The sequence below is a fragment of the Zeugodacus cucurbitae genome, chromosome 4, assembly GCF_028554725.1.
Source record: "Zeugodacus cucurbitae isolate PBARC_wt_2022May chromosome 4, idZeuCucr1.2, whole genome shotgun sequence".
In the NCBI taxonomy this organism is placed as follows: Eukaryota; Metazoa; Arthropoda; class Insecta; order Diptera; family Tephritidae; genus Zeugodacus; species Zeugodacus cucurbitae.
Window position 1 is genome coordinate 16,914,322 of NC_071669.1, and position 61,086 is coordinate 16,975,407.

Consider the following 61,086-nt stretch of genomic DNA (forward strand, 5'->3'; position numbering starts at 1 on the left):
AGTATTCAACATTTTTTTCTTCGTTGGACCAAAGATCCTGTTTTGTAATGCAGAAACCTTCGAAACCATATTTGGTACAATAAAAGAAGTGTGTGAAAATATGAATCTAGTATCATGTTCTAAAATATATTTAATCCAGCTAGTTTAAATAGCATTTTGAAAGTTCTTTCTTTATATTAGATATCATAGTTTCACTTTCAAAAGACAGTTTCCAAGATCTTTAAGCAAACTTTGAATTGTTGAAGGTAGTACAGCATGGGATTAACACGGTCTAAAGCGATACCTGCGCAGTCTGATGTGACTATTATATAAATATCGGAACTCTATAAAATCTGGCCAGTTGTTGGATGATGTTTGGGAGAATACGGAGCTTGGTAACCACATCACGATATACCAATATTGACACTTATATACATATTTAATATAATTTTCAAGACTTTAAACATTACCTTACGACTGGAGACCAATTATCGCTTGCAAACATCAAATAGCTCTATTTCTAAAAGTTAAGTATTGTCTCTTGTAGAACCTTATTCCAAGATGCTCGGCATTATATTTGCTTCTTCAAAGGGATAACTTCCCGTCATTGCTTCTATAACCGTAGCAATTTAGAGGCTTTTACTTCTCGAGACTTATTGTCGGTCGAGAGAGCATTCTGTGGCAATTATTTTTTTAAAAATTATCTCTTTCAAATGTTGGCCGTGGCTACGTCTCAGATGAACTCGTTCGAGCATTTCGACTGGTAACTGGTGAAAGACACGCAAGGTATATCTGTTGGCCATTTTGTAATAACCTTTTCTCACAGCCAATTAATTGATATATTAAGATTATAATAAGAAACCAGTTTTTGCCTTTCGCACTGCCGACTACTCGATAAAAGATCAGCTGATATACATTTTTGTTTTTGCTTTTCATAAGAAGTTGGTAAGCTTCATCAGCTGATTGCTATTTTATCAATAACAATCACCATTATTTCCATCAATGACATCAACCGTCGAGTTGCAGTACAGCCATTTTAGCAATAAATACAGCCAAATTTACAGCATGGACCATATATAACTCACAGAGTTGAACTACATTTTCAACTCTATTTGCATTCAATTAAAAATTGATGTAGAAAAATTAGATTTTTAATTTGTGTGGTAAATCGACTTAAATCGAGCACATGCCGGTTATAAAATAAATTAACTTCTGTGCGAAAAGGCTTTAAGAGAGAAATATGTAAATTGCTAAATTAATGAGCTAAGATCATACTAAGAATACAAATATTGGATTTAAAACTCCAAACTTATAAGAACGAAAAATTTTATAAAAAAATTTATAATTCCAATAACATCCGATAGTTCTTTTTCAGAAATCTTTTAAATTCTTCAAAACAAACCACTGAAAAAGAGTGACTCACCACACACACACATCAATTAAACTTCTGCATCTGTAGTCCTTATCCCATATAAGCAACGCTTTGGTCTAAATGTTAAACGCGAATCAAATGTTGCTTTCGTCGCGCTGCAGCTGTCATATTTGTTCGCACCACAAAACCTTTAGTACGCGCACACTTATCACACTCAAGCGTGAAGGTAGCCACGACGTCGCCAAAGCGCGCCACTCAAATCAATACTCTATATCTTATGTGCCACTGTTGATGTCATTTTACCTCTTTGCCATACCTGCCAACTGCAATAACAGTAACAGCAGTTGCAGCAAACGAATGCACATTATGCTCGTAAAAATCACGAATTGATGGAGTGTCCAAAACGATCAGCACATCATATCCATCTTCATGCGGCATAGTACGAACCAAATGGGTGAGCAATGTATTGGCATTGAGGCCTTCTGGGCATAGCTGTGCGATGACTGTAAAAGCCATAGATTTTCACTCCTCGATTATCTTTTTTGGTAGCATTTTTTCTCATGGCTTTCGTTATGGTGCAGTCATACTTTATTTATAAATATCTATTTTGTTTGTTTATTTAGTTGACTGTATTGTCAATGCGTTAGAATGCAGCTTAGTGTCGTTAGTTCTCGTTTTTGTTATTATTTTCTACTTGTACGTTATATTGATTTTTCTAAATCATTTCTCGAAGATCCTAGGAAAGTTTTTCTGACCATAGAATGTTCTTTTTATCCTTCTTTTCAATTACCGCTTAAAATGTTATAGACACCACTTTGAAATAGATTTTTCCGAAAATGAAATCTCAATGTTCTTATTCCTGAAAATATTTAATATTTTCATTCTAGAACATAGTAATGCTCTTCAGAAAACAACGAAAAATGAAAAGAAGAGTGCAAACCTTAAGCTTATCTTATATAAATTATTCAAGGACGAACTTATAAAGTGATTTTTTATAATGGATTCTAAAAGAAATACATCCAGCATTTTTCGAACTGGAACCCCAAAAATTTTGTAAGTTCCATTTTGTCTAAATATTAGAATACATATTACAAGCTTTATATCTACCAAAGGATAGAAGATGTTCCACAAAACTTCTGGAAGTTCCTCTCCTAGCGGTGCATCTTGGGTAACGCTAAATGACTACGGCCTTCAAAGCATTTGAAACAGAAAATCTATTAAAGATCTTTGAAATCCTTGGTTATTACATAGCCAACTTGCAGCTAAGTAGACGACTTTTGCGCCAAGACCATCTTTGCTTTTTTTACAAATGAAACGAAACAATCAATTTCGATAGATCTTGCCTCATTATGCCCTTCAGATACTTGAAAAAAGTCTTGAAGGCTACTAATTGCAACAAGATAAAGTGGGTTCTGTGGGCTTCTGATAACCGCCGCCCATGCTTCCAGATTTAATTTTACCTGACTTCCCTTTGTGGGGATACTAACTATTCTAGGCTCATTAAAAATATAAAGACTCAACTGATTCATGTTGAAATCACCCGCGATATTCAAAAATCATGAAAAATAGAGTTGCATGTTGAACATGAACATTCTCATTCTTTCCAGCTTCTTATTACAGCCGTTCGTCAGCAGTTAATTTTTTTTTATATTTTCTGCTTCTTCGGTGAAATGATTTACTTTTGCCAGTTGTCAGTTGCTGCCTCTTAATTTCAGCTAATTTCAGTACATAACTAACAACGAGCGATGGCTGGTAGTAGTTCTTCAAAAAATTGCTGCTATTGCTTTAGTTCTGACAAGTTTTTACTTTTATTTCATATTTTTGTAGTGTATGTCGGTGCAACGGCTGCCACTGTAATTTATGAATGTATGTAGATATGTAGTTCACCCTAGCGGGTTTAGCAATTTTCGTTGATGCCGCAGCAAAGTGAATTTTTATGACTGCCACGAACGCCCAGTTCAGCGCTTACGCCAACTAACTAGTACCACCAACAGCTGCATACATACTTACAAAACATACAAGCAAGCTACGAATGGTGCTGCTGGGTATTATTGTAACTGCCTCCGCTTGCTTTGCTTCACTTTTCTTTAGCTAATGTGTTGCTGTTGTTGTGGAGAAACGTAATTAAATTTAATGCATTTCCAATTTGATGCATTTTTTAAATAAATTTTACTATCGTAGAATACATAACACATGGACCCAGCGCATATCCAAAGACATGTATGTATATAAACTCAAACAAACACACTTGCATAACCTGGCTTCCGACTCTGTCTAAAAAGGCACTTAAATTCTTATTTAAAGCGGAAAATTAGCAAAACCAAAAGCACAAATTTGTAACAGCAGTAGGCAGCCGTCATTTTGTATGCCTCACTACTTGTAGGGGAATGAACACCAGCTTGAAAAGCAAGTGGTTAAATATTGGGTGTGTTTGCGCATGTAAATTAGCCTAAAATGCTTAAATTGACGAAAATCGAGTGTGAATCCTGCGCAAATGACGATTGGTTCAACTAATGAATTACTAATGTAGTGCAAATATTGTTTGTTTATATCTGAATAAGTAACACTGATTTACTTGTAATAAATTAAATTATGAATACTTAAAGCATTTTATTACGAACGTCTAACGATTTCGCACAGTCAAATTAATTTAATGCATTGCCCATCCGCAGAGCTGCATTATAGTTACAACTCGATGTGTATTCGGTTAAAAATGAATTTAGTAAAATGAGATTTTCCTTTATATGGTAAATCGAACTAAATCAGCGCTTTAATCGAGCAAAGACCGGTTAATTGATTAATTAGCTTCTGTGCGAAAAGGCTATAAGAAACGTAGAATTCAATTTCAAATAAAAATCTAGTTTTTCCATGATTGAAACAAAACTACATAATATTTTAGAGCAAGAGTTAGATCTAGAGTCTAGAGCTACTTCCTGCACTACTTTAGCTAACAATCTTTCCACGGGGTAGATTAAAACGTAAAGCTTTGGATGTTGTTATTATTCACGTTATTAATCAAAAATGTAAAAATGTAAGTAATTTTAGACTTAGAAAGTATACTTAGTATAGACAACAAAAATGAACTCTGTGCAGTTTAGAAATCTCTCCATTTTCCTAGATATTATTATTATTATTATATAAGATTATTTCAGATTATTATAAATAGAGTTGTCTAGAAATGTCAACAACATTGTTAACTCCCGGCCAGTACTAGGCAATTTATTCATTTGTACAAATCTCGTCTCTAATATTCGCCACTTTCCAGCATATATACACTACCTTCACCTTCTGAACTTACTCAAAACAGTTTCTGACCTCTAAGGTCCACTAATACTTTGTGGTCTTTCTACCTATCAAAAAACGATTTCTTGATTTCTACACAGTGATTTCATTTGCCCATTGCCCGACCGTGAAGAAATTCCAATAGCAATTACCCGCTTGAAGAACAATAAGGCGGCGGGGGCCGATGGATTACCGGCCGAGCTATTCACGGCTATATACGGCGGCGAAGAGCTGATAAGGTGCATGCATCAGCTTCTTTGTAGAATATGGTCGGAAGAAAACATGCCTGACGATTGGAATCTCCTCAACATCGCGTATAAGGTTCTGTCGAGCGTATTGTGTGAAAGACTAAAGCCCACCGTCAACAAACTGATTGGACCTTATCAGTGTGGCTTTAGACCTGGAAAATCAACAACAGACCAGATATTCACCATGCGCCAAATTTTGGAGAAGACCCGTGAAAATAGGATCGACACACACCATCTCTTCGTCGACTTTAAAGCTGCTTTCGACAGCACGAAAAGGAGCTGCCTTTATGCCGCGATGTCTGAATTTGGTATCCCCGCAAAACTAATACGGCTGTGTAAGCTGACGTTGAGCAACACCAAAAGCTCCGTCAGGATCGGGAAGGACCTCTCCGAACCGTTCGCTGGCTAGGTCATGTTGTTCGAATCGATGAAAGTGCTCCAGCTCTGAAAGTATTCGATGCAGTACCCGCTGGTGGAAGCCAAGGAAGAGGGAGACCTCCACTCCGATGGAAGGACCAGGTGGAGAGGGACCTGGCTTCGCTTGGTATAACCAATTTGGCGCCAAACTGTCAGAAAGAAGGGATACGTGGCGCGCTGTTTTGGACTCGGCTATAACCGCGAAAGCGTTGTCTACGCCAGTCAAGAAGAAGAAGAAGAGTTCCTTTTTTCCTCAGATAAGAATTAGACAATGTCAAAGCACTCTTCAACAAGCTAAAAGATAAAAAAAATCTTAAAATATGGAAGGGTTTATCACTTTCAATTCTGGATTAACCCCAATGCTTCAACTGTCTAAAGCAATAGATAGTTTAGTTGCTCAAAATCAACATTTATTTGCCTTTCTTAACCTTCAACCTAAAGCAGACTGGTAAGCTATAGCTATATTAGAAATATTCACATCGACTAAATGCTATCAAATGTTTTATCGAAATCTTCCCTACTATAAGATTATAAAAGCCAATGAATAACGAGTTGGACTTGTGACTTAAACTAGTTCAAAAGTAGTTTTCCCACCAGCTAATTTCTCTATTTCTATTTCACAGTTCGGCGTGGAGGTCATACAAACGGCTCATTAGTAGCAATCACTTAGCTGACCATAGCTTATCTGAAACCCATTTAGTGCGTATCTAGAATTTCACAAGAAACACAAGTACAGATCCATGGCTCTGTGTGTATTTTCCAGCTAACGGCTACTGTTTGGCAACAAAGGTTAAAGCGCACAGCTGTTAGGATGCCACCACGGTAATGCTCACCCAGCTTTGACAACTACAACAACTGCTAAATATGCAACAACAACACGTTTGTTATTGCAATTTTTTCCAACTCCTTCCTTTTAGTGTCAATGAAATTAGAGATATGCCGGCGCATCTCTAGTTTAAGTGCGAAAATCAGACACATTCTAGCAAACAGCTACCGGTGTTGCAAGCATATCAATAGCAAAGTGGTGTGTACTTAATGTTGCAACGCATGTAGAGACTCCTATGTATGTTGCATGCAACATGCTGGGGCAGTGATGGTGAAATATGAACGCACAGAAATAAATATTATTTTTTTTTTTGCGAGATGCATTTATTTTTACAGAACTGCCTTTCTGGCTACTGTTTACACAGTGTCTTCCACGGGCTCCATATTGATCAAGTTCGTTGCTTAAGTCCTTAGTTTTATATATATTTGTGGGTTAATTTTGAAGTGTAATCTTTGAAAACAATAGAACAAATTTTGGTTTATTTCTTCAAAATATCTCGGAGATCTCAGAATTCAGAATTTGCACCTTTAGTTCCAGAACTTCATTTATTTTTAGTCTTCTCTAGTACGTTAGTTATTCTTACTATTATTTCTTAAAAGCTCCTTCTTCACTCTCCGCTCCGCCAGCTACTCACAAGTCACCACATTCCAACGGTAAGCGATGGTGGTCCATTCAATTATCACGAATTGATCTGTTAGTTGTCAGCATGGAAAATTCAATTGCAATACAAAGAGCAACAACAACAAGAATGTGTTATATGCATAGAACACGCAACTATGTGGGCAATTGAATTGCAAAGCGTATTCGCACAATTCAAGTCAACAAACGGCAGGTTTCTTCGGATGTACGGGGTATATGTACATATGAAGGCAACCCAGTAGAACTTTTGATGAAAAAATCTCACAAGAATTCTGGAAAATTTATTTACAGTTTAAAATTGAAGATGACAAGGTAAAATATACTCGGCACTTTCCTTCTAAACATTCTGCTTTAGTCATCGAGGAGAAGATAAAATCGAAATTAATCACCGCATTATATTTGCGATTAACTCTAAACGCTTCGTTCAATTATCCATAAACCCTAGCTTAGCTAAATATTTATTCATCCCACTACCTTAGCGCTCTACCCACTGGGTATAAATAAATTAATACCACGTCAAGTATGTGGGTGTGCACCACTTCCACTGTGATCATCGTATTTTCCCATGTCCTAACGCATAGCTAAAGATATGCCGGAGATAAAAATGAACTCTGCAACCGCAAGAGTAGACAACTGTAATAGTATAAAAAGCAATCGAAATGCAAGAACAGGTAGAGCAGCGTGGAAAAACTACAACAGAAGGCGGTCACTTACAAGGAAATGCGCCACAATTGGTGTAATGCAGTTCATGGAACGAATTCTAAGAGATATATTTAAGAATTGAATGAAATGAAAAGCGAAATGTCAATCATAAAAGATAAAGAACTGAAAGGACTGAAAGTAATTGGTGCTCAATATAAAATTATTAATTAATTGAAAAATATTGGTTTGAATCCTAAAGTTTTGTTATAAGAGGTTATTTTTTAATTAAAGCGTTTTGTTAATTGAATCACTTAATGTCCTCTATTACATGCGAATTCGAGCGTTTTGCTGATTGGCTCAATTAAAAACAACCTTAATATATTTAAACTTATGAACTCTAATTGACGTAATTAAGGAAATAATTGAAAGATACATATGGAGTTGGTTTACTGTTTGACTCAATTAAGGATTTTCCCAATGTATCTGTATGCTTAGAATTAAATGGTTAAATTAAAAGACTGTCTGCAAAAGACTGTCGGCTCAATTAAAAACTTTCTTAATATATTTAAACTTATGAACTCTAATTGACTTAATTAGGGAAATAATTAAAAGATACTTATGGAGTTGGTTTACTGTTTGACTCAATTAAGGATTTCCCCAATGTATCTGTATGCTTAGAATTAAATGGTTAAATTAAAAGACTGTCTGCAAACCAAACTTTGACCCATTCTTACGAACCCATAAAAACGACCATAGAAAAGGTTATCTGAGATTAACTAAATATATACTAATTAAATATTATTATTCCTACACCAGCGGAATTTGTTAATTTAAATTTATTAAATTAAAATGATAGTATTTAAATAAAGACGATTTATTGATTGACTCAATTAAGGAACGTCCAAACTTTTTTGCCTTTATGGATAATTTATTAATTTTCGTAATTAAAGGAGTTAGAATTCCATGTATTCTATTTATTAATTGAGTCAATTAGTGACTGTGTAAATATTATATATATATATATATATATATATATTAAGTTACTTAATCTAAGGATTGGTTGAAATTGAAATTGTGTACTAATTTTTAATTGACTCAATAAGGGCAATCCCTCTCTGAATTGAATAGTTTTATTAATATTGTAAAAGAAATCAGTTTCTAATTAAATAAAGAAGACGTTTTCAACTAATAGTAATTAAGCCATATTATATCAACACAAAGGCAATTTGTTAAATTACTTAATTAAGAGATTATTTAAGCAATTTATTAATTGACTCAATTAAGAGAATACATACACACATATATATACCACATATTATTTTCCTTAATTATAGGACTATTGCAAACTGAATAAACATGACTTATTAATAGACTCAATTCGGAACTGCCTCAACCATTATTATATTTATTGATTTTCTTAATTAAAGTATTTTTTTTAAACGACAATTGTATCCTAATTTCTAATTGACTCAATTAACGACTGTTTGAAAAGAATTAAGTGACAATTTACAAAATAAATTTATTAAACTTAATTTATTTTTAACTTTATATTTTTTGGGCGAAATTTTTTGCAATGAATTTAAATACAGCTAAGTAAACTATGAAATTAACAATGAAAAATTAAACAAAAAATATATATAAAATAAAAGAACCTTTGTTCAATATGATTTTAGCTCATTATAAGTGCAATCACCTTTGTGGCAAGTTCTTCTGCTCATTTGCTATGAAAACAAACAGTTAAATTGACCAAATCCATTACAAAAATTTTCCCGTTTACTTAATTTTCCGCCATTTCACCGATGTGGCATGGTAAAATGTGTCTACTTATGTGGCAGCACAATTGCGTTTTGGCTCACACGCTCGCAACGCATTTGTCGTGGTGACCATTGACGGCACATAGCCGCCTATAACTACGGCAAGCAGCAATATCTGCACCTTAGCTAGCAAATCCATATATCCATATGGTGGCACCGCAGCTCATCACATGGTCTCATATAAGTGCCAGTTGATCGAATCGGCAACTGCTGACCGGAGATGGCGGTCGCGCGGTCACCAACTAAAACGTCAACAGCCGCCGCCAAGCGAAGCAAACAGCCGATAGCCACTAGCCGCGAAGCTTTTATTAATGTTTGTAAGTTTGTATTGTCTTACTGCAAGAACTAAACAGTGCAGTGTACCAAATGCGAGTATGTGGCAGTCAAGGTATATATTTTTGCTTGTATGTATGTATGTTTACATGTGTGTGACATAAGCACAATACAACAATGCAATAACAACAATAACAGTAGTATGTAGTAATAACTTAAGTAAAAGAATATACGTATAACAAAAGCTAACCGAAACATCAACAACAACAACAACACAAATAGCAATAACAACAATATGAGGCATAAGGATCAAAGGTCTAATTGAAAATGCGCTACGGCTATAGAGTACTAGGTGGCATGCAGCATAAAGTACAAACAAGCACCAACACAAACACACAAGCACACATATGTGTGCATAATATGCCGCTTATAGGCGGTGGTTTACAAGAAATGCGCGATGCTGCAGCCGAGAGAAGGCACCACAGACCGTTGGCGATTTTAGAATTTGCCGCTGTCGTTAGCCAACGCAAGCGCTAGTGTGCGGCAAAATGTTTGTGGTAAACACTTCAGCTATTTTAGCTATTAGGTATATGTGTTTTATAGTTTTATATATATGTGTGTTTAAATAATGTGTAGAAATTTGTTTTGAGTTGTTGTATGCACTTGTCGATATTTTCTCAAGCCCGTGAGAAGTGCAAAAGAGATGTTGGCAAATAATGAGGCAGCGCTTCAGCGAATGACAACAAGTGCTGTTATTTTAATTTATTTTGCTATATTTTATTCATTTTAATTATTTTTGAAATTACTTCAGTTTATATGAATTCTAATTGAAATTAATTTTATTTATTTTTTAATGAAATAGAGGTAAAATAAATTAATTTAACTTATATTTATTAATTTTTTTCACTTTATTTCTTTTTGTTAAATTTTAAATTATTTTATTTTATTTTATTTTATTTTGTTTTATTTTTTTATTTTATTTTATTTTATTTTATTTTATTTTATTTTATTTTATTTTATTTTATTTTATTTTATTTTATTTTATTTTATTTTATTTTATTTTATTTTATTTTATTTTATTTTATTTTATTTATTTATTTATTTTATTTTACAATTCACTTCACCCCATTGTAACTAAATTTAGATTTCTATTTCAGCTTTACATCTCAGAATTTGCATATTTTCAATATTATTGCGTGAAGTAGCGTTTCTAAGTTTCCACCACATAAATCTTTTTTTCATTTAAACCAAAATCTCATTCAACGCGGTATTTGGTTACAGTTTCACGATAAAAATTCATTGACCCAAAATATATGCTACTACTACAACGACTACCACAACAAGTGCTACCTGTTGGTTGGTTGACCGAAGCTCACTTGATCGCTTGATGCCCGATTGATGAGTAGCTAAACAGCTGGGCGCCCCACCGGTGTCCAGCTACACAAATTAAATAACCGCTTGAGCGATTGATTTCGACTGATGGCCATTTCGCGGACAAGCTGATTACCTTTGCTGCTGCCACAGCGGGTGTGTCGGCTACCTACAACCAGCAGAAATACCTAATTTTCCTATACCCAGCGCCAAGCATATATGTACACATATGTAAAATAGTATGTGTGTTTGTGTTTATGAATTTCTAATAACATGAATATCAAATGTTTTTATTGCCGCCAATTAAAGTGTTTTGTTGCTGTAATTATTAGCCTACCAAGTGGTATGCCGCAAACATATGTGCTGCTCGCGGTTGAATGGCAGGTGGCACTCAGTTGTTAATTGCAACATTTCATGATTTCACCGAAATAATTTCTGGGCAAGTCCAATCAAAGGCATGCAAATTGCTCGCTGTTAGAGTTGAATTTCGGGCACTAATGCGATTAGATAAGGCAAATTTGGAATTTCTGCGGTATGAATGAAAAGTTTCTAATGTGCTGAATATTGAATATGTTGCTGCTGATTTTTGGAAATCGCTGTAATAGAAATAGCTGTAAAAATTATTAATATTATTTTTTTTTATTTATTTATAAATATTGAATAAACGATATAGTCAACATTCGAAATATACATATACTGAAATTGTTTATAATAAATATGTACTATATGTATTTTACCTGCATCAATTGTTAAGTAAATATGAAAAAATTTAATAACCAAACATTCGATTAACACATGTGCTCATCCTCACATTTGATCATAATGGAACGTAAGTAATTGCAAACTGCATTCTTCTTCTTGACTGGCGTAGACAACGATTACGCGGTTATAACCTAGCCTACAACATCGTGCCATTTGTTTCTTCTTTTGACAGTTTGGCGCCAATTGGTAATGCCAAGTGAAGCCAGATCCTTCTCCACCTGGTCCTTCTCCACCTGGTCTTTCTCTACCTGGTAATTCCAACGGCTTCCACCATCGAACTCCCAGTGTCGTCTCATCGGATGTTGACATCGTCTGCACCATAAAGTAGGACGGAAATAATAAGAGCCTTATAGAGTTTAGTTTTTGTACATCGAGTGTGGACTTTACATTTCAATTGCCTACTCAGTCATTAGCAGCACCTGTTGGCAAAAGTTATTCTACGTTGGATTTCAAGGCTGAAATATATACGAAATTATCTACAACTTCAAAGTTATGACTGTCAACAGTGACGTGGGAGCCAAGACGCGAGATCGCTGATTGTTTGTTTGATGACAGGAGATATTTTGTCTTTACCTCATTCACCTCCAGACCCATTCGCTTCGCTTCCTTATCCAGTCTGGAAAAAACAGAACTAACAGCGCGTTGTTTCCAATGATATCGATATCATCGGCGTACGCCAGTAGCTGTACACTCTTATTAGCTCTGCAGCTCGTATTATTTTCTCCAGCATCAGGTTAAAGAAATCACACGAGAGTGAGTCACCTTGTCTGAAACCTCGTTTGGTATCGAACGGTTCGGAGAGGTCCTTCCCAATCGTGACGGAGCTTTTGGTGTTGCTCAACGTCAACTTACAAAGCCGTAAAAGTTTTGCGGGGATACCAAATTTAGACATCACGGCATAAAGGCAGCTCCTTTTCGTGCTGTCGAAAGCAGCTTTAAAATCGTTAAAAAGTTGGAGTGTGTCGATCCTCTCTTAACGGGGCTTCGATTTAGCGCATGGTGAATATCTAGTCAGTTGTTTATTTTCCAGGTCTAAAGCCTCACTGATAAGGTCCATACAGTACGCTCGATAGGAATTTATATGCGATATTGAGGAGACTTATACCACGGTAAATGGCACAGATTGTGGGGTCTCCCTTTTTGTGGATTGGGCAGAGTACACTTAGATTCCAATAGTCGGCCATGCTTTCTTCCGACCATATTCCACAAAGAAGCTGATGCATGCACCATATCAGTTCTTCGCCGTATTTGAATAGCTCAGCCGGTAATCCATGGGCCCCCGTCGCTTTGTTGTTCTTCAATCGAGTAATTGCTACTCGAATTTCTTCATGGTCGGGTAATGGAACATCTGTTCCATCGTCATCGATTGGGGAATCGGGTTCGCCATCTACTGGTGTTGTACTTTCACTGCCATTGAGCAGGTCGGAGAAGTGTTCCCTCCACAATTTCAGTGTACTTTCTTTTCATTGGGGGCGGATCTTTTTTATGTAGTGGGTTTCCAACTCTACGCACAACCTCATAAGCGGAATTGAGACTGCTCGTAGAATACCCAGTACCATTTCTCTAAAATACCCCTTCTGAACTTGGTAGCACTTTTATTATGTCGATATGTAATAATACCAAATTTTTATGTCTAGAAATCTCAGAAGAGTTAATATTTTTGTTCGAAATCTTAATTTGTATTAACTAGTGTAACAATTATATACTTTAAACTGACAATATCTCCCATAAATGCTCAATCTAGTTATGCCTGGGGATTAAGTTGGTCAGTTTAGGACCCTGATTCGATTTTGTTGATACCACTAGGTTTCTAATTTCGCTGTATGTCTCTGAGCTGTATCTCCCATCTATATATAATATATATATTTTGTTAATAACAACATCGATATACTTTTAGATTAGATTGTCCTAATGAGAACTCAACTGTCTGACAAAAACTCAAAAAACTAAGTAACACTAAGTTAAGATCTATAGGATTATTAAAAAAAAATAGTTCAATCATTAAAGGATCAATAAGGGAACTATTTAAAAAGCTGAAAGGTCTCTAACACGTCAGCGAAGTCATACTTCTCATCTTTTGTTCAGAAAAAAAACACAAAGTTGCATGCTAAGCAGACATATGAAAATGAAATTACTCAAATATTTATGAGGCTAAGCACTGTTTACAAAACGACGTTATTTGTGCAACACCTTAAGTTATTGCAACAACAACAACAAATACGTAAAACACCAAAGCTATAATCATTGTAACTCCAAGAAACGAACTATATTTCTTCGAATACTATCGAGTGCTAGCTCGTAATATATAAACCACAGATAATATGCAATAAAATTGTCAATATTACTTATGTGCAACAAACAAATACGCAAGAAATAGCGACAATTTACCATGTCACTAATTCATTTTAGCTCACAAATATTGATTATAAATACAAGGTTGTGCATTGTGTCACATAGTAAGCATTGTTGTTGTTGTTGCTGTTATTTTTGTGTTTTTTATTTGTATTTGTTGTAGCTGTTGTTGTTGCACCTTGCTGTTATTAGGTAGGTGGCTTATTGCATTCGCTCCATTAAGGCCATCAATTGGTGAGTGAGTGTCCACAAATATCGACACCAAAAGCAAATGCCAGCAATCAAATCAAATGTAAACACACACAAACAACATACAAATATGTATAAGCAGTGGCTTGAGAACCGCACTTTACTACGTCCACCGTGTATCGTCGCCCTATCACTCCATTTCTTCCAGCAGACCAATTTTTGCCCACTTTTTGACCACCTGAGAGCGCTCTCGTACCGTATGCGTAGAATTTATATTGCCAACTCCCAAATGGAGGGCATTTGTCAGGCCAATAACAATTATCGTAAAATTTTACGCGCTCCACCACTTTCGTAATCGTAATCGGGTGTAGTTTTTTATTTATTTACGCATTTGCGTTTCCATATACATATATGTCTGTGTCAGTGTGTGTATGTGCGTATGGCAAGCACGTTAGCGCCTTTCCTTACTCCACTTAACTTCATTGCAGTGCACATGTTGCTTACGAATTTGCATTATTTTCCAGCAAATGTCGCAGCGAGTTCGTGCCTTAAGTCTTTCGTACGCAGCACAGACAGAGACTCTCGGTCGGCCACCGCGTCATTGCTTAAGCTCGAAAATTATGGAAATTCAGTTCGGGACAATAAACATCGATATGTAATAAAAGCAAAGTGTTGTTACACAGTGAGACCAAAAATTATGCGCAAATTGTTGTAAATCAACAGAATTCCTTCGCGATCATGGGCTCACTCAAGCCCAGAGCACAAACCCAAGCACAAGCTCAAGCAGGCGACAATCAACTCAATTTGTGCTCGCTCTTTTGCTTCTACGCACCGAAAGGATATTTATTTTGGATACCACATTTGTTGTTATTGTTATTATATACACACGGTGCATATAATTGCATGTTTTTTGTCTCATTGACCCGTTGGAAATGCGTATTTATTGCTGTTAATATCGTAAATTTCGCCACAACTTGGCCTCAATTTGCTTTGCTTTGTAAACTCTGCAGCAGCGCGTGGAATTTTGTGCGGCTCTCAAGCGTGTTGGCCAGTAGGCGGTGTAGTGCAGTGTTGGTAATATAGTTGTTTCGTATTAAGAGATAAATTTTTGGCTGAATTTTGTGCAATAAATTTGGATTATTTTGAAAATGTACCAACTTCTTTGCAAACTTTATTTTGCAGGAAATGCATTTGTTCGGAGAACTTTGTTGAAATTGTTTTAATAGAGACACACATTCAGATCTCCTTGAGTTTCTGTATTAAAAATATATTATTCAATGCTATTACAGTGATCGGATTTAGTTCAAATATGTGCCTTATCTCCTTATTTGCGAAGAACTCAGACATCCACTTTTCACAAGCCTCTTTTGAGTTCAATTTTACACCACCAAGGGCGTTCGCCATGGACAGGAACAGGTGGTAATCATTTGGCGCTATGTCCGGGCTAATTGGTGGATGCGGTAAAACCTCCCATCCGAGTTCCCATAGCTTCTGACGAGTCATCAACGAAGTGTGTGGTCTGGCGTTGTCCTGGTGGAACACTACACCCTTACTGTTGGCGAATTCTGGACGCTTCTGGTCGATAGCCTACTTCAAGCGGACCAGGTCCAGTTGTTCGCAGTAGATGGTAGAATTAACCGTCTTGCTATATAGGAACAGTTCATAGTGGATGATTCAGTTCCAATCCCACCAAAAACACAGCAAAACCTTCCTGGCCATCAATCCGGCTTGGTCACTGTTTGGGACGATTCACCGGCCTTCGACCACGACTATTTTCGGTTGATATTGTTGTATTTGATCCACATTTTTCGTCGCCAGTCACCAGCCGCTTCAAAAATGGGACGAGTTCGTTCCGTTTCAGCAGCAAATCGCAGGCGTTGATTCGGTCGATGTCACGAGAGTGAATGTTTTCCATGATTTGATCGGTATTCGTCGTCACAGATCTTCCGCCGGCTGGCTGATCCATGGTGTCGTTTTCACCCGCTTAGAATCGTCGAAACCATTTCTCCGCAGTTTGTAGTGATAGAGTTTCTCTAGCGGATTTGCCTTTAACGAAGGTAAACTTTAAAATAGCGCGAATTTCCGAGTTAGTGAATTCCATTTTTACACGTCTGTAACTGTTGAACGCAATGTATCATGCATAGCGTCTTTTTGTAGGTTATGTTAAGACCTTTCAAAGATGTATAGTATTGCCAGATACGAGCTCTGTAGCGCTTTATACATAGTCGCGAAATTCAAAAATCAAAAAGGCGAAAGGGAGATATTTGACAATCTAATACAATAATTATTTTATAAATTATTGAAAGCAGAGCTGTTAAAGTTATTATAATCTATCTTCACCTATTTTTACTAAACACTTTGGAAAATATTCGAGGAGTCCAAAGTTTAAGTCTTTGGATGTATATATGTAAGCCAGCTGATAATATATTAAATCGACATAGGTTTGTACTCCTATTTCCACTAGCTTCCGAGGTTAAAGTGAGATCCATGACATTGCCTCGCTCTCGCAAAGGAGGGACATTCGAGAAGGAAGTGTTGAGATGACTGACGATCATTCATTATTAAACCACAAAATACAACGATGCTCGTCTTGTTCCCAATCTACTTTAAGTGAGACTAACCTTGCCTTAAAGCTCATCAACTTTACAAATTCCAGCGATCCTGCTTTGACCAGACACCCAAACTAGTCTTATCATAAAGTATCTCAATGCTACTGATTGTAAGGATCGAGATTCCTCTTGAGCTAAAGGCTTGTATCGCTCTCAGAGTGTTTCATTACTTCTCTAAAGAATGCTATGCTCCGGAGAAATAGATCTACTACAACACTGCAATAGTCGGGAAGCCTGAAATTAGAGATAATGAAAAGTTCCCAACATTTCAAGTTCACTCATTTTTACTCAATGTTCTCATTTTCGAAACAAGCAGGATGTAAATAAAATTGGTACCTCAAAGAGCCTTCAAGAGGGTTATTGTCTTATCATCACGTATGTTATCATAGCTTACTATTGAAAAGGTATTAGTCTCATGATAAATGAAAAGTTTTTGAATGAAAAATATGTGTTCTTCAGTATAATATCCATCTTCATGCACTTTTGTAAGGTCGTCCAACATTTCGATAGGATGAAATTTCGAGGTCTTCATAATAAGAATTGGTTTCCTAATTTAAATATGAATAGATTACTCAAAAATAAAAAATATCTATATATAAGAATGCAATAGTCACTTTAGACGCGTATAAGCTAAGCCCAAAAGTCTCAGAGAGACTGATCAAATATGTACATATACATAACACCCTTCAATGCAATGCCATCTCCACATGCACGTGTAAGCTTCAATTTCAAGAATTTATTCAAATTGCTGGTTCTTCAACATGTCGTCTTCGCCTTCTTTCTTAGTGACTCTTTGTTGTATAATGCATACTTTAAATCGAACGACCCATATTTTGATTAATGATTTTATTAATTTACACACATTTGTTGTATATTAACTGCTGGCAAAATATTCGGCAACAACAACAGGTAGTGAATTATAACAACAAGCAGATAAGAAGGAATTTAATATTGTACAGAAATCGATAATGAATTGTACGCCATTTCAGTGGCAGAGCAGTCAAAACAGACGTGTTTCTTAACGGATGAAGCGTTTTTGTAAGAACAAAATTTAAATATTTTGAGTGTTTATTTGTATGTTAATAGCTGTGTAAATGATAAAATACAATAACGGAAATAATTAAGCAACAACTATGAAAACATGTTTCAATAAGTATGATTTTGCTAATTTGTTATGGTTTTTTTTCCAATAATTTATTTTGACATTGAAGAAAATAGCAAATCATCTTCCAAATAATATAAATTGTATTAAATTAAAGCTGAAATTTATTTAAATTTAATGAAAATAAATTAAAAAGAATTAAATTAAAACTCTGGATGAAATTAAATTTAATTAAATTAGAGGATGATAAAAAGCTTCAAATTGAAATAAATTGTATTCAATTAAACTGAATTATCTTATAAATTATGTCAAATTTAATTGGTTGAATTGAATTAAATTATATATAATAAAACTAAATTTATTAATGTGGAATACATGAAATTATGTTAAAATAATTGAACTACATTATGTAAAATAAAATTAAATTAATTGAAGCCAAATAAATTAAGTTGTATTACAACAAAAGTCATAACAATTAAATTAATTATAACCTATTCAACTTAATTAAATAATTAATTATTTGAAATTGAATGAAATCGAGTTCGATTAAATTAAATTTAGCCAAATTAAATTAAATTAAAAATTTATCAGTATTATGATAAAAAGCATTACATTAAAATTAATTATAGTCAATTAAAACAAATTAACTTTAATTATTTAAAATTAAATGGGATTGAATTAAGATTTAAATAAAATTAGAATATGACAAAAGGTATTAAATTTAAATAAATTATATTCAGTTATAGGCTTTTTACAAAGGAGCTAATTGATCAGTTAACCGGCCTCTGCTGGATTAAAACGCTTATTTAGATCGATTTACCATACAAAATAAAAATCTGCATTACTTTTTCGTTGAATAATTTTTTTAATCGACTTGAAAATGAAATGCAACTCTGCTACAAAGAAATACGAAATACGTTGTTTGTCTGGGAGGCTGCGATTGCGATACATGTCGCTGCTAAAAATATTGACACTTACCAACTTCTTATGAAAAGCCAAAAAAGAAAATGTTTAACAGCTGATCGGTTATCGAGTATATCGGCAGTATAAAAGGCAAGAAAAATTTTAATTGGTCAATTGTCTAAAAACGCTATAACTTAATATTTATTGGAAATTGAGCTGAATTGAATTGAATTAAGTTAAATTAAATTAAATGCAAGTTAGCTCGAATTTAATTAAATTTTATTATAATAAAAGACATTCAATTGAATTAAATTATAATCAATTAAGCCAAATTAAGTAATTAGTACTTTTTAATTGGATGTAATTGAATTGAATTAAATTCAAATTAATTAAGTTAGATTAAACATAAGGCTTTGAATTGAATAAAATTTTTAATTATCTCAATTAAACTCAATTAAAGTAATTATTGTAAATATAATTGTTTAAATTCCTCAATTATAACAAAATTTAGGTAAAATTAATTTAATTAAATTAGATTATAAATATCATTAGAATAAATGGTATTGAATAAAACTAAATTAACTCCTTAATTATTTCAAATTGAATTGAATTAAAATAAACTAAGTTGATACAATAGTAAATATATTACAATATATTATAAAAAAACATTAAGTTGAAATTTTTTTTTTTTGTTTTTCGCGGGAGAGGGGCTTGAAAATGCCTACCGCATCATCAACGCTGTCGTCGCAGCGATGGTATGTGCCACTTGCAGGCCACTAAAAACCTCCCCTCTAGGGAACCGCCGCCCACACTGGAACCGCTTTCGCATCACTTCAGGGTGGCGTTCCATTTTTCTCATAGAAAGATTTACATCTGCACACCTGCGTCCAGGTCCCGCTTTTTGTTGCGTAGCAAGTTGGCTACGTATTTCTGGATAACATTCCAGTTTTGCTCGGTCTCCAACACAACGTTGATTATGTTATTAGCGTTTATTGGTCCAACCATGTCTTCTACGGCGGTGCGTTCCCGGTGTCAGTGCACACATTTAAAAAATGTGTGTTCAGCATCGTCTTCTGTCGCGTCGTTGTATAGGCAGGACTGCTCTTCGACCCATCCTGTGGAGGTACTTTTTGAAGTACCCGTGACCGGATAGCAGCTGTGTTGTGTAGTAGTCGACTTCTCTAAAAATACGGCTTGTCCATAAGTTCAGATCCCTTATAAGTCTGGCCGTCCATTTGCCGCGGCTATCATTTTCCCACTTTCGTTGTCATGGTGATACTGTGATGGTGATACTGTGATCTTTCTTTACTTGTTCAATCGCGCTCTTATTGTTTGAACATACATTCTTTAGTTCCCATATATTTTTCCTTTCGTAAGCTATGACTAATATTCCGCTTATAACTAATATTGCTTCCCCTGACACTGTTCGGTAAGCAAATGCGACTCTTAGAGCTGCAGTCCGGTGCACTCAATACTTTATGCCGATTCTCCCTTTTTAGCACATCAGCCCAAATCTCTGCTCCGTATAGTAAAACGCTAATAGTGGTTGACATTAGGAGCTTTCTCTTTTCTTGGGTGGTCCCCCCAATGTTCGCCATTAATCTGCTAAGTTGGGAAGTGATTTTCGCTGCCTTTCCTGCGGCGTGCTGGATTTGTGCCCAGAAGGTTAACATGGGGTCCAGTCTTACACCGAGGTAGTTCACTGTTTTTTGTGTCCTTAGAATATCCATAGTCGTTTGCATACTAACTTCTAGAGGTATATGCTTTTGTTAGCAGAAGTAGCTTTGTTTTTTCTGTGGCGAGCTGGAGATTGTGCAGTCAAGCCATGCTTGCGTCCTAATTATGACTTGGTTCAGCTTTCATTAAGTTGAAATTAATTGAATTCAATTATACTAAATTATGTCATTCATTATTTCGAATTGAATTATATTACATTATATTAAGTTAAATTAGTTAATTGGTTAAATTCAATTAAATTAAGTCAAATTAAATTAAATTAGTTGCAGAAAACAAGCGTCGAATTGAAATTAATTGTACTCAATTAAGCTAATTAATAACTAATGAAGCAACAGATGCAGGTCACAGATATTCTTCATTAACCGAACAATACCTTTAATGGCCAAAATTTCAGCAGACACATTACTTATTTGTAATATCTACATCAATTTTGTATCCCCAAGTACGCGCCACCTTAAGTATTCCTATAAAACAGCATATCTTTGACACCAAAAATGAGCGCAGTAAATAATGTATATTCATTCCCAAATTAAATGATATTAATTAATACGTGACCACATCAGCTGGAGCAGTAACAGCAATGAAATTCAACACCAGCCACTCCGCAAACAAATCGATGCCTGATAAGCATTTGGAGTGCCAAAGTAAAATGTGTCAAGCCGACTGCCAGGGAATTTCACAAATTATGCGCTAACAGCGGATTTTTGAAATATTTTCATACAACACTTTTATTGGCGGCAATCGCTTACAATTTTTGGTACCACTGTGGGGGGTTGACAGTGAAATGTGCGCAAAGAATTTTGGCAGAGGGACAGAAGGATCATAATAAATGCAATTTACTTTTTGTTTTGCATTTTTTATTTGCTTAATTGAGTTTGTCGTTTGCTCCTGTGGCGTTGTTAATCAGCGCATTATCAGCGACTGCAGTAAGAATGCTGCTGGTGAGCTGATGGCATTAACTTGATTATGCGGTAATTGATGATGGCGCCGCTGCGTGGCATGTTTGCAGCATGAAATAAATGATTGACCTGCATTTTAGGGCAGAAATATGTAGCGAAATTCAACTTTAAAATTTTTATATAAAAACATAAATTACTGTGGCTGCCATTATCATATTTTAGACGCACAAAAATATTAAATTTCTTTAATGGCTTACATAATTTGCATGCCGCATAACAAATCAGTAAGCAACGCCATTTCGAATTTATATTTTTTTATAGTCCAGTTATGCCTCTAACACTTGTTTTGCCCAACGCTACATTAATTAAATATGTAAATTATTTGAAATCAAGTTGATTTTTGAAGTAATGTGTTCGAACTGGTAGCATATACGCATACAAATAAAATATATGAAATATGTGTGTTTATGAATTGAATACGGTTCAAAAGCGCCTACGGAAATTATGAGATCTCTTGCCTACTATTATAAATGTATTTGAATCAAGACAGTTGGGCATTTTTTCGATTCGTCGTATTAAATTTCAATACTACATATGTACGTACTATACAATATATTAAAATGTGCATATATTATAGCAAATTGTAGCAGTGAGCCGAAATTTTGACGTATGCCACTCAAATTGCGTACAATTAGAATATTTTATTGATTTTTCGTTGATCGCTCTTGGGGCAAATAGAAACTGGTTTGGTGATTAAGTTGATAAGTAGTGTAGTATTACCAGCAGAAGAACACGTTTTTTTTGTCTCAGTTATACATTTTTTTGTAAATACATATATATACATACATATATGTCTGTTATAAGGATTCACTTCAGTGGCGAAATCTTAAATTTTTCACCTAAAGACCTTAATTCATCTGGTAATTATTAAATATGTAACGCATTTTTTATTGAAGACAGTATCGTTTTCTTAATGTTGAGAATCATAATTAAAACGAGATGCCAATATAAGTTTCTGTAAGTCAATTAAACCTATAGCTATGCTTAGTATTATTCAGCACAACTATAACCTTATGAACTCAATTTTGGGGTTTTAAACCAAATTTGATAAACAGGTTCATTGCTCAAGCCTTAAGTTTGATAGTATAATGGCAGGTATAGGAGTCCTAGGCAGGTTCGTTGCTTAAGTCTTCAATGTATGGGTTATCTAAGATTTTTTTATTATAGGATACGAATCATATTTTTATACTCTCGCAACAAAGTTGCTAGAGAGTATTATAGTTTAGTTCACATAACGGTTGTTTGTGACACCCAAAACTAGACGAGTTAAATATAGGGTTATATATACCAAAGTGATCAGGGCGAAGAGTGGAGTTCAAATCCGAATGTCTATCTGTCCGTCCGTCCGTCCGTCCGTCTGTGCAAGCTGTAACTTGAGTAAAAATTAAGATATCTTGATGAAACTTGGCACACTTATTTCTTGGCACCAAAGGAAGGTTGCTTTCATTGAGCAAAATCGAACCACTGCCACGCCCACAAAATGGCGAAAAGCGAAAACACTTAAAGTGCCATAACTAAGCCATAAATAAAGCTATGGAAATAAAATTTGGTATGAAGGATCGCACTATGAAGGGGCATATTTGGATGTAATTTTTTTGGGGAGGTGGTCCTGGCCCCGCCCCCAAATAGGTTTTTTGTACATATCTCGCAAACTACTAAAGGTATATCAAAGAAACTTTCTAGAATCGTTTCTTTTAGGTACTACCTTATACAGTCCAAAAATGGAGGAAATCGGATTGTAACCACGCCCACCTCCCATACAAGGGTTATGTTGAAAACTACTAAAAGTGGGTTAACTCACTAACGAAAAACGTCAGAAACACTAAATTTCACATAAGAAATGGCAGATGGAAGCTGCACTCAGATTTGTTTACAAAATGGAAAATAGGCGTGGCGTCGCCCACTTATGGATCAAAAACCATATCTCAGGAACTACTCGACCGATTTCAATGGCTTGGCTTGTAATAGTTTCTTTACATCCAAATGATATGTTGTGAAAATAGGGCCAATTGCTTCACAACCATCCCTGCTTCCTATATACCAGAACTTTGAAGACGATCTGAATCGTTTACTTTACAATATATAAAGTAAGCACTAGTAAAGATATCGATGCAGAACTATGCACAAATACTACGTTTATAGTGTGGCAGCCAATTTCTAAAAATCACCGAAATCGGACCATAGGTTGACAAAGCCCCATATATCGAACATGAGGACCGCGGTACTTCTAACCTAAATTAGGATTTCCAACTTTCAATGGACTTTATACAATATATATGACGAATATGTGGGTCAAATTGTGTATTATGTAATATAAATAAAGTTAAATAAATAAATTGCGAGAGTATAAAATGTTCGGTTACACCCGAACTTAGCCCTTCCTTACGTGTTTTTTATTAAGTTTAGAGTTATACCAGAAATAGGCGACTTCAATTATACTGGGTGCCAGGCCACAAGGGCATAGAGGGTAACGAGATAATGGACTAGATTGCCAAACGAGGCGTAAAACTGTCATCTGAAAGCATGATCAACGTGGATAAATCGATACACTGTCTATATGATGACCTAGACAGAAATTTGGTAAAAAAGTTCAAAGCGCACTGGAAGAGTATAGCGGAATGCAAAACCGCAAAAGTTATGTGTAAGGCAGTAGATAAGAAGTACACGAGATTTCTATTGACGCTCGATAGAAGCAAATGTAGGAATATGGTCGCAATACTCACTGTTCACTGTCTTGTGGCGGCGCACGCCTCCAAGATGGGGCTGATAGATCGCGAAGACTGCAGGAAATGTTAAGAGCAAGGCACCAAAGAAACAATGGAGCACCTCTTCTGTGAATATCCTTCATTATCAAGACAACGGCTTCAGCATTTGAAGACTACACAGTACGTTAATCTGGAAGAGATTTTGTTGGTGACGCCACAAAGCCTTTTGAAATTCGCAACAATTGCAGGCATTCTAAAGGCTGATTACTCCTTATTAACTACGTGACGGCACTCCATTTGGTATCGCAAAGGACCAACACTGGGCTGTGTGTGGCTTTATAGCCTACCAGAGTAACCTAACCTAACCCAACCTAGAGTTAAATAGCTTAAAGAAATATTTTTCTAAGCTTTTTCTCCGAAATCTGCAATGAAATATTAGTATTCGGCTTACATGAAAAATTCGTTGGTATCTTCTTATTGCAATAATCAATTTAAGATTTGATAAACACATTTGCAATGAGATCCTAAATGTGTCTGAAATTAAACGTGTCTACTTTCCTTTACTTACCTTTATAAACTGATGTACTAACGACACAAAATGGTTTCAGCAATCCTCTCAAAGAATTTCGAAGAAAGTGAAATTTGTTCAACTACAGAAATCTTCAAACTTGTCATTGTATTTGTAAAAGAAATATATATGCCGGTTCGTTCGTTGCCTTTTTTCCGGGAGACTGGGTCATAAGTAATATTCTACGATTTGAGAAGTTAGCATGTGAGAAAACAATTTTTTTATTAATCTAATCTAATCTAATCTAATCTAATCTAATCTAATCTAATCTAATCTAATCTAATCTAATCTAATCTAATCTAATCTAATCTAATCTAATCTAATCTAATCTAATCTAATCTAATCTAATCTAATCTAATCTAATCTAATCTAATCTAATCTAATCTAATCTAATCTAATCTAATCTAAACTAATCTAATCTAATCTAATCTAATCTAATCTAATCGAATCGAATCGAATCGAATCGAATCTAATCTAATCTAATCTAATCTAATCTAATCTAATTCTAATCTAATCTAATCTAATCTAATCTAATCTAATCTCATCTAATCTAATCTTTTTCATCCATTCGGCTTAATCTTATCCTTAGCTGTCTGAATCAGAATATCGAAAACCGGCCTAAGTCGGGGCTTATAGTGAGCCAGTCTATTAATGCCATATATCCGTCCGAAAAGAAGATTGCAGCTGCATTGTGTATCGCAGCGTTATCTTGCTGAAAACACAATGGCTTCTTACAAAACCGTAGCCACGCACGGTTTGTCTCTTTGGTAAAAAACTGGAAAAAAATATTATTTAAACTTTAGCTACTTAAATACACAATAAAATTTGGAATATTTTATTATAATTTCAATTTGAATTCAGGATAGTTATTAAAATACAAGATAGTAGTTTTTTTTTAATAATTAGATTGTATAGCTAATTTTTCTTAATAAAAATAATTTTATTTCATTATTTATCGCCTAATTAAACAACTTTCTCTTTCAAGTTTGTCGCTTAAGTCTTTTGATTTTGCATTTAGACGCCCTACAACTGTTGCAGTATAAGAGTGAATTTCTCTTATTTTTTATTCCAAATGTAAATTTGTATGAGTCAAAATATAATTTGGAACGACAGAAAATCTTCCACAAACTGTCAACCACAATAATCACTCCAATTAAGTTTGTGTCTTAAGTCTTTTGTCGAATTGGCGCTGTCTCATAGTGGAGCCTTTTGATGTTTTTGCGCCGAATTTCTCGCGAATTTTTGGCTAATTGAATGCGAATGCATGCTGAATGAAATTAATTTAAGTGAAATAAGCGCGCTGCCGCAAATTATTTAATACAATAATATGTGAATATTTGTTTCAATGACGCTGCACTGATTTTTGAATATTTTTTTAATTGCCAGATGCATATCTACCACGATATATTTTAACACACACACAATTTTTTTACCTACACACCAGCAAAATACTTGGTTCATCACAACTGTGCTTCACAGTTCATCAGCAATCAAGCTGGCGACAAGATGCAAGTCAATGCCAGCGCGTCGTTGCTGATAAACATCAGAAAAAATGTAACCACCACGCGAAAGGGACTGCATGTTGCACCAATTTATGATCGACATGACTTTAGCGCTATATGGTTAGCTTGTACCCATAAGCAGTGCAGCAGCAACAAGAAGAAGAGCAACTTTATCAAAGCTACATCACTAATAAAAACAAAGGCGTATGATAAATTTTCATAAAAAATATATTTCACACCGCGGGATATCGGCGCACACAGACATATATAGTATATTTGAGTATATATACAACAACACTAACACATATATACATACAACCAAACAGTGGAATGCGCACGATATCAGTTCGAGATCACCACAAATGAGCTCAACCTGACTTGTGTGACGGTAAGCGCTGCTCAGCTGTCTACCCAAAAAAAGTGAAAAAAATACAAAAACAACAACAAATTGTAGTTGTAGCCCTACCACTGCCGACAGTTTGCCAGCAACTGCAGCTGCCATGACAACCGCCAGTCAAGTGCCAGTTCAAGCGCTGCTCGACTTGATGCAATGAAGAGCAAAAATGTCAGTTTAATGTAGTGAGTACAACAAAAATTACAAAAAGAATACACTTTTTTTTGGAGAAATCATGCAAACTTGCAGCGAAACATGAGCACATGACATGCAGCGCGTGAGCTTGAGACCCAGCAGCTGAGCTTGACGGTGAGGTGGCAGCCAAGATTTGGTCATCATTTCAACTCAATTAGTAGAACATACAACAAACACACACTACTGTTGCTGTCAGAACAGACATAGGAGCCTTAAGACAGGCAGAGAACAGTAAGGCTATTGACGGGTGTGAGAGTTGTGTGGGCTGAAGTGGAGAGCGCCGATTAAATCGTAGTAATTAAAAAAGTAAAATCAAGTGAATGCAGTATAAATTCAAAAATAGAAAAAATAGATATGTTTTTGTTGTTTTTCCATATATATATATTTTCTAATTCAGTTATGCTATCACAAACTATAATCAACAACAACAATTTATATGAAATTTTCGATAATCTCTCATACTTAATTGAAATTTATGCTCTCGTTTAGGTACTAAATTACTAGAACGAATTATTTCCTACTTAATTAAGGTCAGTAGAACATTACTTACAACCAAATTATATTTAAAAAAAAATATATTTTTTTAATTCTTATTTATTTTTTATTCTTCATTTATTTTTCTTCTTCTTCTTTTTTATTTCTTCCTCTTCTTTTTTATTTCCTCCTCTTCTTTTTTCTCTAACAAATAAATCATCCAACTCCTCAACTTCAATACACTTTTAATTTATTTAAATCCACAGCATACTTGACGCCTTAATTAACATGATTGCGCCGCAATAAATTCACTATTAACAGCTGCTGCCATGCTTACCATATCAAATTAGTCATAAATGTTTAATGTTGTAAGCAAATTAGGCTTCTATATTATATTGGTACGCACCCTGTTGTGATTAATTAGTTTGTTTATTTTTATCTGCGCCTCTAAATTGTTACGGAAGTAGTTGCTGTTTTAATTGCTCTCAAGGGCACACGCATAGTTGGTGGTAATCAAAATGAGATGAATCAGTTACGCAGAGTGTTTGGTGGAAAAGTACAGATGATAGCGGAAGTATTTTTGTTGATTTTTTCTCCAAATATAGCTTAAAAAATATAAATTAGCGTAAGCATATACTTTCATTTTAATGAAAGCTCTGAGGATGATATTCTCTACTTTACTCTGGATTATTATTTAAAATATTATTAAATTTCATGAATCCATTAATTTTTACCTTAGCACTGTAGTTTATGCCATGCAGAGGCTTAAATACCCTCTATATGAGTTTGCTTTTCTCAGATTTTCTGCATTTTATATTTCAAAAAAATGTATTTTTTATTGTTGTAAAATTCTACATATCATATATAGATAATATATCTAGAATATTGTCCTAAATTTTCAATCCATAAATCCAATTTATACTTTTAGTGATAAAGTTTGAATAACGAAAGTCTGACGAAATTTTAGACAAGTCTTCGAGATATAATCAGAAAGGATTTCTTTCAATTATAACCAGATATTATAGTAAAAAAAATTGAACAATTTTAGGATAATTTGTTCTTCGTAATAACTTCTGCCATAAATTCAATTTTCATTTTTTTCCTTCGTGCTAGTTCTAGTTTAAAGTCTTCAGTAAACATGTACAATATTTTTTTTATTTTCATTTCAGATGATCCTGGTAGGAGTTATGCTGTCGATGTGGGCGCACACTTTTCTTGCGAGTTCGCCAGAACTGACGTCATAATGGAGGAGTCTTTAATGTTTTTGTTCAAAATTTCAGTAATTCTTCGTTAAGTTATGTTAGGGGTAGTCAGGAATCTCAAAAAAAATATTCTTTGCATTACCGTTAAGTGTAAAAATATTCTCTGAAAATTTTAAATTCATCCGATAATTATTCTTCGATTTATTCGACAAATAACAAAGAGCGCGCGGGCACTCCAAAATTTGTTTGAACTGGAACTCGAAAACCGCTTAGTAGATTTTAATGAAATACAGCTTTTAGCTGATTGATTAAACAATTTCGAATTTTTTAAGACCAATTTTTTCCTGAAAATCTAGAAAACAATTTCCTGAGGCCGCCATTTTGTTAATTTTTGAAAAAAAAAGCTTCGGTCTAGGATTATCGATTTCTAAAACTAATTTTTCTTAGCCGATTGATTTTAGATGAATCTACAAGGACTTATCATATTCACCGCACGAACCTTTTTTGGGAACTGGGTCAACACAAACAGCTATAACTTTGGAAATTATAAACTTTTTTTTCAAATTTTCGTGACTCCAAGTCAAAACATTGTGTAATAATTCCACATTATTACTTTTGTAAAATTACTTGATTTAATAGCAACAAAATGTACTGAAAATTGCAATATTTTCGTGTCCCCTAACCCCTTAAAAGAGTGTCTTTAAGACGTCGGTTTTCCCGGACGAAACACCACTTAATTGTTTTTCTCCCGTGGTTGCACCTATTTCACTTCTTTCGCAACTGAAATTCTACCAATGACTTCAGGACCTTTTTCATCAGATACATATATTTAAAAACTGTATCATATTGAGAATATAATTCGTCAGAAAAGTCATCAAAGGAAAATGTTAGTTATCCCACACGTAGCATAGAATTTGAGCTCATAGTATATTTCAATCTGTTTTTAATGACATAAATGACATTACTTTTTATAAGTCCTAAAACTAAACGAGTTACATATAGGGTTGTATATATCAAAATGATCAGGGTGACGAGTAAAGTTCAAATAGGATGTCTGTCTGTCCGTCCGTCCGTGCAAGCTGTAACTTGAATAAAAATTGGTTTTGGTACAAAGAATGGCACTATGAAGGGGCATATTTGGACGTAATTGGAGATGGGCGTGGCTCCTTCCATATCTACGAAATCTACTACCATATACCAGAACTTTGAAGTCGATCTTTTACTTTGCAATATATAAAGTAAGCACTAGTACATTTAAAGTGGGGCATCGCGCTTCTAAAAATTCTCGAAATCGGACCATACTTTTGCAAGGCCCCATGTATCAAACATGAGGGTCTCAGTGCTTCTAATATATTTTTTTACTGAAAATATAAATAAGTCTCTCAGATATTTTAAAGAAATTCGGAGAGAATATCTTTCTTTTAATACTATGTCTACGTGCCCAAAATACGTGAAATCGGGTCATAACTTAACCTAGCTCCCAAATATCTAATATTAGGGTTTCCAACTTTCAATGGACTTTATATCAAATATATGACAAATATGTGTAATGTTGCAAGTCTCAAGTAAAACTCCACAGATATTTTTTTTTCCAGAATTATCACCCATGATTATTATGAAAATGTATATGAAAACCTGAGGACGGTGAAGGCGAACCATTGACGCTTAAGTTAAATATCCAAGACAGCAGGTAATTACTCCGTTTCTACTAGCTATTCAAAGACCTAATTATCATTAAGAGCATCATTTATATTGTCGCGAAATATAAATATAATATATGTATATAATTTAACCTTTACTATATGTACCAGCTCTAAAGCTCAAATGACTAGTAAAAAAAATCGTCCAAGAGTTACCTTTAATATTATAAATAAATATTTTTCTACAAAATTCACTTATTAGTGTCAAATAAAATAAATAAATAAATGAGGAGTTTTCGAGAGAAAGATTTTGCAGAAGATTTATGGTCCCTTAAACATTGGCAATGGCGAATACCACAGAAGATGGAATGATATAGTCCAGCGAATAAAAAGACAGTGGCTACGCTGGCACCTAGCCTTGTATGAATGGACGAAAATGCTCCAGTTCTGAAAGTGTTCGATGCAGTACCCGCTCGCGGAAGCCGAGAAAGAGGACGATCTCCAATCCGTTGGAAGGCTCAAGTGGAGAAGTACTTGACTTCACTTGGTATAACCAATTGGTGCCAAACTGCCAAAAGGAGAAATGAGTTGCGCGCTGTTGTGGACTCGGCTATAACACCGTAAGCGGTGTCTACACCAGTCAAGAAGAAGAAGAAGAACATAAGCTGAACAATTTCTTATTGTCAAAAAAACTCGATATGACTTAAACTTGCATTCCAGTTCCAACTCAATTTGTATTCAATTAAAAATTAATGTAGTAAAATACAGTTTTTATTTTGTATGGTAAATCGATGTTAATCAGCGCTTTAATCAAGCAAACACCGGTTAATTGATCAATTACCTTCTGTGCGAAAAGACTATAAGTGTGTTAATTAACTGAATTTATGCGATATTTTGATTAAATTCGCATATGCAAATAGATGTAGTGCTTTAAATATGCAGTATTTTAAGAAAAACAAAATTAAGTGTAATTAAGATTATTTGAAATTAACCTGATTTGAATATAAGACTGAAAATTTTGTATATATTTCATAGTTTCAGAAATATAATTTAACCTTTGCTATATGTACCAGCTCTAAAGCTCAAATAAATAGTAAAATGTGCGTCATAGAAATTATTAGAATATTATAAATACAGATTTATTTTTAATTTCACATATTAGTGTCAAATGAAATAAAATACATTATTGAGATGAAATCACCACCATAGTTCTTAATATGACGTACAGTAGATAAACAGCTCTAACGCCCACCAATGATGTTGATGAGACTTACAGCAAAGTAATAATTAAATAATAAATTTTTCAAATTACAAAAATAAAAACAATTAACCGACATAACGATTAAAAATTAATAAATTAACTATATGAAATAAAACAAAATTTTAATAGCATACAAATTAGTCAGCTCAACTGCCAGCTGCTACTCCTCGAACTAGCTAATTGTGCATAACAAATCAAAGCTGTTGCTAGCTTGTTATAAGAATTTTATGTATTTGGTATTAAAATTCCACCTCATTTTATGCTAAATCGCATTTAATGTGCTAATAAAATTTTAGCACATACACCAAAGAGCACATGAAATACGCTAGAAACTTAGTACTTAGTGACAACAAAGCGATGCACTCACCATGAACCCCTCGGACAAGTCAAAATGCAAGTGTAAAGCTACAAAGAAATTATACACATACGCACATGCGTTGGTAATAAATAATATTTAGCATAAATTGAGGCGTTTTAACCGCCCACCTTTATACATTATTGATGTGTTTGGGCCATCTAGGCAGCACTTAAATATTGTTGTTGCATATTCATATTCATATTGTTACTCGAAGCGCCTTGATAGAGTAATTTAATGCTTTGAAAAATGCGTTAATTGGATTTGCATGTTTTGGCGCACACTTGCGTACGCAGCACACTTAATGTGTGGCTTTTGCTTGAAAAAAAGCTAAGCTAAGAGCGGCGTTAATTATGGAGTGTTGGAATTTTAATATCAATTGTAATGCACTTATATAACGATTTCTGTTGCAACTGCAGCGCTTTGGATATTATGTAATACAACAATAACAATAACAACAACAATTAATGGAAATTTTAACGCCTCAAGTTTGCACTCTAGCAACTCCGCCAGTCATGTTGTGGTGCATTTATGATTTGTTGTTTTTGTTGTTGTTGAATTATGCAACACGTGCACTTAATTGCCGGCTTATAAACGATTTATTGCCATAATTATATTTAAATAAATGCTACTAATATTTTATTGCTGCTTAAGGTGGGCCCAATTTGTTTTCATGTAATTTGCTTGGAGCCTACATATTAAATTGGATTTTCGCTTGGACTATATCGTATACTAATCATATGTATGTGTAATTGATTTCAAATCTCACCTTAATGCATCGACCCACTGCACTGTTTCATTTTGGAGTATACTTTGGAATTATATCCAAAATAGAAATGCCAAGTCATAAAATAATTTTTTATTGTCGGTCGTGACAAAGGTGTATTTCTTAATTCTTAAATATTTAGAATTTTTAACACATTATATTATACAAAATGTTTAAATAAAAAGTTATTTTCAATAAGTATGTACTACATGTTTTTAAGTACCCCAAAAAAGTTATAAGAACAATATAGAAAAAAAATACTGTAAATTTACCATGTTTCGAAAATTCTATAATATATTATAAGGTCGCTGGGGTCAACAGCTAAAATTTAATGAAATGAAGTTTTCACTTTTCCTTAATTGATGTTTTGCTTCTTTATTCACAAATTTATGGGCATTTAATCTCAAATTATAAGTCACCATAACCTGTAGGATAGATATCCTGACCGTTTTCATGACAGTTAAATCGGCAACGTTCTTAAAATTGTTTGTGAAATTTGAAACCTTCTTGCAAACTTATGCTGAAGAAAAATATAATATTCATTAAAACAGATAACATCCATGAATACTAAGGCAGATCATGACGGAAGCTAATTGCCGAAATAGTCTGAAAGATGGTGACGTAGTACCATTTCAAAAGTTCTATATATATTGTACACTCCTTACGTCAGAACAATAATAAAGTAAAGTAAAGTATCTTCAACTATCTAGGTGAACCAGCTGGAATCGAAATCAACCGTCTTGATTTGATTGAAACACTTTCCTATTACTCATATAATAGTTGAATACTTCTTCTGAAAGGTTTTCGATTCTATTCGACTGTCCATTGTGGCACCCGGAAAACTCCTAACGGATCACTAAGACCCTTATTGCGAAAAAGCGCTTGTACTCTATAATACATTTCTTAAGTCGGCTAATGTCGATTCCAGTCACTTCACTGGCCGAAGATATGCCTACCAAGGTGCTTTAACCTAAGTCTGGCGAATGCTGGACATTGATGGAGGAAGTACTTGGATGATTCCTTTTCGCCTTCCGCAAGTGGACCACGGACTACCCACACGTTCACGTTCAATGTTGCTAGAGTACACTCTCTTGCAAGCTAATCCACACAAGTCGGCTCCCTAGCTAGCTTAGAGCGTATTGTCATCGAATCCAAGGACAGTATTGTCGCTCTGCTATCGGAGTGAATACGCTCCTATCTGAAGGATGCCGCACTTCGAAGCATTATATCTACTGCCACCTCTGCCTGAAAGAAACTGGAATTTATTGAGAGCTTCCGACAGAAAAATAAGATGTTGTAAATTTATGTAAATACTGCTGAAGTATTATAATATGGCATCGAAAAACCCATACGAAATGTTTTAGAAACCCCGAGGAGTAAAAAAATATAAGCGTACTGGACCAAAATCTTCGATAAATGAACGTTCCATATGGCGTATTTGCAAGTTGGCAACTCAGAACATGATGAGTTGCTCAAAAATAAAACGGAATTTGCTCTATAAGTGTCAAGACAACGTGTACAACAAATTTTGAAAGGAGACTTAAGCCTTAAATATGAATGCAAAGTATCTAAACCCGCGTATATAATCTCAACAACAACGCATGCATCTTTTTTTCGAAAAATACAAATTCTAAGAAGTCGAGTTTCAAAATTTGATTTTTAATGATGAGAAAACATTAAATGTATATGGATCATAAGTATTGGACGGATCAACGGGACCCTCGCCATACTTACTATAAGCGCAAACATGGCGGTGGATCTCTAATAATGCGGGCTGCTCTTAGCGCCAAAGGCCATTTGCCTTGTTCCGAGTTGTATGAAGGCAAAATATATATGGAATTGCTGAACAATGAACTTATTACGTTTGTTAAGGCGACAACTGGATATTCCAGCAGGATAACGCGCTTATCCACGTCGAGAATATACTAAAGCCTTTTCTGAGTCGGGTAATATTTCGTAACTTCGGTGTTCGTCATTAAATTTTGATCTGAATTCAATTGAAGATTTATGGGACATATTCTCCGCAACATTTTTTTAGCTAAACAAAGCAGTATGATAGCTCAAACAAGCCATTGAGGAGGAATGGGCGAAGATAAACGTTTCAGTACTGTAAAAGTTGGCCAATTCTATTATAAATTGGCTAAAACTTGTGAAAAAGAAGTTCAGGGGCCTAATTTCATATAAAAAATGGAAAACATTTCATTCAAATTGTTTAGAAATACATTTTCACAATTTTGATGTAGGTCTTTGCATGGTAATGTCCAAGAAGTGAATATAACTGTAAAACACATGTATTTACTTAGGCAACTAGCTACGAAGCTACTGCTCTAAGAAAATTTTAAACTTTGAAATGGAATTGCATGTCAAGTTATAGAATTCTCTTTATAAATATGTGTATTAGTATTCATGAATTTCCTTTCTAACTTCCCGTCAAAACCATTTAAATTATTTTCAAATCAATTTGCACCCAACCACTTGCATTTCCTGTCCGCAACACATATTGCTCTCAATTACATGCGCCGCGGAAAATTTTTACAACAAATAATTCAATTAAACCCAACGAATAGTTGCGTGGAGGTGCAATTTCACTTGCGACAAATCGCCAACAACAGCAAAAACAAATTATTTCACAGCGCACCGCATGGCACACACCACCTTGAGCACTTCGATTAGTAGATATAGAAATTTTTCGCAATAACGCGTATCGCAGCAGCAGCCGTGTATTTTACGGTTGTTCCTGCCACACAGCGCACCGGCGCAGCAGGATCACGCTTAGATTTATGCTATGAAATAATTTTGTCTAGCGAGGAAATTAAAATCGACGCATTTTGTGCTAGATTTGCGACTTTTTTCGCTTTTTGTATATGTTTTCAGCGCTTATAAGAAGCGACAGGTGGCAGCACTGCCATGTGGTGTGAAAATTTAGTTGTAAGCTACAAATTGTTGGGGTGGAAAGTTAATGTGCCATCTGTGCTAAGTTAGTGTGTGAATAATTATTGGCGAAATTGTGCGCAGTTTGGGGTCAAAAGCACGTATTCACACTTATATGAAGGAGAAATTTCATTTAAGTTTGATAATGATTGAGTAATTTGAATGGAAGTGGATACAAAGGACTTAAGCAACGAACTCGTTATAAGTTGAATGAAGGTTTTGGTGAATTTAAAAATATCCATGTTCATCTTAGAAACATAATTAAATGTCATAGACAATTTTACCTCTTTTTCTGGCTGGAAATTTCTGTGAGATTTTATAAAAAAGAATAACTTTTTTACACATCAGTTGGGCTATCTTTTAGAACTTCTAATTCCATACCAAAATTCGCAACACCACGATTTAACTCTCAGCTATTTCGTCATCTCAGCAGAAATACCTTTTGCTGTGCTGATTCTTCTCTATTTTCTTCGAAAAATCTCATTCGTCCGTCTCTTTCCTCCTTAACACTCCATTATTCACTTAAACATTTAATTTGTATTCATTATTCCTTTTCGATATTGTTTCTTAATATCCACCATTCATTTAACCACCGCGTCATGCGCTCATTTATCCATTTCATCCACTTAAGTTACATTAATGCGTTGAACAGTGCGCTCATTACTCTTGTAATGCGTGAAACATGTCAGCTCAGCAGATAGTCTTATCGCAGCAAATTACTCAAAACAAATGAATGAGCGTTTAAGAGCAATGAAGTGAAGCGGAGAAGAGGGAGAAAGAAGGGCGATGTGAAATAAAAAGAGAATAAAAGTGGAGACGTGGGTGCAAGGAAGTGACGCAAGTTAGCAACTCAAATTGAGGTGAGAAGATGTTAGAGAAGTGACCGGCGATTATAAAATAGTAGAAAAAAATGATTTCGTAATCTGAAGAGTTCTTTAGTTGTTTTTGTCTACAGTTCTGGATCCACACAAAATTTTCGCCTCCAACTGCTCCATAGACAGTCTACACACATTTACTTTTTTGTTCACTCCTTCTCAATTTTGCTCTAGAACAAATGAGGCTCTTAAGTGTAACAAGCCGACTGTGATAAGTTGAAAAATAGAAACAACAACTTAACATCATTACAAGAAAAACAAGAGCGGAAGACACAATCGGCCAACAAAAAGTTCAAACGAAGAAAAATGATCTTCGCAGCATTTTATCGTTTCGCATTGTTTTTGTTTTCTACGTCGAAGAACATGAGTTGGAATATGAAAAATTATATTAAATAGGATGCTGCCTGAATGCATTATGTTATGTAAATTTGATCATTTGTCATTTGATTTGGATATTGTGTTAAAGGATAAAAGTGGCCAGCGAAAAGGGTGCGTCAATGGTATGAAAGATGGATATTGAAAGGCAGTTGAAGAGCTCTCATGTTGCAAGTGTATGGTATATTATGGGTTATGTATGAATGAGCGATATTTTAGTTCTCAAATTTTAAATTTAATTTTAATTTTAATTTTAATTTTTATTTTTATTTTAATGTTAATTTTAATTTTAATTTTAATTTTAATTTTAATTTTAATTTTAATTTTAATTTTAATTTTAATTTTAATTTTAATTTTAATTTTAATTTTAATTTTAATTTTAATTTTAATTTTAATTTTAATTTTAATTTTTATTTTTATTTTTATTTTTATTTTTATTTTAATTTTAATTTTAATTTTAATTTTAATTTTAATTTTAATTTTAATTTTAATTTTAATTTCAATTTTAATTTTAATTTTAATTTTAATTTCAATTTCAATTTCAATTTCAATTTCAATTTTAATTTTAATTTTAATTTTAATTTTAATTTTAATTTTAATTTTAATTTTAATTTTAATTTTAATTTTAATTTTAATTTTAATTTTAATTTTAATTTTAATTTTAATTTTAATTTTAATTTTAATTTTAATTTTAATTTTAATTTTAATTTTAATTTTAATTTTTAATTTTAATTTTAATTTTAATTTTAATTTTTATTTCAATTTTAATTTTAATTTTAAAGAAATAATACAGCGACAATTTCTTCATCTACATAGCTCGATACCCAGATTGCAGTTTCTATGAAATTATCTAGAGTTCACACAACCAGATAGAAATTATGAAAAAATCACCGATTTCTCAGCGTCTCATAAGCATTTGACCAAAATTGCTCCACTCATTTCAATATAAAATTTTAGCCAATAACAAAAGATCTACATTAATTTGCAGTAATGTGCACACATTCTTTGCCAATTACGCTTAAAACTACTTAAAAAAACACAATAATACTTTTAGCACAAAAAATGAGCTTGAAAATTAATTTCATATCCAGAAATTCCCACAGATTTAATAGCGAAATAGAAAAATTCCCCTTCAGCTTCATAAGCGCCGCGCTACAATTACGTTGGTATTCCACTCAACACCTCCATAACCAATTTAAGCGCATATGAGTGTTCTTGTTGTTTTTGTTTATTTTGCAGTCAAGCGCTTAGAATTATAATGAAAGAGATGCAGCGACGAACAAAAAAAAACCCACATTTCACATGTTCTACAACATTTTTTACATTTTCTCCAATAATAGTTGTTATTTTTCACACCACAAGCAATTACGGACTTTTCACAGCTGCGGTTTGTGGCGAACAACAACAACAACGGCATATATGTATATATGTTTGTAAGTATGTATGTTTGTTTTACAGCCATCTCTACACATGTGAAGTGTCTCGTTAAGAGGCGGCCTGCATTGACGCCTCGCCACAGCCACAGCGCTAGAGCAGCTTGTGCGGTGCACTTTAGAGTTGTTGTTATTGTTTTTTATAAACTTTGCTCTTATTTTTGTTTTTTCTTCTTGTCAGCTTACAATTAACGTGTGTGCGTGTGTATGTGAATCTGAATCTACTCGGCCCATCTGCATCGTGCTTATGTAAACATGCCCCGCCCTCATGCCAACCCACCGAAACCATTTTGCTTTGATTAATAAAACCTCACACGTGTAAGATCGACGCAATTGATAAGCGAGACAGCGTGGCTGGCTGGAAACAAGAATGTGTGAAAAACGCTATAAAAAGCTATAACAACAACAACAAGAAAGAAAGAAGAGTTCCAAAAGGATGCAGCGGTTGCTGCTAAGGAGACCACATCAAACGACTATGAAGAGGCAAAAAAAATGTAACAACAACATCGATAACAACAACTTACAAGTATAACAACAAAAGCTAATCTTTCAATTAGAGACAATTTGTCAAAACGCTTGCGGCCGCCATAAGACAGCAAGAGAGCGCTGTGTGTGTGTGTTTAAGAGACTACGGCTGTAATTGACAGTCAACACCACCATCGTTGTGCAATCAAGCGTTGAAAACGCGGACAGAGCGTCGCAGCAACCGCCGACGGACGGCGGAAAGTCGATATTGATAAAAAGCGGAGTAATAGCGAGCTAAGCGCAGATACTGTCAACTCGTGGCAACAAGCTCGGAGGCCAGACACCATATTTATTATGCTTGTGCAGCACTTTCTGTTTACTTACGTACTCGTATAGAAGTAGTGTTGTTGTTGCTGTTTGGCTGACTGCACTCCTCAATCCAAGGCTCATTTATAGGCGTCGAATTACAAGAACGCACTAATCGAAATCATTTATCAATGCGGCAGCTATAATATGTAGCGAGTCGGTATATATACGGTGCTATGCCATGTTGTGTTGTGCTATGTTACGTTATGCCATGACATGCTACGTTATAGTATGCTATACTGCGCTTTGCTATGCTTCACTATGCAACGCTGTATATCCTTTCCATTACACTTTAAAGTTAATCATTACACTGGCAGCTAGTTTACACACCAGCTCCAGCTCCGATCCATACTCAACTCAGCGAGTTTGTGCGCACTTTGTTGGTGGCAACGTCAACAATAAGTGCAGCAATCAGCACCTATTGTGGCAGTTGCAATATATTCTCACTCTCATAACGCTTTCCGCAATGCGCTTTAAAAAACTGAAAGCTTAATCAATAGCAATTTACTCGTGTATACAGTTTCATTTTGCAGTAAACGCTGGATTTTCGTTGCTTTTAAATATTGAATGAAGCAAAAATGGATGCAGAAATATATATACTAAATGATTAATTATTTAATTTTGGTCTGCGATCAATTACAATGAGTACATGCCACATGCCATATATGTCATTATATTAATTTTAGCCGAACTTCATTATGGTTACTATCATCGATACCAATAATTTATTCGACATATATTTACAAGGAAGTAGGTTGAGAACACTTCTATTATAATATCAGAATTCTCTTCTTATTTCCATAAAACATGTAGAAAACTGGAAAATGTATCAATGCTGAGGATGTACAAAGAGGAAATACCATCCGTTCCCACGAGAGTCGCGTCTACGTTACAGGAATGAATGTTTTTATATTCGGCTAAGTACTGCCTACTCGATATAGTTTCCCAAAAGTGTTGAAGGAAGGCTACAACAACAGCAACATGAATCGCCAGAACAACACGTAACCAGCGTCCAATCAATGACTTATTAGTCTTTATATGCGCTAATCAAAGGAATGTGTTAAAATATGGTCACGTAGGTACTTTAGTAGGTGCCTATTGATGTCTTCCAGGATGAAATAACACAGGAAATTAAGTTTCGATAAAAAAACGCTTTCAAAGTTTAAAAAATACTTTTAGAATATTGCTTATGAGCTCGTTAGCTGGTCCATTGTATTTTCTAAATAATCAGCCATGATCTGCAAATCGTTTTCAGGCAATATTTTCGCATTTTCGGTTTTCAAATCGTTTGACATGTTCTGTAAAGCGTTCCGTTTTTGTTTTTTTCGAATATCACCAAATCCTTTTGTCGCCTGTTCTGCAAATCGGAATCGTTACAATTTTCCGATTTCATATTCGGCAAGATAAACGATAGCGATTTGAATCCAAATCAACGATTTGTTTAAGAAACATTTATTAGAATGTACATTTTTATTAAAAACACAAAAATAATATTATTAAATATTAATAAGCATATAGTATATATCAGGGCTTGCTGAATTTTCGTTTTTTCTGTTAAAAAAGATGTTCGTTCATAAATCGTTTTACCGTAGCTGCATGAGTGCCATAAATTCATCCTATCACTCCTAGTATTCCAAATTTTTGCACAAAATGAAGTTTTGATTTTCTGGAATCCACTTCATACATTTGAAGCTTAATCCACTTCGGACACAAAATATTTTCTAAAACATTAATCACTTCGAATACAATTTTGAACATTGTACTTCTAGCCATACCAATATCGGTATCCTTTTCAATTGAATGTTGATATGAACCTTCGGCGAAAAACCTTTGACTTGCCACCAATTTTATTCAATTAGGTGTGGACGTTTCTCTTCCCAAGAATGATAGAAGACAAGATTACGACAGACTAAAGCGTTCACGACCCACGAATGGGAATAGGCAACAGAAGAATTGTCAAATGGAAAACGGAAATGTGAAACATAGTGAACCAAATTGAATAATGTGCAGATAAAATATCACAATGAACTTAATTCTTAAAATTTTCATTTATAAAATGATCCAATATAATCATGCATATTTATAATTAAAATTATATGTTTTGTTACAAAAAGTTCGCCATTTTGCCAACTTTTTTGTTGGTTGGAAAAGTGAAAAAAATTCTTTATAGACGACTTTTTTATACTATTGTTGTTTTTTTTTTCAAGTTAATACATTTTTCACTTAGAATTTTAAATAATAATTAAGCACTAGCCTTGACTTCAGCTCTTTGTTTTGGTTTTATTGTTTCGTACCACCGTGCAATTTTGTTTTGCTCGCGTGTTCGGGGTCGTGAAAGTTGTCACTCAACAGGAACTCAAAACCCAAAAAAGCTAACTGTAAACGCCTGTCCTAATCTTGTCTTCTATCATTCTTGTCTCTTCCTAATGGTAAATATATCCGAAAATAAATGCTTACTTAACCGACATCTGGAATCAAATCTGTAACAAAAAGAAATCATCTAAAGTCGACAAGTAGAAACGTTTAAGCCAAACTTACGTAGAATCAGGGGATTAGAATGATCTCTCAAATGCCGCCTTTCGATTATACCTAAATAATATCGATCACAACAATTAAATGGCCATAAAAACATTCTTTCTGTAATAAAAACTGTTTAATTTCAAATTATTGAAAAATTTGGAACAACAAATTCTGTTTTATTTGCTTTGTCAAACTGTCACAAAGAAATCAGCTGTTTCGAATTGAAATTCGAAATCAGATGAAATCGCACGAATTGCAGAACACCTAAAACAAAATCGTACGAATTGCAATTTCTGATCCGAATTGAAATCGCACGATTTCCAGAACATGCCTGAATACTTTCTAAACTAGCTTAAGGGGTTAGGTGGGTATCAGACCCCATGACGAGTCCACAAAAAAGATGATTGGTACATCCAAAAACAATAAACGAAAAATATTTCGATAGATAAATCTAATTAATGAACGAAAATGAAAAAAAGAAAAATTGTAAATATGAATTTTTGACAGAATTTAAATCAAAAATCAAATTTTTTTGGTAAAATTTTCGCCACATATTAAATTAGAAAGCTTTCTGGAAACTCATAGTGAAGTCATAGTAAGTGAGGAAAAAATCCTGGAATTGAATTGAATTTTCTTATGACATAATAGAACCATCACAATAACTTCAAGCAACAGTTTAGTTAGCTTCCATTACAGCTTTCCATAAAGCTTTCACCAAGGCAAAAGCTCTTCGAATACAAATGGTTATAGTTAAACCAAATTTAAAAATTAAGGGTTACAAATAAATCCTACTTTTAAATGGGTTTCTATTCGCGACTGTCACTTAACTTAGTAAATCTTATATACATCTTATCTCACACTTTTAAATGATTGACAGCTTTCATGAATATCTGTTTAGAAGTTTTCTCTTAACTTTTGTGACATTAATGTGATCTTGAATATGGAAAAGATCACTTCTATACCTATATACTTCTTACAAACAACTTGACATAAAGAAACTACAGAGAGGAAGTTTCTCCAGAATATTTTTTCTTGATATTGTGTCTATAACTATGTTCATGCGTTTTGCCAAGAGATGACGCTACTTGATTATTATTCCATTGTTCTAATATTCAGAACATTTGTCGGAAAACTACTATCCTTGAGCGGGTGTTTCCATTCATTAGAGGCGAAAAAATCAATATTTTTTCACTCACATTTGTCGAACTTTGTGCCTGAGAATGTTTTTTTTTGGGGAGATTTCTTCTCATTTATTTTTAAATGAAACAAATCTCCGAAAGTTATCGTATTTTGGGGGAAGTTTATGGTGAACATGCTCTAACTTAGCGAATGTATTACAATTAGGAATGGAGAATTCGAAACGAGCGATTGCTGAAAACCGTCTACAGTTTGTGACTAGATACGAAACAATAATTTTCCATCATGACAACGCTCTGTTTCATGTTGCAAGACCGATTAAAAAATATTTGTAAAACTGTGACTGTCTTGCCTTACCCGCCTTATAGCCCAGTCCTCTTCCTTTTCATTAACATTTGTTCTGATTGATGCATTAGAATACACTTCACATCATAACAACGGATCAAAAATTGTATTGATTCAATCTGGCCGTTAAGCCGTCGCATTCTTTCATGATGGAATCCACAAAGTTTCGTATGTGAGCAATGTGATATATAACTAATATGGTCAGTCTTAAGATGGTTCATATAGTCTACTATCAACAAGGGATCATACAGAATACTGTTCCTTTCCTTCTTTTGAACCTATATGTTATAAGATCTTAATGAGTTGAGAGATCATTTAAAAAGGACTTTTCTGAAAGATGGCTCTAGGCACATCTTCCTTGCTATTATCATTAACCAAAAAAAGGATATAGTAGAAAAATATATCTAAACCGTGTCGCTTACTCATTATTGTTAAGTATCCCAACCAAATTTAAAGCTCATGTTCAAAATTCAGCAACTAAAGGCCAGTGGCAGCTGACTTCTGCATATTTAGCATGCCGCTTAGGCTTCCTTGTCACTAAAAAATAACAATAACAAATACATGCAAATGCGACAAGTTCTAAAACCAAATGTCTCATCTAGTAGCTGTTATAAAGTCACAAATAGCATGAGAACACAAAAGCGCTGCTTGGAGCTGTCGCAAAATTCCCTTTAGTGTGTATTTTTACGGAAATACAGCAAGTACTATAAATTATGTCTCCACAATTAGTTGAAGGCAACGCCGCAGCGCAGCTGAGCAGCCATGAAGTGCTGAGCTGAAGAGAAAACAATTAAAATTACTATTTTAAACTATTTGCTACACTTAACACTTATGGACTTGCCGCTAGATGCCAAGTGTTAGCCGCTAACTATAGTTTGAGCTATAGTCTTGTTGCTGTTGTTGCATATTTTCCATATGCGGCAACAATTTGCGAATTATGCGCTTTTATTGCACAGTTATATTGACGTTTGCTCAGTTAACTTTGCGCAAAATTCCAATTTCCTTTTTTCCGGATTTGTACATTCTTTTTTCTCCACGGAAACTAACTGCATTCTGTTTGAGTGCAATGGTTAGCGATGCCCTTTTGTTGTTAAAGCCGATTTGGGCGGCTCGTTAGTGAAAATCACGTACTCAAGTGAGTAGAAGTTAGTTTTACGCTTTAAAGCTATTCAGCAAGGAAGTGAAATACGCCGTCAAGGTGATATTCTTTTATTTGTATTCTTTTAAATTGTTTAAAATTACTTTTGGTTCATTGGATTTGTCAACAATTCCGAATTGTAATTCAAGCATAAAATTAATGTTATTTGATGTGCAACGCCAAGAGACTTTGTTGCAACGCGCTTGGTGTAGCGGTACATTTGAAATAAAGCTGATTTGTTGGGCTCTTTTTCGGTAGAAGAAGTGTCGGGAAGCTTTAAAAAGTGTTTAATACTACAGTGTAACAAGCCGAGAGCTTGGAAGATCAATTCCCTTGACTAGAAATGAATTATTACGACAGAAATAACAGTAGGAATTATATTGTCATTCTGTGAGAATATATCTCAGAAAGTGAAATTGAATGAGAGAATGTGAAAATAGCTTCAGAACTCCCTTAAAGTTAAATAAAAAGACAAACAGTTTGAAACAAGAACTGCAATCGATATAGTACCTGACCAACTTATGAAAAAATTCGAATGACAACCATTGTAATTTATTCCCGCTGCTAAAAACTTTCTCATAAAAACTCCTCAATTAGGTTCTAAGAATATCGATTTAGTAAAATGATAGAATTTCGTATTTCGGTTTGTTAACGAAATTACATTTTTTGAGAATGGTATCTTTCTAATGGTTTGAGGAATAGATGATCCTTAGCACTTAGCCTGACTTCCAGATGCCGCCAATATAACAAAAGAAATGCTACTGTCAAAATTTCAGCCATAACAGACCACTAAACGCCCACGGATTTTAGAAAAATTAAAAGCAGAAATATCGGCCGTTGCTCGATTTTTTTGGTTGTGGAAATAAAGTCGCCCATAGGAACCAAAAATGATGAAAGCCTTTCCGCACAGGCGAATTAATTAAATACATTAAGATTATAATTGAGTAATCAGTTTTTGCACTTCGCACTGCCGGCTACTCGATTAACGATCAACTGTTACAAATTGTTTTTACTGTTCATAAGAAGTTGTTAAATTTCATTTCAGCTGATTAATGGTTAATTGATCAATTAACTCCTGTGCAATGAGATGTACATAAATATGCTGGTACCCATCCGAGCCCTAAGAATAGTTGCACATGTAGGTTTCACCCGACGAACCATCTCCGAAGTAGGCAAAAAATGTTATATCGGGCAGAAAAATCTGCTATCTGAGTTATTGGGACGATTCGACGAGAAATTGCAGAAAATTCGGCCACGACAGTTGTTCCCACTGCCAAATCTAGCACTGATGTCCCATTCCTCAATTTCTTCAGATTTGAACCCCCAGCTACTTCTTTTTGTTTCCAAACGTGAAAAACTCACTATTCGGACAGATATTAAATTGAATATAGAGGTTATGTCTCCTAAGATGGTGTTTTGTAATACAACATGTTCAGAATTAGGGTTTGCTTTTGGACACTTGGATAGCAAGGAAGTCCAGCCTATGTATGTATATTGCTTGAGTATATAAAATTAATATCATAGTTAAGTCTAATTACTAAAAGTTCCTTGTACTTGTATTAAAAGTGTTCTTAATAGATCGCGTTCAAGCTTTCAGCTTGAAGGAGAAGTTGAAATAAAGGCAATGTTGAAAATACTTTGAAAGCGTTTCTGTGAAGAAAAAGTAATCTCTTGTAGTTTTATAATTATTTTCCCCACATAGTTTTCTTTGACAAGTTTAAGACATATTCTATCTAATCGATTCAATCGCACTAGCGCCATCTGAGAATGGATGAGATAAAATTTTAATTATTTTTGATATTTAACTTTTTTAATTTATTTTTTTTTTTTAAACTTCTTGTACCTAACCCTTGCTACATGCACGCGTATTTCTCTTCCAAACAAATCTGTCGACATTTATCAAAACCAGGTCAATGTACTGAGATGTCTGTTCAAAAAGCGGAAACTGCGAAAGCAATTTATCTTAGTAAGCAACAAAATAGATCTAGCTAAACTACTTACTAAGAAAACTCAAACTAAGCACAATAACAACAATAAGACACAGCTCTTAATGAAATAATTCGCGCAATAATTTATGAAGTAGCAACGAGTGACGAGTAAAATCTCCCCGAAAAAAGCGGTGAAATTTGTAGCAACACTCAGTTGTGTTTTTGCACAAAAGCGCCCAATTTCACCAAAATTAAAGCGGAAACACTTAAAAGCGACAACATTTTTGATGTAACTCAGACAACAGTAGCAACAGTTGGTGGCATGTTTGACAAGCGTTAGAAAAGTGCGCAAAAAAAGTGAAGATAATTAGTGGTGGTAGCCAGAGAGAGAAAAAAATGGATAGTACTAGTATAGAGTTTTGTGTATTAAATGCGAAAGAAGATTTTACAGATTTTTTTTCCCGAAAAAAAATATTTTTGCTAACTTAGAAGCGCTGATTTCCGTCTAAATAGCAAGCAATTTGTAGATATTTATTGCAACTTGTGGCAAAACACTTGTAACGCATTAGTCAACACGTGTGTTTAGACAAGCATTGGACCGACTCATTAACACTTCAGCGTTGTAAAGCAACAACAAAAATGATAGTGATGAAGAAAATAAAAAATAAAATAAAATTTAAAAAAGAAAAGAAATAAATTGAATTAAAGCGAAAAAGTTCTAGCTTCCAAAGCAGCGCAGTCAACATTTGCTGTATGCCACATGTTTATATGCTGCCGCAGTGGCAACTCCGTTACAGTGCTTTACTTAAGTACGACTCACTTTGTTATGCAAATGAGTTGTCTGCGTCTTTTGTTGTCCACAGAGAGAAATATAGGCACAGATACAGATATAGACACAGCCACATGTTGCCGCAACATTTCTCTTGCGTGCTCCACACTCTCGGCCGTAACAATGCGACAACATAATTAAATTTCATTAAGTATTTTGTTCATAACAAATTGCTGTCGATTAGTTTAATTGTTGCTTGTTGTTTGGGTTGAGGCTGAAGTGCATGCTTAGCGCTTGGTATGCAGCCAACAACAACCCAAATGCAACTTAAGTCAAGTAAGAGTCATGCGAGCGCGCGCCACAACTCATTTACCCTTTGCCAGCCAGCTTCGGACTGATCTTACAAGTGCTCCATTTTTTACTGCACACATATAGTTTATCATTTGTTGTTGTTTTTTTTTTAACTCGCCGGTTGCCGCCCTTTTATTTATGTCTCTTGTGGTATTTGTCGCCCCAAATTGTTGTTGTTTTTGTTGCATATATTTCGGTGTGCGCTTAACTTAAGCTCGAAAATTTCCTCGTATCTCGCCAATGAAATTATCGCCATTCAAATGAAATAAAGTTATCGTTGCATTTAATGTGGCACATACTTATTATTTGTGGCAGAGACACATACAAACATACACACTAACTCAAACATACGCATTTGTACTATATATGGCATTCAAGGCATCACCAAAATTTAAGCATTTTTTGTTTGTGCTTTTTTCGGTTTCAGAAAACCCGCTCGCTCATGCCATCCGATGCGTCGCTTCGCTTTGCCGGCAAATTAATAACATTCGATTAATCTTGTCATATTTAAACAAAAGACTTAAGCCACAAACTTGGCTTGGTCGCATTCGTTGTGTCTTTATTGAGTTGTTAAGCGGCGTTCTGCACTGTTTTTGTATTGAAATAAATTTACACAAATGCAAATACAGATTTAAGCGTAAATGCAGTTATATTAAATTTCGACCTTTTTTGTCGTCCACATTTGTATATAGTTTACCGTTAGCTTGTAGTCGTAACTGTAATTAGTAACTGGAGCTCTTTTGAAAGGAGAATTGGCGATTAAATTTTATTTTCTTTAATTTTTTTCTACAAGATGCCAATTTTGATGATTTCTGTACCTTTCGTTTCAAGTAAATGATAGTAACACGATTTTAAAATGTATCAACTTAACTCTCGGTTAAGGATCGGTTGTCTTATTTAATCTGCCATCAAAGCTCGTCACTTTCATATCATAATCATAAATGGATGTTAGATCAGGAATTAGTGAGGTAATATTGTGGTAAATCTCAGACCCCCAAAATAACTACTCTAACTTAGAATCTTCGATGAAAACAGTATATACTGTCTCATTAGAGTATGAGGAACTTAGATATATCTAGGAAATCTTCAAAAGTAATCTGCCGAAAGAAGTAGTTGGAAATCTCAAGACCAAAGAAGCCTAAAACAATCAAAAACCTTATACAAACTATTTCTTAGCTCAGTGAATGCGTTCAATCACTTACTTGGATTCTTGGCTTTGACAAAGGTTCCAGATACGATACTACTTGAAATATTCTGCTTGCTATCAACTTTGAGTTGTTGAGATTAAAACAATAGTCAATTAAATGATGTTTCCTATCTAATCTACCAACGATCGAATGATAATCACATGCCTAGAGTATCCGTCTATGCGATTCCACGGCAGTGGTGTCAATGTAATCAGAAAGAAGCCTGACTTTTATTCAACTAAAAGCTGTTAACTTGGCATCATTCGTTAACATTTCTGTGACTACAATAGCAAAAACAGTACACGTCCAGGACTGTCATCAATGAAAAACAGTCCTATAAAATAAATAGATTTAGTAGTAAATATCCTATTTCAAAATTTGAGCCTGATTAGAGTGCAGATTGCTACAAAAATTTAAGAAAATCTATTATAAACTGTATCAAACGTCAGAGAGTTGAATCTATCTTTGAAGTTCCATTGGTTACATATGAGGAATACTCTCATCAGCTGTCTAAAAGTTTTACCGTTCGAAGAGTCCAAAGAGGCACAAAATAGCGAAAAATTAAAAGCAGCATTTACAAAATGGACTCCTGACGAATTTTAGATTTTCAATCACCTCGAAACTCGATGTCGGGGTAGTCTTCAGAGAATCTCATACATATATATGCCACCTATTGTTGAAATTTATGTAATGTGATCGTGCCAAGTAAAATTCGTACTAGGAAGATATAACCGAAAAAGTTCCAAACAAAAAATTAAACTCCATGGAGAATGTATAAAAATAGTATGGGTAATAAAGGTTTTTTTTTAAGTTATACTTCTTATACGACTTCGGAAAAGTTTGCGATAATTGTTTAACGCTTCAGAGGAGAGGAAATAGCGTTGAACAATTAACGCGCGCGAGAGAGAGAGAGAGAGTGAATGAGAGTAAAGCAGAGAACTTAAAGCACTTGCCATGCTTATGCTATTTGAGCAATTCTTGTTTTTGTAGAACAATGTTTAAATTTTTGGTTGGTGACATATTCACATGTGTACGCATATGTATGATTGTATGCTTGCGCATTATTTTTCTTTCGTTTCTGTTTCATTTCTGCGAATTCTCAACTATTTTGTGTGACTTTTGGTTGAAAGAGACTATACTTCACAGGATCATTTCTGTAGTCAGTCTTCATTTACTTTCTTTGCAAATCGAAAGTATTAGCACACGCGATGAGGAGGTATATCGTTTTATCTGACAGCGTGAGGTTTATGAACTTCATTTCTAATTTTGTCTTGTGGCATATTAGAAATTATGTTTCTTCGATGATCGCTCGGTTACAATGGATAAAACGAGTTCTGAGTGGTGATTTTAATGAATAAATTCCAAGGTTTTATACAAATAATTATATATAATAATGCGGTATTTGCGAGAAATATAGATAAAATAGATGTAAAACATTTCATATCGTATTTTAGTTATCATAATCCAATTGTAAATATTATAGATATCAATCCGTCAGAACCCAGAAATGATAATTGATTTGGACTTTGCTTTATAAAATGTGCATAATAAATTTATAAAATGTGAATTTAAGAAAGTGTTGGTCACTCCACCATATTTTTATCCTTTCCCTCTCGCTAGTTTTCTTTCATACAAAATGATATGCATTTCTTGGAATATCACTAAGAAGTATAACTTCTTCCGCGCGTAATTACTCCACGCACCTCTTTTTTTAATAAAGGCTATACAAAAATAGACATTTTTTGATATTCTGCTTTTTTGATATTTCTCTTTAGTAAGATTAGCCATTTCATCATGGAAAGATATACGGTCCAACAACGAGTCGGAATTATTAAAATTTACTACCGAAATTCGGAGTCAGTGGCCTCAACTTTAAGAGCGCTACGTTCAATTTATGATCGGCTCATTTATTGCTGAATAGCTTCGTCAATAAGCGAAATATGCGTTATTGGTCAAGCAGAAATCCACACGTACCCCATGAAAAATATGGGCCGGCGGCGTCATTGAGCCGTACTTCTTACGTGATGATCAAGACCGGCACGTTACTGTGACCGAAATTCATGATATGAACTTGGACAATATGTGGTTCCAACAGGACGGCGCCACAAACCACACAGTGAATGTCACAACCGATTTAATGATACTAAGTTTGGTGAACGTGTCATCTCAAGAAATGGCCCAGTCAATTGGCGGCCATGCGATTTGACGATGATAGACGATGTTCTATTGGTTACTATTATTCGTAGTAAAAGTCATCGTAGTATGATAAGGCTATTTTTTCAGAATTCAACTGTTTCTTCAATTTGGCGGCAGAAACACCAAAAGCTTCTTCTAACTACAGAATAAATAATTATTTAACTTCATAGCGCTTGCTAAAGGAAATAAAGTTCTTGGAACTAAAATCACGAAATATTTTGATGAAATTCTGCTTTTACAAAGCGGTCAAAGATCTTCGTTGGAGTGGATCATTATTTCTGCAAAGACGGTCTTTTGATAATCATTTTCTAAGTAAAGAAGTTACGGACAATTTAAGTAACAATTCTCTCCCGTAAGTTATCCGATTACAGCTGAGTTCAAGTATTTAATTTTCTTTTGGACGCATATTCTTGAATGAATTTTACTGATAACGAATAAGACGTCTCGAAAAGAGTATTTTTATATGGAGTTTATCAATATTCATAGCATATATACATAAATCTGATTTTATCCATAATATGATAGTATATACATATGAGACGGAAGTATCACAGACGTAAGAAAAAAATTTCAAAGAACTGAGTTGCCAGCAGCAATACAATATAGTTTAATCAGTATGTCATTATTTGCTCTGAACTGAATATTATAAATTAGCCATGATCTTTTAATGATTAAGCACACACATTAATCACACACTCTATAAGTCTCCAATTCGACACCTGTTACACTTGCCTTTAGAATAACTCCCAAAGCAGTGCACCAAAGGATGAGATGACTTTTCTAATTCTTGTAGTATTTTATTTTTATATACTCTACGATAAAACTAACCGAAACCGTTACATTAAAAAATCCAAAAAACAAAAACTCCACCACCACCATTTAGAGCCCACATAAGTACCCATAAAACTATGAGCTGAGACTCCTGGCTTTCTCTCTTTAAATTTATAAGCTTGTAAACATGCACCATTCTCCACATAGATCACTTAATTTTTATGACTTACCAACGCAAATAGCTTACAAGCAAAAATTAGTAAACTTAACTAGATACATTTAACAACAACAACAAGTGGAAGAACTGTTTAAAAAGAAAATTAATATGAAACGAAAACCGTATGGTGCACGACATTAAATAGACCTATAAACTGAGAGACAGGGTCATGGCTGGTTAACAAACAAGCCGCGAACGGACGGAAAATAAAGCAACAACAATAACAAAAATAATGAAAATACAACAGCTCAAACTATAAAAAGACAGGAAGAGTCGTGTTGAACTAGTGGGTGGGAGCAGCATGCAACTAGGGCGTCATCTAAACTGCACCGAGCATGCGCCACAGCCGAACTAAAAGCCAATTTGCTGCAGCTCACAGACTTACATACAAGCGAGGCATATAGACCATTTCTAATGCAAACATAGACCATTTAAAATGTTTAAAACAACAAAAAAAAAATATTTGAAAACAAATATGCTTTGCTCTGCACGAAATTTACTTTAAAGCGGCCATAATTTAACATGATTTTATTAGTACGAGCCGCATGTTGTAAATAATTAAAAACTAATTAAGTTCGAACATATCGAGAAAATGAGGCGAAGATGGGCAAAGCCAGCACACCAACACTGGCGCTAGCTGTATTTAGAACGCACAAACGCTAGCAAAAACATAATATAGAACTAACACATAGAAGCCACAAGCAGATAAAACTCACAATCATATGAAACACAAATCCACACATATGAGAGCGGGAAGGATCGTTTGTAGTGCAACAATTGCAGGCGCCATTGGTTTGCCCGACATGATTTCTATGGTTTGCTATAAATTTAGTGTCGAACTTTTACATGTGTTACTTAATAAATCTTGCATTTACGATTTATGGTTATAACGGTAAATATGGTGCATGTGTGCAATACTGTTAACTGTTCTTTTTTATATTAAGTTTATTGTATAGTTCATGCTTTCAATTCAAGTGTATTTGAAGCCATATGAGTATCGAGTTCGTTACTTAAGTCTATTGATTTTGTTCAGGAGTATTAAAAATAAGTATATTGATGGAAAATTTTAGTAATAATGGAAATACAATCGAACTTCTCTAACTCGAATCACCATAATCCACAAAAAAACTTCGAGTAAGAGAGACTTCGAGTTATAGAATTTTCATTAAAACATTCGCATAAAGTATTATGTACATACGTTAAAACATTTATTCTGTAATTTTGTTTGTTGCAGTTTGCTATTATTGGCTCTTGACGTTTATGTCCCATGCCTTTGTTAGATGATTTATGCAATCCATATGTGTAATATTATATTTTTTGTTTGCCTCCATACAATATAGAGGGACTCTTTTAAAATTCTGCCTCGATAGTAAAATTTAAAATTTTGTATTATGTCCTGACCAAAAAGTTCGATTTATGGAAGGAAATTTGTATGAAAGTTTTACTCTATTTCCTCTTCAAGAGTTCGAGTTATGGAGATCTTCGAGTTATAGAAGTTCAAGTTATGGAAGTTGTATATCAATTCAAAGCGATAATATTTGAAATGAAAAAAAAATATGTATCCATATAAAAGTTAACCACAATGACGAAAGTCTATATATTCAATATATGAGAATTTAATTTGTTATATGAAGGGTAACCGATGGCATGGACCTATTTTGATCCAAATCTCTTTAAGTGCAATATTTTATATATATGAGTCATATCCTTAGCCCATTCCCTCTCATTGTACTCGCTTGGGCACAGAAAAAAAATGTACAGAAAACCCTTCCTTTTGTACTCACTTGGTTAAAAAAACATGATTTTTTTCTGTACCCAAGCCAATACAATGTTATGTTCGATAAATGAGTGGTAGCTTGTCGAAACAAAATCAAACTCTACAAGTTCCTCATTATTCCCGTCCTTTAGTATGGTTGAGCAGCGTGGACGATAACGAAATTCGGCTATATTCTGTAATGATAATCAAATAATGAAAAATTTACATTTATTTTTATTTTATTTTATTTTATTTAATTTTATTTCATTTTTTTTTTATTTTATTTTATTTTATTTTATTTTATTTTATTTTATTATATTATATTTTATTTTATTTTATTTTATTTTATTTTATTTTATTTTATTTTATTTTATTTTATTTTATTTTATTTTATTTTATTTTATTTTATTTTATTTTATTTTATTTTATTTTATTTTATTTTATTTTATTTTATTTTATTTTATTTTATTTTATTTTATTTTATTTTATTTTATTTTATTTATTTTATTTTGTTTTATTAATTTTAATTTAATTTTAAAAGGGATATATTAGAACCGGAATTATTCAGCGCATTCATATAGGAGAAACAAGTAAATCATATTTCGGGATCCCGAAATCATTAAATTATGGTCATATATATATATTTACTCGTATATTCCATTTGCGATAATTACCAAGCATGTTGCGGCAGTTTGCGTGCGCGCAGACCTACCGCTGCTTCCAGTAAACCACAAACTACTTCTACAAGCAGCAAAGGCGCTGCCGTATGCGTGTGATTTATTGAAAATTAAATTTTTCAGAGTTCCCCAAAGCAAAACAAAAGTGGACGGCATGAAAAGGAGCAAACAAAAAGACAAAAAAAAAAACAGAAAAAAGCAACAAAAACAAAAGTGAAGCACTGCTGGCGAGTTTTTGGCGAGTGTCTGTTACAGCCGCTGAACAGGTGGGCAAATCAGGTAAAACGCAGCAGACACGCAGGTGAGTTGGCTGCAGGGGCTGCTGGGCAAACTGGGTTGTAACTAAATAGCTGAGTGCTGTTGTAAGCTTGTTGTTTTTTGAACCAACAGCGTGCGTTAAGCAATTTAGGCTTTGAGTTAATTATGTTTAGGATTCACTTACATTAACTCGAGCGTTCAAACTAAGCTACAACAACATGTGTGTGTTTTATTTTTTTTTGTATTTCCAGCAGCATTTTCTGCGCGTTCAAGCATTTGGCGCTTGGTACTAGGCGCCTAGCCCTCACGCGCACCACATACAAGCTTGTAACTGTAATAAACAATAGCGCACCGCCGTCACCTTCACCTCCACCGCCACTCCAGTCTAACCGCTCCTGCCGCTGTGTTAAAGTGCTCACCTTGGGTGCGTGGCGTACGACCGACTGGGCGCTGGGCACTTGGCTTCCTCCAATTTCAGCTTAATTAGCTGTACAAGCTCGAGTTACACACGCTTAGCAGCTCAGCCGCTGAGATTCACGGGTCGATATTTTTTGTTGTATTTTTTTTTTCATTTTCATTATTAATGTTGGTTTGTTTATATATTACGCGTACCAGTATACTTAAGCTATATATTTACAGTTAACATTTTTTTTTCTGCTTGTAAGCTGTAAAGTAGTCAAAGTGGCAGCACTGTAATGAAATACGGAAGTTTTTAATTAATACCTTTAACAGTAAAAATAAATTAATGATTTTTTATTGAGCACAAGCACAAGTGCCTAAGTAAACTGGACAGATACACACTTTGAGGCATACATAGATAGTACATCAATATCTACTACATACAAATATATATAGGCATATATAGCTTTCCAGTTATATCATTTCATTTGTTATGGTGAACGTTTAGCGCATTGATTTACTGTGTTCAGCATTGTATTTAAGTTAATTAATTACCGTTGTAGGCAATCAGGTCAAATTACATTTTCTGTTACACTGATAATGTTTCAAGTAACACTGGAGGCTAATAATAACATGAAATTCTTGAAAATATACATATTTAATATTGAAGATGTATTATAGATAAAGAAGGAAAATTTTTGTAGTGAAAGTACTTTGAAAGAAGAAATTTGATTTTTTTGGCTGAAATATTCTATTTGTGACTCAACAGTACAAAAAGATTTGTAATATAAGAATACATATTATTGAAATCTAAAGTTTCCAAATCATCGCTCTTCATGAAAAAGCACCAATTTTATTCTCCCTCAATATATACTTCAATGGTCTTGGCAAAAATAACTTAAAAGGTCGGAAACACTGTTAATTCGATGCTATATATTAAGAATGCAATAACTGATGAATTTTTGTAGTATTTTCGGGCTCATCCTACCTTACTTTTAGACCAAAAATACCGATCGCAGTGAAAAATTATTTTTGGTCTAACGAACTTTTGAATGGCTCGTTGATCATCTATATCACATGTATTTGTGTTTCACACATATCAAACGGATCGTTTCATGTGTAATTTCCTTGTATTTTATACTGAAATACTCAAATCAAATATTCACTTACCAGTATTCAATTCATAATTAGTCAGTTGAAGGACTAACAAGTTGTGTTCAAAAAATAACGGGAATTTTAAATTTTCGTGTTTTCCAAAAGTCTAATTGTCAATTTTTTTTTAATTTTTGTTTATGTTGTACAATAAAATTTTCACCTGGATTCAGTGCTTAATTTGTCTAGAGCAGCCGCTAAGGTTAGATGTGTTTTTAGTTGCTGGTTTCTGATGATGTTTCGCCATAAAGAATACCGAAACGATATCCTAGTCTCCATATTCGGTAAATATGATACCGTGTTATTTTTATCTATTTTCAAAAGAAAAGAAAACCTTACAGGGCCGTCGTTTCACATGCATACGAGACAGAGGCTAATCCAAAAATCAAGTTTGAGAAGTGTTTCGAGAACGCTTGCATAAATGCATTATATCCAATAGGGACTATTTTAAAGGCGACAACATGAATGTAGACGATTTAATAAATATTTTGTTCAAAAATTGAAAATTCCCGTAATTTTATGAACACATCTTGTAAATACAGCGTGAATGTTCATAATCTATATTTACAGCTCTTCTCATATCTCTTCTTCATATTCATTTTTTAGTGATCCTCTATTCAAAAGCATCCATCGCTTTCGCTTCCTCCCACTGACAGTTATTATGCGAAAATTTCCTGAACTTCCAATACAGCTCATTTCAGCAGATTCCAGATACAAACTCTAAGATCGATTTGAGGCCTGGTACATAACAAGCTTTCTGGCTGCATCAGAGACATAGAGCAAATCATTAATATACTTATTACAATCTCCATATACTTACTACGTATTAGATTTTATCTAATCCTTTTGGTATTAAAACTTTATTTTTTGAGGTTCAGCAAGCGTCTTTCGAAGACATCGCGTGGATGATTAAGCCGTAAAATATTTCAATATTGGTAAGACATCTTCTCGAGCAGTGCATAAACAGAAAAGTCGATTCTCGATACTTCTTTCGCTTCCATATGGAATAACGGCATTTAAAACAACCGTTATATATCATATTGAACTTTAAATAGTATGACTTTCGAAAGAAATGAATAAGCTAAGTCTCTTCTGGGAAGAAAATGAGTGAAGTCAATATAGATATTATGTCTTGCAGATTATATTCCATCTTTGATTTGATATTTTATTACTAGTAATAGAGCTTACTGGGATATCTCGATAGCTTTATGTCAAAAACACGTCACCAGGAACGTTTCGAAGTATGTATACTCAAAGTCAAATTCAGGAATAAGAACTCATGATATAGGCAACTCATCAGGCCCGACATTTGCTTGTAATTCATAATTACATCGAAAAGCATGTGAGTCTGACACTCTTAAAGTCCTTATCGGTATGTTCTTTCTGCTAAGAGAAGACATATCTTAATTATAGACCCATCAATATTCATACGGGAATACAAGAAGGAGTGGGAAACAACGAATTTGAAATTGTGTTTAATTTCTAGAAATTGAAAATCTTTAATACTTCTTCCTCATAAACTCGAACAGCGAGCCAACTCATTTCAACTCACTTCTTTAGTCAATTCAGAAATTCGAATATACTCTCCTTCCAAAAAAATATATTTTATATTATATTTATTAAAATATGTATATTTAAATTGATTTAGAAATATATATGTATTTAAGAGCTATGTACATTCCCAACTAACCCCAGCTTACACCACGCCAATACACACCTTTTCTCCACCTACTTCGCCGAAAGCTTTCCTACTCGTTGTCCCACAAAAAAAATAGGTGTTGTCTGCGGCGCAACTTCACATGAAAAACTAATCGAATTGGTCATCAAATGACCAGCCAAATAAAGCAGGCGTAGCAGTGAAAATTGGAAAAAATTGGCAACAAACAAACAACAAAAACAAAAGAAAAAACAAAAAGCGCAGTATTAAAAATAAAACACCGAATAATATCTAGCGATCCATACCGACCGATCTAGCATAGCCGGGCATGCCAACTTCACAGCCAACGCAGTTTACAGCACTTCACTCCAGAGGCGGCTGGTGGCCCGCCGGCTGCCTTCATATACCAATACCACTCTCTCTCGCTTGTATCGCGGCTGTTGACTAGCGATGGATGCGATGATGATGATGAGGATGCTGATGCTGATGTTAGCGAACGATATGCGCTTGCGTTTGACGACAAACATTTTAGCAACAGCGACAATACATATACATATGCACAATAATAACAACAATAATCAAGCTTAAACGGTTTACTGCTGCTCAATTGACCGTTGCTTTGCTGATCGTTGGCCACTGATGGCTTTTTGGCGAGTTTCGCATTGACAGCGCCAAAAACGATGCGCGCAGACGTTGGCCTAAAGCGACAATACACACATACACAACGAGAGTGGTGTATGCATAGTAGGTGAGGGCGATCAGTGCAATTCACCTGTCGCACAATTTCGTCGATTTTACGCAGATGCATGCAACGGCAGCGCGAAAAAATATGGCAAGCGTATGGGGAAAAAAGTAGAAGATGAACCGAACAACAGCAACGGCGAATTCCACTGAATTTTTGCCCATTTTTGTGTGGCATGGCAATTTTTGCATTGGCAACGGTTAAGCGTATGTGAAAGGGTGGTTCGTATTTTTGGTTTTGGTCACGATATTTACATGTAGACTTCAATCCAGTGAGTCAACTTGTAAGTGGTAGTTGTTTCCAACTGATTTTTTTTACAGAAAAGAAGTATGCTATACCTAATGGACTCTTTTGGAGAGAGAGCTGTCATTCGCCATTATATGAACCTTCGAGAAGAAAATATGGCTAGCCGAAAATCATCTCAGTCTGGAAAGGTTTTTTACTCTCGTGTTGTCGTTTGACTTTCCTGTTTGAGAGGATCCTGCCGTGAATAGGTTAAAGTACCCGGGCATATTTTGGATAGAAAACTTTCTCAAAAAGCATTCGTAAGTATAGCTGACGGTTATTAGTTTCAGAAAACCTTGGTATATGAAGCACAAATGCATTCTGAACACCTCTGTGACTGCGAAGGAGATTTGGGCATGACGAAGTCGTGGCAGAAGAGTCGCTGTGAGCTTTTTCTCGGATGGATTGAAGCCCGAGTAAAAGTTCAAGGGAGGGTCTTTGGTAGCAAGCTATCCATCAAACAGAGTTTCAGGTAACCAGATTAGTGTCGTTTAAGCTAAGGTAACTGCCATTAAAGCACCGGTATTTTTATTGCTTCGAAGTGCAGTCCTGCTCAGGGAAGTGCCAACTTATTCATTATCAGAATCGTTTAGGTGCCATGTCACAACGAAACCACTGGAACTCCGATCCACTGAAGATCCGATGAGCTCGAAAAACCACCTTTGTCCCAGTTTCATCTGATTGTGTACGAAACATTGCTCCTTTGTCCTGCTGCGTTTTTGCGCTGGATCTATGGACTTCTCGTGAGCTCAGCGCATGTTGATCAACAACCAGTACCTACATGACTGAAATTGTAGGAAACCTTATTTTCCAATATCTAGCTTTGTAAGACTGGGGTTGCAATATCTCGGTAGTTTCATCTTCGACTTACCAGCCAATTTAGCTGAAGTATAAATTAGCCGCGTCCGGCATACTCAAGATGCTTTGTCGATATATGAGGATTGGCATCACAGAGTGTCCGCGCCTTTAGCGGTCCTTAATGCATCTTGTCGTGAGGACCAGCTCAGAAGCTAACCTAACCTAACATCATATTTTCTTGTTTCATCTCATGGAACAACTCAAGGTTTCCACCTGTCCATCGTCATCCGTTTTACTAGTAATCATAGAGAACAAAAAACTTCCGCGTGATTGTCGAGAAAGGAGTAAACTTAAGCTCAATCGCATCATTGACCATATCTTCTTTTAAAATCTTTTTACACACACCGGGTCTCAAAACGGTGAACAATACAGGGACTTGATCCATTATTATTTATTCCGAAAATACGACAACTTGGATGATTTTTGACAGCAGAATGGCGAGGCATGCCACACAGCTCATCGCTTCGTCGATTTTTAGTATACATTTTTCGTTATATCAGTCAAGTCAATGGACCTCTCTAGATCTGTGATTCGACGTAGTTAGAGCTTGCTTAAGTTTAAATAGAGTACTATTAAACAATTAGATTTGCGGCATCGATCAAGCTAAACATTATCTGAAGCTAAACTTACAAAAATATGGTCAGGAGAAAGCACTATAGGGAAGCCATTTGAGACAGTCATATGAATGAAATGTAGTACCATTATATTCTACTAAATAATTAACAATCACCACCATATGAACCACCCTGTGCGAGACACGCAGTTCAATACACGAAACAACAGTAAAATTAACAAGCGACAACAACTGCAACAATAACACGAGTACCAAGTGGCAATAGTGTGAGCATGCGCGTGTATTTTTAGCTATCCAATACGCGACTGCATACAAGTCACATAGTCATAGTGAAGCCACGCCGACAATGCGCGTTCGGCCACATTTTGGCCTGCCACACTAGCGGACACTAGGCAGAGAGCAGAGCAATGCAAAATATGGTCATAGGGGTCACAAACCACACGTGACCTAAAGTGCGGACACACACACACACGCATGCGTGGTTTGATGCGCGCACTTGTATGGACATGCACTTGCTCATGTCAATATGTGCACGCTACCGCCCCTTTGCCGACCGACAGCGCTATGTTCTTGGCGTGTCTGCGCAGTCGGACACACGCGAAACTTTGCGTTGCGCTCGTTATTTTAGCATAATATTAGTTGGAGATTTCATTGTTCCACCAGCATGTTGATATTTCTACGTTTCGACCACTATTATTTGCAATGGTTATTGCACATTAGGCCGGCCGAAATGAAGAAGATGCGCCGCCACACTGTGTGAGAAGCTTCGCTGTGCTGCTGATCGATCGATTGATCATTCGATCGCTAGCTAGCGCTGGCTCACTCGCACGCCTAACTCACCTTCCAAGCTAACCGTACTTGCAATCATTGGCGGCTTTTTGTTTTCGCCTCGATTAATTCGCTATTTTGCTGTTGTTGTTTTGTATATATCTAAGTATGTACGTATGCACTCCAGTGGTGTGGTCATGTTGCAACATATTATATGTGCAATATTGTCTGTCTGTTCATATGTTATTTTCATTTTAGATTTTTGGGTGTATGAAATTGACATGTGCAACATTCCGTAGTACGGTTAAAATGTTGTTGTTGCTTGTGTGTCATTAGATGGAGATGTACTCACAGAAATAAGTTGATACTCGAGAGGCTGCGAAACTGATAGTAAGCAATAAGATTAGACAAAAATAAG

General features: G+C 34.6%; 1 non-coding gene across 1 annotated transcript; it reads left to right on the forward strand.

Annotated features, from left to right (window-relative positions):
* The first annotated feature begins 49,487 nt into the window (after positions 1-49,487).
* Positions 49,488-49,701, forward strand: LOC128921846 (small nucleolar RNA U3). Its single transcript, XR_008471153.1, has one exon. It is a non-coding gene; the product is annotated as a small nucleolar RNA U3 (small nucleolar RNA).
* Positions 49,702-61,086: the final 11,385 nt, after the last annotated feature.